The following is a 72,089-nucleotide window of genomic DNA, read 5'->3' as shown; positions in this document are numbered from 1 at the left end:
AAGACAAGTGTCTTATACAGTTTCACTGCCACCTTAAAAATACTGATTTCCCTCTCAATGAGAATGATGACTCTTTCCCCCCCTTTTAGTACATTATCCACCTTAATAGCATTACTAAACATATCTACCAATCCCAGTCCTGCAATAAACCTTATAAAAAGTTAATGCCGTCAGCAGAGTTGGTAGAAAGAGTGAAACATTTTCATGACTATACACTGGGATTTTGCTCCACTGTTACTCATGGAGTCAAATTACTTATAATTTGAATGTCCCACTCATTTATTTGTGAAAATGTTTAGAATTCCCTCAAGTTTCATGAATATTAGCATGAATGTTTTAACTAAAAATTAAAATCAGAAATTCTTTATTGTTATTCAGTAGCCCTTTACTTAAAACATATTAGCCAATCAAGAAGCAGAAACAATACAATATGTGATGGAGATGCACACCATAAAATGAAGATGAAGCACTGAAGAGAAACATTCACAAACTATTTGTTATGCTAAAATTCATTTCCATAAACTATTCTGCAAATATTAAAGAATAACTTAATATATGTAGAAATCATGATTGATTTATGAATATCAGAAAGGATGCAGAGCCCCATTGACTCAAATGGGTTTCTATGTAGGTTCAGGTGTTCATCCTTTTGGAGCAGCTTGCAAGATTAGGATGTAAATGTACTGTTGATCAAAATTCTCTAAACTTTCTATTAATTTGTGCATTTCTCCTCGTTTCTTTTGCTAAAAAACCCTATGGGTGATGGGAGAACTTCCAAGCTTAAATGTCCAATTTTTGCTCCCATTTACACCAAAATAAATCCAGAGGCACTCCAGTGAAGTCCATCGGACAGATTGTCATTTGGTATCATTCAGCGTAGCTCCATTGAAAACAGCGGAGTAATGCCAATTTATGCCAGCTGAAGATCTGACAAAAATGGTTGTAAGAGAAGAACTTGGCCCAAAGTCACCTGGACTTCAAAACATATGAAAAATTATTTAATAACATAGTGTGAGTTTATTACAGCATAAACTGGAACCTAATGGGTTTCCACACAGCAACACATTGGTGTCATTCAGGCTGCTCACACAGTGATATAAGGCCTGTTTCACTCTGTGGCTTTGCATTCATATGAGGTGGACATAGAATCATAGAATCATAGAACTGGAAGGGATATCAAGAGATCCAGTCTAGTCCCCTGGACCCATGGCAGGACTAAATATTATCTAGACCGTTCCTGAGAGAACATGTCCACTAAGGTGACTCTGTGGGTACATCATGACATGGGGAGGCCTTCTCTAGCCAGTAAATTTAGTAGATGTCATTGATGGTACAAGATTATCTCCCGTTCCCACTGCTGGTGCAATATGCAATTCTGCTCTTATAAATAAGCTATGGCTAAGTCAGTGGATCAGGGCATAGTGACATGGGTTATAAGGGTGTTGCAGTGATTCTGATTAGTGTTAATTACTTTGCCAATGTCAGAACCCAGGGATGCTAGTGTCCCATGCAGAGGGGAGGTTACAGCAGTGTCATTGGCTGGGATGGGCACAATTTGCCTGATATGGAGTCATTCTCAAGAATTATCTAGGACAGGATGCATAGAAATGAGGTACTCAGCAATCACAGAAACCTCACAGATAAAGGAGCACAAGAGTGACAGGAAAAGATTGCAAGCTTGTTAGCTGGGAATAGAATACATACGTACCCAGTGCAATGAAACCCCACTCCCCATTAACTTCCATTGGTGTTTGCCTGTGAATTGCAGCCCAGAGTGAGTGGTGAGCGAGTCTAGCTGGGGACAGGATGCTACTTTACATCAGCTGATCATAGTGTCCTGCATTTCCTATGGCATTCCTCCTGGAATGCAGCAGGGGTAGTAAACTGCCTTGAGGGCATAGCCAGGTGGGTCTCAAATAATGCATAGGTCTTCTGCTGGCCCTCTGTACAGAATTTCACCCAGAGTGAAGGGCACATATTTCTCTCGTCATTCTGTTCTGATAACTTTCCAAAATATATTTCTAAGAATAGCTTACCTGGTTCTCTTCCCCCCCGCAATATAAAATAGCCATTAACTCTCCAGGCAACATTTTGGGATTTGCTAAATAGGAAGTGGAAATGTCAATAACTATAGAATATTGGGCTTCCTTTCTTTATTCTTCTTCAAGAAGATGATATTGCTGTTTCTAGCCTTTTCCTTCTACTTAATGAACTTATGATGATGGAAAGGTGTGTGTAATTAGAGCTGTCAATATTGAATTCTACATGTGCACTGCACTATGAATTTAATTTAAGTTTCTCTACCCCCATTCCTCTCCCCACATTGCCACTGGGAAAGACTGAAGCACTTGACTACCGCTGTGGCAAATTGGGTCCTAATAAGTGTGATGCTTTACTGCTTCTTGTTTTTTGCTAAGATACAACTGCAGTATTTCAGAAGAACTCACCTGGGCATTAATTCAACAAGAAATGGTGGTAGGAGTATTATATTTTCCACGTTTTGATATCTCTCTGAATAACTTGCATATAAAGAGGCCTGGCAGCTGCTTTGTGTCAGTGACTGCTGTGCTTGTCATTTCAGCCTCAGATTTGGCTGATTCACCTCTGCCAAGCTTAAGAATAATATTCTTCTTGCTGTTTCCTATTATTCTGAAAGTTTAACAACCATGAAAGGAAAATAGAATCAGACGGTGAAATATACATTTAAATGTTATAGGGCTTTAGTTTATCATAGAGTAAGAGTAAGGTTACCACCACCACTAATAACAGGTTTATTTAGAGACAGGAAGGGAGTGCAAGGAAGGAATATTCATTTTCAGCATGGAGAATTAGCGTAAGTTTTATGTTTACAACCTTAGGGATCTCAGTCAAAACTAATAAAACCTAACAACAGCTAGAAAGGTGGTAGGAGGCGTGTCTATAAAAATCCTGTTTAAGATGGCGGTTTCTATGCTATATAGAATCTCTTCAGGGATCAGTATGAATTTCCACATTAAATTCAAATAAGAAATGTCACAAATGGTTCAACAGGAACCACAAACTCACAGTGCTGCTCTCCAATCCACTGCATTAGTTGCTGGAATGCACCATACGAGTTTGGTAATTTAAAAGAAAGGGGGAAAAAAACATGTTTGAAAATAATTTGATTTCTTAGACTTAGTTTTAGAAAACCGTGCTCTCTAACAGCTGAAAACACCACCATATGGCCTCTATTGTGCTGCATTAATGGAGCCATTCTATGATATGAAATGGCACGACCAGGGCTGGGGCTTCTCCTGTTAGATTGTACCTCAGTACAGATTTTGTAACAACAATGTTCCTTCAGAAACAAGAAGAATATGTGTAGCACCACAAATAATTCCTTGTTTCACTTAGAAAGGGGCCCAAGTTAAAAAAACATCAGATCAGGATCCACATTTAGAGCACACCAAAGCTGGCGGGTGCTTGGGTTTGAGGTTTTGAGTCAGCCTGTTATATTAAGAGGGGTCAGCTGCAAAATTCAGATCTTCCTTTTGTATTGATTTTGAACCTCCCCTCTAACTTTACATTGATAACCTTTCGCAAGGTGGGGTGTTGAATCAAACCTATCTCTAATTTATGAATCCACAGGTCAAGTTCCCTATCCACCTAAAACTATGTCCATTGTTCCCACCACCCTTTGGCATGGGATTAATAGTGGATATGATTAATCGGGAGAATGTAATATCCAAGATATAGTAGAAAGCTAAGCTGATAGCTTTACTAAAGCCAGGTAAAGGGCACTCTTTAGCAGCCAGTATCACTCCTGAGTTGTAGCTACAAAGTTCTGGAGCAGATGATCCTACAGAGAATTATGCCCATGACAGAACACATTTTGGGTGATGATCGGTCAGGTTCCTGACCAAATCAAAGCTCTTTGACCAAACGTTAGCACTTACTACATACCTTGAGAATAAATTTCAAGAGAAGAAAACCAGAGCTGTCTTTTTTGACCTTACAGCAAACTATGACAACCTCTGGCATACTGATCTGCTGTACAAGATGTCAAGAATTCTTACTAGGTGGGTTGTCATGACAACTGATGCCCCAAAGTAGATGTTGTAGGTGTCTCTGGGCCACAAAACTAGCACCTGGATTCTAAAAGAATGGATTCCTGCAGGACTTGATGCTGGCACCAACTTTATTTAATGTACTCAGCAATGACCTACTGAACACGACTTCCAGATGGTTTATGTATGCTGACAATATCTGCCTGGCCTCAAAATATCGTGACTTCCAAAAGATTGAAAAGAATCTGTTTAGTGATATGGCTACCTTAGGTGACTATTATATGTCGTGTTGTTGTCGCCATGTTGGTCCCAGGATATTAGAGAGACTGGGGAGAGGGATAGCTCAGTGGTTTGAGCATTAGCCTGCTAAACCCAGGGTTGTGAGTTCAATCTTTGAGGGGGCCATTTAGGGATCTGGGGCAAAAATTGGGGATTGGTCCTGCTTTGAGTAGGGATTTAGACTAGATGACCTCCTGAGGTCCCTTCCAACCCTGATCTTCTATGATTCTAAGGTGGGTGAGGTAGTATATTTTATTGGACCAACTTGAGTCAAACTTTTGAATTTGGACAGAGTTCTTCAGGTTTGGGAAACTTACTCAGAGTGTCACAGCTGAATACAAGGTGGAACAGATTATTTAGCCTAATTAGTTAACACGTATTTCAAGGGACCATTTGAGGTAAAGTGGCCTATTAACACCCCTCCATTCAAAAGGAGGAAAGGAAGGGAGGGGAGAAAAAGAAGCTAGGAGTGGGGATGGTTAGGGTGTTATAGATTGTTGTAATAAGCAATAAATCCAGTGTCTCTATTCAGTCCATGATTTTTAGTGTCTAGCAAAGTAATGAATTTAAGCTATTGCAAGAACTGGAGACTGAAACCAAGTACATCAAAGACCATGTCCACTTTCACCATGCTCAGAGCCAACTGGAGCTTCCCATCTTTTGAATGGTCAGTGGCTGGCACACACCCCAATGCCATTGTATCTAGGGGTTACTCTACATCACACACACACATAAACACACCATCTCACAAAAGTAGCTCATACGATCACGAGCAGAAAATGCCTCCTGAACAATCTAGTAACATCCATCTGGGGAGCCAACACACAAATACTGCAGAGTTTGGGGCTGGCTCTGTTCTGCTCATCTGACAAATACACTGTCCCAGTTTGGTTAAATTCTGCCCACACACAAACACAGTCTGATCAAATAATGAGAATTATCACAGGCACACTGAAGCCAGCAAGTCTTGTACGGTTATTGGTCCTAGACAATACTTTTCCACGTAACATCCAGCAGAATGCTGCCAACAACTGATCATCTCAGTACAGCAAATGTCTTGCTTGAAACTGTTCAGAGATATGTGGGATGCACATGGATACCAAATGCACAGCAGAAATCCTATCTGCACTGTGCTGTACACTGTCTATCCAGCTGATAACTTCACTCTGGTAGACAGAATAGGAGAGAGCCTCTGCCACTACCTACATCAGCATCAACAACGGATGAAGTTACTTGGATTTGGGATCCAATACTGCCGGTGGAGCCAACTTAACAGGTTTAGGTGTGGTGTGGTTCACCGAGACCAGCCAGGCCTGGGGCACCCAGGATAGCCAACTGTGCATAAATAGTGCTGTGGAGGATGCTGTCTGTACACATGCAGGATGGTTGCTCTTTTTTGAGATGGGTTCCTCAAAGATCTTCTCAAGTTGAACACTGCCAATTGGCCAGACAATTGAGCTGTGATTTTTATTTATTTGTTCATTCTTGGTTTTTAACCTTGCATCCTCCACACTCAATCCACTCAATCTCTCTCTCTCTTTCTCTCTCTCGCGTGCACACACACACACACACACACACGCATCTTGAAATCATTTTCCTTTTCAGTTATGGTATTTTTAGCAAAAGTGCCCCAATGCTAAAATAGTTACCATACAATAATGGGAAAATGTCTGCTAGTAAAGACTTTCTCCCAAAATGGATTCATAGTGCATTTAGATTTTTGAATGAGTTTAGTTCATGGATTTATATTTTAGGAGAGGAGAAGTTGCCATACAGTAAACATAGTTTGAAATAGACAAATCTTCTCCTGATTTGACCATGAGCAATTACTCTATACCCACGCTTTTTAGAAACACAATTTTATGACGTTCTCATATAGCCATTCTCTAAATCCTCAGTCGACAGGTGCATTCTGACTGGTGACAGACTTGGAGCTGCAGGAATCCTGAAAACATCTCTGTTTAATCTGGCTCAAACAATGACATGGCCTTTATAACATTTTGACATCCATCACTGGCTGTCACACTGCTTAAAAAAAAACCCTGATGACTGCAGTATCTGACACATGAACTATGAGTCATGGGCATCAAATCATCATCACATGATCCAACAAATGCCTTAGTGCATTGAGGTAGACATTATGCAGCTGAATGTCACCACAGTGGAGCTCTGCAATAATATAATGTGTGATGCTTTGAACTGGAGCTTGAAAATGTATAGATTTTATTTATTTTAAAAAGTCATTATTAACTTTAAGATTTAAATCTTTGGTCTACTTCAATCATGAACAGACTACAACTGATCGATTGTAGTCTGTGATTGAGAAAGATAGATCGATAGATAGATAGAAAGGAAGGAAGGAATCTGGTTTGTCAGATATTCCAGGAGGGTCATTTAGAAGGTGTTCAATGTCCAGTACTTGATAAATTTCTCAGGTATTGTTTCTGGGGGAAATAAATCTCCTGTCCCTTTGGGGAAATTACAATAGCTGGATAGAAAGGGAGAATTTCTTTCTGTGCTACAAATGGATTCACAGACGCTGGTGATGATCAAGTAGCAACTGCTGAATTGTAATCAAGTACCCACTTAAGGTGACCACAGCACTGCAGCATACCTAGGTTGTGGTTCTGACATTAGGTCATTTTTTTGGCAGCGAAAGTGCTGCTGTTAGCCACATCTGTGCCCACAGAGATAACTGAGGGGCAGACATGACAAACCTGCAGGAAAAACATGCAGAAATTGGTCTTGTTTTTGGCTTAATTCACTTGTGAGTTACTTGATGGCTATTTTTTGGCTTGTAGCTTGTTGCTTCTTCTTTTTTGATCGGCTCCCAGCAAGCAGGGGCAAGCGGGGAGAGTCAGGGGTGCACAATGGGCCCACCACAGTCCCAGACTGCATGCCAGGGAGATCTAATCACATAGAGTGTTGGGGTTCTTAGGGACTGGCTTGTTTTGGCCTTGTTTTGAAATGGGATTAGCTTGATTTTTCGCTTATTGTGAAAGTCAGGGTGCTTATTTACTGTGTAAAAGTTGGCAACTGTGGTGAGGGGGACAGGATTTGCCTATTTTCTGTTTGATTTATCTTTGACATAGCAGCAATCATTTTAGATTGGTTCTGACCAATTAACAGGTGATATTGCGTACAGATATGAGACTCTAGTTGGCGGGGGTGAGGGTCCACTAACCAATGCTCTATCCCCTGACTTCACAGCATTATTCCATCTACTTAACAGAGTTGAAGTGAGCAGCTTGTAGGGCCGGAGAAGGGTAGCTCTTTGGAATGGAAGAGATTGGCAGAAAGATCTAAGTGGAAAGGACACTGGGGTCAACACTGGGGTTGCAATGAACACATAAGAGCAAAAGGAGGTAGCTGACACATAAACAAAATGGCCACTTGTAGATTTCAACTACTATGGCATACAGATATTTTAAGCAGCCTAGAACTTGCATAAAACTGAGAATAGGAAATATAGCGTCTATTCCTCACTTTGCTACATACTTTATGCATGATCTTATGGTAGTCACTGAGGCCCAAATCCTCAAAGGTTGTTTCGGTGCCTACATAGCTTTTGATGATCTGGGCCTAAATATCTCTGTGCTCAATGTGGCCATCTGTAAAAATTAGGATAATTACACTTATTTTACACCTCCTACAGATGTTGAAAGGCTCAATTACTTATTCTTTACAGAGACCTCTGAGATCTTTAGTTGGAATGCAACACCAAAGTTCAAAGTATTTATTATGAATCTGACTACAAAAATATTTATATGAAACTGTGCCTGGAAAATATGATGGATTTGTCTAAAAATTAATTTCAGTTGAGGGATTTGTCATAGTCAAAGTGTTATATCTTTTGGCACTGAGTGAAAACTATTATCTAAAAATGATTCTTAAAGTATATTTAAATAAAATATTTTGAAAAGTGTTTTTTTTAAATGTTGATATTCTAACATCACTCACTAGCAACACAGGTAAGAGCCTATAAGGCTTTCTGTTATAAAGCAGGATTTTTAGGGATTAATATATCAGCTTTTTAAAATCCCATTGGGTTAACTTGTCATACAAACTGTCAACCCAGATCTCTTTTTTCCCCTAAAAAATTGTTTAAATACTTCAGAACAATTTTAGATGTAAACCAGTCCCCAGAAATAGATGTTTTCTGTTGGCTTATGTGCTTTTTGATCAGATGCGGCTAGAAACGTCACTTGGCAGAAACATTTGCAACCACTTCAACTCTAGGTTCTACAAATTTGAGACATAAGGTTGGCATAGAATAAGCACCATAAATACCCAGTACTCTATTTTTGTGATTGGTTAATGAAAAGATTAATGAATTAAGTTTGCAGCCTCTTAATGTGGATTTTACAGGATATTCGTTAAAAGGATTGTGTTTAGTTACTGGAAAGTCTGATTGCCACCTAGAGTACTGAAACCACATGAATCTCTCTATTAGCATATAGGATCAAGACAACATAAGCAATTTTAAGGCTATTTAAAATAATTTCTTGATTGATTAAGTTCTTCTGCTGAGCAGGAACATTTTGGCTAATGTCAGTGAATATGCAAAGCATGCTATCATTCGTCACTTAGCCAATTACTTCACTCCCCATCCCATTGGATGCACATTCTTTTTGTGTTTTCTTTGTTAAGATATCAAGTTCCCAAGTTCAGCCAGCTTCTGTGGTGGAATCCCAGTGGCAGAAGGTCAGCAGGAGTGGATCACTGTGATATAAAACACATGAAACCCCTTGCTCCATCAAGGGGCTGGAGCTACCTAGCACAACCCAGAAAGTGGCTGTGGCTGTCTGGAGGGATCCAGTTTACACCATGGCCATCCGTCTCCAGTGGATCACGCAAGGAGCCCAATCTACACTGAAAATTGTCTTCCTGTAAGTGAATCTAAGGTAGGGTGACAGTGAAACCATCATCTGCCCATCATCTGCCATGCCCCCCTGATTCTAGAACATTATAATTAACTACACCAGGGAGATTTTGTGCTTATTCTAGGCTAGCTTGTGTTTGAAACTGTCATAAGTGTTCAGAAAACAGAGAGTCTAACCTCCCACAACTTGCATGCTCAAGCAAGGGCCACATACAATGACAGTCTTCTGATGCACCTACGGAAAGGGTAGGAAGGAGAAGCAGGAGGTAGGATCATGGCCACACTCCCACCATGCTGCAAGGTGGAGCCAGCACAGCAGCTGGAGCAGGCTGCAGCGTTCTTATGTATTGGCCCACTGGAGGTATGAGCTGCATGTATGCACACAGTTTTGGGACCCGCAGGATTTTGTTCAAACATTTTAGAGTCTAAAAACCTTTTAAGGATATTGAACATGTAGATTAATATATATTTGTCCAATTTCAAACAATAGTTATGTGAAACAGCCTCCCTTTAGGCAGAAAATTGTTGAGCCACCAAATTTTCTCTCTCTTGTGGGAATTTTTGTTTTGTTTTCTCTCTCCTTCTCTCTTTTTAATTCATGCAAAAAAGTTCCTTTGGGAAGGCGGCCGGGGGAGGGGAGCCCAAGCAGACAGGAACAGTGCACAAATGTTTATTTCACAAGGGTAGTTGGGTATTCATTAGAAACATATTTATAGCCACTCCCAATGCACACGCTTATTAAATTGGTCACACATTTTTGTTGCTGTTTGCTAAACATGCTGTGGAGTTTTACTGAATACCTATCAGTTAAATCCCAAATGATGTTCTGCTTGAACTGAACCTGAGTTCTTAGCCATATGCTTCTTGCTAAAATGTTAATTGGAAATATTTATGGTGCTGAATTGAAAATAAGAATCTGTTTTCTGTACATGCAAATTATTTATCAATTTTTGTGTAGGTTTTTATGTTTTGTAACGTTGTAAAAATGTATGTGTGTGTTTAAGTCCTTCTTTTTATTTAGTTTTCAGACTCCAACCACTTTATCATGCATTTCCCCCCAAATTTCCAGAACCCAGATTAATCTGTGGTTTCATAAAACCTTTAGAACCCTTGAAAAGACTCGGAAGAAAAAATTATTTCAGAACTTCATTGAAATTGGGATGTCAGTTACATGGTAAATAGCTGGATATGGGCAGCTTGGTGTTGAAATGGCGATATCAAATTCATTCAGATACTTTACTCAAAAGCAGAAGTGGTGCTTTGGAAGCCCTAAGTGGGAATATTCCGCCCTCCCCAAAAATCTTACACACTAAAAAAGAGAATGGGGGACCCCCTGAGCTGCTCAGGGCCCTAAGAAATTGTTTAGTCTGCTTATGCCTGGGGCCAGCTCTACTTAAAAGAAAAAGATGTTTTTTACGAGCAGAGCTATCTAATGTCATGCCACTGTTTAAAGATTTTTTCTGTAACCTAGCGTGGCAGGATTGTTAAAGTTTAAACTACTTATAACAGTCCTGCCACCGTTATAGTTTAATCTATACATCAAAAACCTGCCACCAATCCAGTCACAGAAGTTTTTTTCTATGCAGACAACATCTGCTGCGGGCTACAGGCTCCAACTTTCTATGATCTGGAGAAGACCATGAGTGACGTTGCTGCAAAGCTGGCTGGTTACTGCAAGACATGGCACCTTCAGCCTATCACCAGTAAGACAGTTCCTAGCACATTCCACCTCTACCATGCCCCTATTAAAAGGAAACTAAACATTGTAATGAATGGCCGGAGGCTGAAGCATATTGCTTGCATATAAATCCATGGTACATCCACATCTTGAATACTGCATACAGATGTGGTTGCCCCATCGCAAAAAAGATACATTGGAATTGGAAAAGGTTCAGCTAAGGGCAACAAAAATGATTTGGGGTACGAAATGGCTTCTATATGAGGAGAGATTAATAAGATTGGGACTTTTCAGCTTGATATGCATGAGGGGAGATATGATTGAGGTCTATAAAATCATGACTGGTGTAGAGAAAGCAAATAAGGAAGTGTTACTTACTCCTTCTCATAACACAGGAACTAGGGGTCACCAAATGAAATTAATAGGCAGCAGGTTAAAAACAAAACAAAAGGAAGTATTTCTTTACACAACGCACAGTCAACCTGTGGAACTCTTTGCCAGAGGATGTTGTGAAGGCCAAGGCTATAACAGGGTTCACAAAAGAACTAGATAAGTTCATAGAGGATAGGTCCATCAATTGCTTAGCCAGGATGGGCAGGGATGGTGTCCCTAGCCTGTTTGCCAGAAGCTGGGAATAGGCGACAGGGGATGGATCACTTGATGATTACCTGTTCTGTTCATTCCCTCTGGGGCACCCGGCATTGACCACTGTTGGAAGAAAGGATACTGGGATAGATGGACCTTTGGTCTGACCCAGTATGGATGCTCTTATTTTCTTATATCCAGTTTACCTAGGTATGACCCTCGATCGAACACTGACATGCAAAAGCCAAGCAAGATACTTGAGCAAGACAGCAGCACAGGTCAAGGCACTCAATAACCTTCTCAGCAAACCAGCAGGTTCTTTATGGTGAGAGGCTGCTCCAACCTTAAAGACCTCAGTCCTTGTCATCTTGTACTCAATAGCAGAGTACTGTGTGCCAGCATGGAGTTGGCTGGCACACACCAAAATTGTCGACGTGCAACTAAACTCAACAATGTGCATCATCACAGGAATTCTCAGACCGACTCATCTTCCATTGCTTCCAGTTCTGAGCCACATTGCTCCCCCTTAAGTCAATAGGGAGATTGCAGCTTGCAATTTTCTTAAAGCTGCAGCTCCTGGAGTCATGTGATCACATAAGAATCTTAACTTCCCTTCTCAAATAAGAGTAAGTTTCTACCTCTATGCTTGCAGAGAAAAACATGAAAACATGAACCTAAAGGCTCAAAAAGGCTCAGAAGGCAAAGTTAAAGAACTCCAAATGTATTTATTTCTTAAAATCACATGATTTTTAAACCAATATCACGATCTTTTCCACTCAACCAGGGTTTTTTACTGTTGTGCAAGCAATTCTGCTACTAGGACAAGCAGCTTTCTAAGCCTGTTCAAATTTTTGGAAATATCCAGGCCATTCTGCATATGCTTTGAGTCTCAACACAGACAGCAGCATAGCTGCTTACCTTATGTGCATATTCACTCCAATACAATGCCTCCTAGAGCTCCTGAAGAGCCCCACTCCAAGGCCCCACATCCACCCCACGGCTTTTGGAAAAGCTAGCACCTATGAGGATGCTGGGCATGAGCAGCTCATGAGAATGCAGTGCTTCAATTGTTGTTAATGCCTGCATTGGGATATAAGAAGAGGTTTCCTGCATTCTCCCTACCTTGCTCACCAGTATACACATTGGTCATAATGTTACCCTAAAGGTGAAGCAAATACCACAGAACAGATTTTATTAGCATCTGCAAACACTACTGTTCTCTTTCCAACTTTATTTCCCTTTAGCCTTTTATTTTATTATTCCAAACTTTGTATCACTTTTTCTTTTTCCTCTGAAACAACAACAGCGTTTATTTTTGAATTCAGAAGCTCTGCCATTCTGTTTCTTCTGGGAGGAAAAGTGCTGGATCCCAGCTTCTGTAATTCCCTTTGAGCACTGCCAAAAGACCTAGGATTAATTTCCTGGAAAACTTCCTTTAAAAATGTAAAGGAGATTGGTTGCAAGCAAGATAAATATAAAAAGAAGCCCTCAGTTTAACAAATATGCTATTTTTTTGTTCATTCGTTACTAAAACAATGTGATTTTTAAATTCAAGATTTTGATCATTTTAACCTGCTCCCTCCCCATCCCCCAAATCAGTGTTTTTGAATAGTTTTGGCTCACTGAAATATGGTTGAAAAAGTTCAGTTCTATACAATGGAAATCTGCTCAGATTGCAGAGGGGCAAGAAAAAGTTGTTAAGGGATGGACTGTAGGATATGGTAAGGTTGTGAGATGATTTTTTAGGCATTTTTGTGGGTCAAAGACTAAAAGAGGTTGAGAATCACTGTACTAGAGAACAATCAAAAGCATCTTAAAAAAACAATTCTCATCTTACAGTCCCAAAAGAATAAAAGCCTATTTTATGCTTTAAATCAGTAGCCTTATTGCAGACAAATTGCTTTTTAAGTGCTAGGATTTTCAGCATGATTTCTAGCAGTGGTAATCCCAATGTTATTAAGGGCCAAATCTTGATGTCCTTACTCATGACAGACACAGGCAAATAGCCTTCCTTATCCTCAGCTTTGACTCAGGACTCAGATAGCTACATTATCTCCTGTTTCTGCCTCCCATGAGAAAAGAAAATAGATTTCTGTCAATCAAGGTTACCCAGCAATGATTAACTTCAACTGTGGCCATCAGAATTCCATTCAAACTGATTCAACAAAAAATGGTTTATTTGAGAAAAAAATACAGAGAATATAATCAAATAAAAGGAAAAGCAATACACCTAATGCTAATATTGATCATTATGGACCTTATCCAAAGCCCACTGAAATTAGTGCAAGTCTTTTGAAAAAAATTCAACCAGCTTTAGTCCAGATCTAGCTGTTTGTCCCAGTTTCTCAAGGAAAATTGGAGGAGTGACATGGGGGAGATGATGCAGGAGATGGAGCTGGTGGGGATTTTTGTTCATCAGACTTTGTTTACCCTGGAACTTGTGGGTTATTTTTCTAAGTCAGAGAGCTATCCTAAACCCTTGCCACTGAAAAGGGAGATTACTGACCAGCAAGGAAAGTGAGGTGTAGCCAGACCTTGAAAGAAAAAAGTAAGGGCCAATGCTACTGGGACCAGTAACAACTGGTAAAGGTTAAAACTGCCCCCAGTCTCACACGAAGGTAAGGCTATACAGGTATGATTACAGCTTGAGCTAACATACCCGAGGTAGCTTTAGTCTAGCTGTCTTGGGTACTGGGGCAGTGAATGCTTCAGCATGGGCTAGCTCCATGAGTAATTACCCAGGGTTTCAGGTGGTCTTGTACAGCCCATACCGAAACATGTACTGCTGAAGATTCACTGCTCTGGGAACTGAGCTAGCTACATTAAAGTTAGCTCAGGTATGTCTACTTGAGTTGTAATCACAGGGTGTGATTGCAATATAGACATACCCTGAGTTAGTCCCCATCAGTTACAATAAGGCTGCTCAAGTAGTAAGGTACTATTCAGGGTGAGAAAGGGTATTACAATCTTCCCCTTTGTTTTTTATAAATCAACATTTGTGAGCTCCTTATTGGTTGGCCACTGCAAAAAATATATAGAATGAACATATTGGAGCAGATGTGTTTGTTTCATCTTTGCTGTCTGGTCTTCTTGCCATATTTCATCATGTCCTTTTACGTACATGAAGAAAGCAAAAGAAAAAAAAACATTTTAAAACATTTGTAAACTAAGTAACTTCTTTTCCATTCATACTTTTAGTCCTCTGCCTTCACGACAATGATTCTAGCTAGCACTAGGTTCATAGAATATCAGGGTTGGAAGGGACCTCAGGAGGTCATCTAGTCCAGCCCCCTGCTCAAAGCAGGACCAATCCCCAGTTTTCAGCCCAGATCCCTAAATGGCCCCCTCAAAGATTGAACTTACAACCCTGGGTTTAGCAAGCCAATGCTCAAACCACTGAGCTATCCCTCCTTCCCTGAAAGCAAGCATTTTAAAAAAATTCAGAACCTCAGAAATGAGGGAAAATATTGTTGAAAGCCAGGTGAAAGACAGCTCACTAGGTATTACGCATTTGGCTTCAGGCAACTCAAGAAATCTGAAACAAAACTCCCCCACCCCCAAAGCACCATATTGATACTGTTTGAATCAATTAAACATGGCTGACCACCGTCCTTTGCATGCGCTGTTCATCAATACAATCCCTTTTGTCCTATTCTGCTGTAACGATAACATCAGAAGCAAATGCATGCATGCATCACTTTTCATTTTCAAAAGTATGATCCTGCTTGAAGGCAACAGAATAGAAATAAATAAATAAACAAACACATCTATTTTAAAAAAATGTGGTAAAATATGCTTTTGAAGTGAAAATTTGGTAGACATTATGAAGAACCAAATGGTAACTTGGAAAATTTGCGGAACTAAAATTCATTTGCAAATTTAACACCATTAATTTGGGCTTGAATAGGGACTGGGAGTGGTTGGCTCACTACAACAGCAGCTTTGCCTCTCCTGGAATAGACACCTCCTCATCAATTATTGGGAGTGGACTACATCCACCCTGATCGAATTGGCCCTGTCAGCACTGGTTCTCCACTTGTGAGGTAACTCCCGTCTCTTCACGTGTCAGTATATAATGTGTGCATCTGTAGTTTTCATTCCACACATCTGAAGAAGTGGGGTTTTTACCCACAAAAGCTTATGGCCAAATAAATCTGTTAGTCTTTAAGGTGCCACCGGACTCCTTGTCGTTTTTGTGGATACAGACTAACAGGACTACCCCCCTGATATTTGAAAATCCAGCATTACGAGTATAGAATCAGTAGATAAATATATAAATGGAAAACTCAAATGTAGCACCCTTTTTTTTTTAAACTACAGCTACAGTTATATCAGGCCAGCTAGATCCTACACTGGTGGAACAATGCTGATTTACACCAGCTGAGTATCTCAGCCAATACAGTTGTTTTTCTCGTCGGCCCTCTGAATTTATTGCAATAGAGTCATAAAAAAAAAAAAAGAAACTTTACAAAAATCAGAAATATATTACACTTTAAGACAGATACTTGATAAGAAAAGCTTTTAAAATGATTGAAAATCTTCTTAATATTGTTAGGAGTGACATCACTATCAATGATATTGTGCTAGCCTCATGATCTTTTGAAAGTGGAACAATACCCAAAGCCTTAGGCAAAGTAGTTTAATTTTGTTTGAAAGTAGGAGTTCCTCTATTGCATATAGTTCTATCTTTCCAAGGTAAATGAACTGATACTAGTGGTGGGTGAATCACAAAAGACTTGGCTACTTATCCAAACTTTACCTCTTGAGTCTGCAACACTGGGGTGGAAATCTTATGAGAAATCATAAAATTAATTAAAATTGCCTGGGATAGCAGCACTGCCACATGGATTGTAAATTGCCGGAAGGGCCACAAACAAAGATTGAAAATCAGCCAAGTATCAAGTGGAAAGAAGTGTGTATAGTAAATTGCCACTATTTGTTGATTTCTCTCTTACAGGTGGGTTTGAGATAGAATATTTTGTGGGTATTCAGATCTGTCAGGTTGGTTTGGGCCTCACCCGAGTTTTATTTATTTATTTTATTAACTGAGAATCTGGAAGAGAGAATAAAGAATGTGGAGAGGACTGAACCAAACTGTGGATAAATCTCTTAACCTAGAACCCATGCATAGAGCACCAGCACGTCCTAATGTCGCTACCTTCAATAATAGCTGCAAGCCACTAGACTCCCTGTCAAGGTTCCTCCCCCACTCTGAACTCTAGGGTACAGATGTGGGGACCTGCATGAAAAACCTCCTAAGCTTATCTTTACCAGCTTAGGTCAAAACTTCCCCAAGGTACAAAATATTACCCCCGTTATCCTTGGAATGGCCGCTACCACCACCAAACTAATACTGGTTACTGGGGAAGAGCTGTTTGGACGCGTCCTTCCCCCCAAAATACTTCCCAAAACCTTGCACCCTACTTCCTGGACAAGGTTTGGTAAAAAGCCTCACCAATTCGCCTAGGTGACTACAGACCCAGACCCTTGGATCTTAAGAACAATGAACAATCCTCCCAACACTTGCACTCCCCCTTTCCTGGGAAATGTTGGATAAAAAGCCTCACCAATTTGCATAGGTGACCACAGACCCAAACCCTTGGATCTGAGAACAATGAAAAAGCATTCAGTGTTTTACAAGAAGACTTTTAATAAAAAATAGAAGTAAATAGAAATAAAGAAATCCCCCCTGTAAAATCAGGATGGTAGATATCTTACAGGGTAATTAGATTCAAAAACATAGAGAACCCCTCTAGGCAAAACCTTAAGTTACAAAGAAGATACACAGACAGAAATAGTTATTCTATTCAGCACAATTCTTTTCTCAGCCATTTAAAGAAATCATAATCTAACACATACCTAGCTAGATTACTTACTAAAAGTTCTAAGACTCCATTCCTGTTCTGTCCCTGGCCAAGACGACTACAGACAGACACAGACCCTTTGTTTCTCTCCCTCCTCCCAGCTTTTGAAAGTATCTTGTCTCCTCATTGGTCATTTTGGTCAGGTGCCAGAGAGGTTACCTTTAGCTTCTTAACCCTTTACAGGTGAGAGGAGCTTTCCCCTGGCCAGGAGGGACTTCAAAGGGGTTTACCCTTCCCTTTATATTTATGACACGCCCCCCAAATCTCAGCTAGGGTGAAACACTGGCTGGGATTTCTTCCTGGAGCTCTAGGAAAACAGAGTTAATAAGACACATGCATCTCTAAATATACTACCAAGTACATAAAGACTAACAATATTTTCCACATCTCAAGGACGATTTTAACCAGTTGATTCTGGGAAACTTTCACGGGAGAGTGCATCAGCCACTTTGTTAGAAGCTCCTGAGATGTGTTGGATGTCGAAATCAAAATCTTGGAGAGCTAAACTCCACCGAAGAAGTTTTTTGTTAGTTTCTTTGACGGTGTGAAGCCACTTTAGTGCAGCATGGTCGGTTTGCAGGTGGAAACGCCGTCCCCAAACATATGGGCGTAGCTTTTCCAGAGTGTAGACAATGGCATAACATTCTTTTTCAGTGACTGACCAGTTGCTTTCCCTCTCAGACAGTTTTTTGCTGAGAAACACTACAGGGTGGAATTCTTGATCAGGTCCTTTCTGCATTAAAACTGCTCCCACACCACGCTCGGATGCATCTGTGGTTACTAGGAACGGTTTGTCAAAGTCTGGGGCCCTTAGTACAGGGTCAGACATGAGTGTCGCTTTAAGCTTGTTAAAGGCCTTCTGACACTTTCCGGTCCACTGAACAGCATTTGGCTGTTTCTTTTTGGTTAGGTCTGTCAGTGGGGCAGCGATTTGGCTGTAGTGCGGTACAAATAGTCTGTAATAACCGGCCAAGCCTAAGAAGGATTGAACCTGTTTCTTTGACTTTGGGACAGGCCACTTTTGGATAACATCCACTTTGGCCTGTAGGGGGCTGATAGTTCCTTGACCCACCTGGTGTCCAAGGTAAGTCACTCTGTTTAGGCCTATTTGACACTTCTTAGCCTTAACAGTTAGTCCTGCCTCCCTTATGCGCTCAAGGACTTTTTGTAGATGTTCCAGGTGGTCTGCCCAGGAATCCGAAAATATGGCCACATCGTCAAGGTAGGCGACTGCATATTCTCCTAATCCCGCTAGGAGACCATCTACAAGTCTTTGGAAAGTGGCGGGTGCATTTCGCAGCCCGAAAGGGAGTACATTAAATTCATACAGCCCGAGATGTGTGATGAAGGCTGACCTTTCCTTGGCAGATTCATCTAGCGGTACCTGCCAGTACCCCTTGGTTAAGTCCAAGGTAGAGATGAACTGGGCCCGTCCCAGTTTCTCTAATAGTTCATCTGTGCGTGGCATTGATAGTTGTCTGGGCGAGTTACAGCATTTAGCTTACGGTAGTCCACGCAAAAACGTATTTCCCCATCTGGTTTGGGAACTAGAACCACTGAAGATGCCCATGCACTTTCAGAGGGGCGGATTACACCCATCTGTAACATATCCTGGATCTCCCGTTCTATAGCAGTTTTAGCTTGAGGAGACACCCGGTAAGGGTGGACCCTAATTGGGTGAGCATTACCTGTGTCAATGGAGTGGTAGGCCCGTTCAGTCAGTCCTGGGGTGGCTGAGAACGTTGGCGCGTAGCTAGTGCACAGCTCCTGGATCTGCTGTCGCTGCATACGCCCAAGGGTCATGGAGAGGTTCACCTCTTCCACACCACCAGCACATTTCCCTTCGTAATAGACACCTTCAGGCCACTCAGCGTCATCTCCTCCCTGGGCTGTAAACTGACAAACCTTTAATTCTCTGGAATAAAAGGGCTTTAGAGAATTAATATGATACACCTTAGGCTTTCGGTTGGAGGTGGGGAATGCTATGAGATAATTAACAGCTCCCAGGCGCTCCTGGACCACGAATGGCCCTTCCCACGATGCTTCCATTTTATGGGCCTGGAGCGCCTTTAAGACCATGACCTGGTCTCCTACTTTGAAGGAACGCTCTCTGGCATGTTTATCATACCAGGCTTTTTGCTCTTTTTGAGCATCCTGTAAGTTTTCTCTAGCAAGGGCTAAAGAGGTTCGGAGGGTGTTTTGTAGGTTGGTTACAAAGTCCAGAATGTTAGTTCCTGGAGAAGGTGTAAATCCCTCCCATTGCTGCTTCACCAACTGCAATGGCCCCTTAACCTCACGGCCATATACAAGTTCAAATGGGGAAAACCCTAAACTGGGATGTGGTACAGCTCTGTAGGCAAAGAGCAACTGCTGCAATACTAGGTCCCAATCATTGGAGTGCTCATTTACGAATTTACGTATCATGGTCCCCAAAGTTCCATTAAACTTCTCCACCATGCCATTTGTTTGATGATGGTAAGGAGTGGCAACCAAGTGATTTACCCCATGAGCTTCCCAAAGGTTTTTCATAGTTCCTGCCAGGAAATTAGTCCCTGCATCTGTGAGGATGTCGGAGGGCCAACCTACCCTGGCAAAAATGTCTGCTAGGGCCTGGCACACACTTTTAGCCCTGGTGTTGCTTAGAGCTACTGCTTCCGGCCATCGGGTGGCAAAATCCATGAAAGTCAGTATGTACTGCTTTCCTCTGGGTGTCTTTTTTGGAAAAGGACCCAGAATATCCACAGCTACTCGCTGAAATGGAACTTCAATGATGGGGAGTGGCTGGAGAGGAGCTTTGACCTGGTCTTGGGGTTTTCCCACTCTTTGGCACACCTCACAAGACTGGACATAGGTAGAAACATCCTTGCCCATTCCCTCCCAGTGGAATGACCCCCCCAAACGGTCTTTGGTCCTGTTCACCCCAGCATGGCCACTAGGGTGATCATGGGCTAAGCTCAAGAGCTTGGCCCGGTATTTAGTTGGAACTACCAACTGTCTCTGAGGATGCCAGTCTTCCTGGTGTCCCCCAGAAAGAGTTTCCTTGTATAAAAGTCCTCCTTCTACAACAAACCTGGATCGATTAGAAGAGCTGAGAGGCGGTGGGTTGCTCCGTGCCGCCGTCCACGCTCTCTGGAGGCTTTCATCTGCTTCCTGTTCGGTCTGGAACTGTTCCCTTGATGCTGGAGACATCAGTTCCTCATTGGATTGGGGACATAGGCTTGGTCCCTCTGGAAGCGATATAGGGGATGGAGCTGTTTCTGTTGACTGTGAACCGCTCTCCGCTGGTGCACTATGTTGGGATTCAGGCTCCGGCTGAGCCTCTTGTGTAGGGTTATCGGCTGCTGCCAGTTCAGGTTCGGTGGGGCCCTCTGGTGTTGAGGTTGCAAGTACTGGATTCAGTGCTGGCACGGGGTCTGGTGTTGGTTGTTTGGCTGGTTCCGGTTCTGGGACTGGTTCCGTCTGGGTCTCTGGGACTGGATCCACTACTGCTGTTGCAGACATTGGCCTGGGGTCCGGGTCCATCACCTCTGACTGGGTCCTGATAGAAGTTTCCGGAACAGAGCTAGGCCTCACGGCTTGTTTAGCCTGGCTGCGGGTGACCATTCCCACCCTCTTGGCCTGCTTCACATGATTGGCCAAGTCTTCCCCCAACAGCATGGGGATGGGATAATCATCATAGACTGCAAAAGTCCACATTCCTGACCAGCCCTTGTACTGGACAGGCAACTTGGCTGTAGGCAAATTGAAAGAGTTGGACTTGAAGGGTTGAATCGTCACTTGGATCTCTGGGTTGATTAAATTGGGGTCCACTAAGGAAGCATGGATAGCTGACACTTGTGCTCCGGTGTCCCTCCACGCGGTGACCTTCTTCCCGCCCACACTCACAGTTTCCCTCCGCTCCAAGGGTATCTGGGAGGTATCTGGGCCTGTGGACCTTTGGTGTGATTCTGGTGCAATGAACTGTAATCTGTTGGGGTTCTTGGGGCAGTTGGCCTTTACATGCCCCAGCTCGTTACATTTAAAACATCGTCCAGCTGACGGGTCACCGGGGCGAGGTGGGTTGCTGGAGAACGGGGTGGTGGGACGATAAGGGGTCTGGAGGGTTCTTTGGGAGGTAGGTGGGGCTTTGGGCGGCCCCCGGTAATAGGGTGTGGTCTGGGGTGGTCCCTTCTGGTCTCCGCTCCAACTGCGACCAGTTTTCTTCTTCTCTGCCACCTCCACCCATCTGGCTCCAATCTCTCCTGCCTCGATTACAGTTTTGGGCTTCCCATCTAGGATGTATCTTTCTATTTCCTCAGGAACACCCTCTAAGAATTGTTCCATTTGCATTAGGAAGGGCAAATTTACTGGAGATTCAACACTTGCTCCTGATATCCAGGCATCCCAATGTTTCACAATGTGGTAGGCATGTCGGGTAAATGACATGTCTGGTTTCCACCTTAGGGCTCGGAACCTCCGACGAGACTGCTCGGGTGTTATCCCCATTCTGACTCTCGCCTTGGATTTAAACAGTTCATACTTGTTCATATGTTCTTTAGGCATTTCAGCTGCCACCTCAGCTAAGGGTCCACTGAGCTGCGGCCTCAGCTCTACCATGTATTGGTCAGTAGAGATGTTGTACCCAAGGCAGGCCCTTTCGAAGTTTTCTAAGAAGGCCTCAGTATCATCACCTGCCTTGTAGGTGGGGAACTTTCTGGGATGGGAAGTGGTACCTGGAGAAGGATTGCTAGGGTTTGTTGGTATATTCTGCTGGGCCTTTATCCTCTCCATCTCCTCCACATGTTTCCTTGCCTCCATTTCCCTCTTGTGGGCAGCCTCCTGTACCTCGTTCTCCAGCCGCATGAGTTCTATCTGTCTTTCATGTTCCCTTTGTTTTTCCTCAGCCTGAAATTTGGCTAATTCCAGCTGTAGTCGAGCCGAGGATTTGGCCATTCTAACCTCTCTGTTTTTAACTAACTTTACACCCGAGGTTGAGAAATAAACAAACAAAACTTGGCTGTAAAATTTTGCTGTGCTGGAATAGAATACCTATTCTCTGATAGTGATTGTCAGCCTACAGAAAAAGACAATTCCCTTGTCTCTGCTCTGGGCCCAAATTAAAGCAAAAAACCTCCAACTACTTGGAAACCTGCTTACCCAGCCCAAAGAAAAAAAAATTTTCTTTTCAAACCTGTGCTCCTTGTAAAACAAAAAAAAATCAAAATCCTAAAAAAAAAACCCTGCCACTTTTGTCTCCAGGCAAATGGGTAGAGCACACACCCCCTATTTACTTTTAGGAAGAAAAGAAAAAAAAACCAAACCTCTGGGTTGGAAGACTGTGAATTTCCCTGCAGGAGTTAAGTACCCTGCCTCCAGGCAAAGAAAACCTGCAATTCACAAGATAATCCCCTTTTGTCTCTGCTTGGCCACAAAGCAGAGAGAAACCAAGCTGCTTTCAGTTTCAAAGCTGCCTTCTGGACTTCCTAAAAATTCCTTTTTAAAATCTGTATTTCTAGTTCAAAAAATCTCAACTGGATCTCAAAATGATTTCAGGTTAATCCCACCACTGTGCCACCATGTCACGGTTCCTCCCCCACTCTGAACTCTAGGGTACAGATGTGGGGACCTGCATGAAAAACCTCCTAAGCTTATCTTTACCAGCTTAGGTCAAAACTTCCCCAAGGTACAAAATATTACCCCCGTTATCCTTGGAATGGCCGCTACCACCACCAAACTAATACTGGTTACTGGGGAAGAGCTGTTTGGACGCGTCCTTCCCCCCAAAATACTTCCCAAAACCTTGCACCCTACTTCCTGGACAAGGTTTGGTAAAAAGCCTCACCAATTCGCCTAGGTGACTACAGACCCAGACCCTTGGATCTTAAGAACAATGAACAATCCTCCCAACACTTGCACTCCCCCTTTCCTGGGAAATGTTGGATAAAAAGCCTCACCAATTTGCATAGGTGACCACAGACCCAAACCCTTGGATCTGAGAACAATGAAAAAGCATTCAGTGTTTTACAAGAAGACTTTTAATAAAAAATAGAAGTAAATAGAAATAAAGAAATCCCCCCTGTAAAATCAGGATGGTAGATATCTTACAGGGTAATTAGATTCAAAAACATAGAGAACCCCTCTAGGCAAAACCTTAAGTTACAAAGAAGATACACAGACAGAAATAGTTATTCTATTCAGCACAATTCTTTTCTCAGCCATTTAAAGAAATCATAATCTAACACATACCTAGCTAGATTACTTACTAAAAGTTCTAAGACTCCATTCCTGTTCTGTCCCTGGCCAAGACGACTACAGACAGACACAGACCCTTTGTTTCTCTCCCTCCTCCCAGCTTTTGAAAGTATCTTGTCTCCTCATTGGTCATTTTGGTCAGGTGCCAGCGAGGTTACCTTTAGCTTCTTAACCCTTTACAGGTGAGAGGAGCTTTCCCCTGGCCAGGAGGGACTTCAAAGGGGTTTACCCTTCCCTTTATATTTATGACACTCCCCAAGAAGAATTTATAGCCTTTGGGTTTATGAAGTTCATGCAGTCACCAGGTATCCTTCCCTATTCCCATGATCCACCCATGAACCCCACCCTGTTTCATTCCTCAATGGAGAACTGCTCCATGACACTTCTTTGCAACCTGTCACCCCATGCAACAGAACCATTGTGCTGCCACTGCGGTTTGGGTTTTGGGTACGAGCAGATGGGATGGTTAGATTTCACCCCTGTTTGTGCTAACCTCAAAAGATCCAGGTCATTCTAAGATAAAATTGTACCTTGTAAAATCCACCAATTCACACCATTTGTTTGTTTTTGTTTCCAAACAAACAAACAAACAAACCAACACCCTAAAAAGAGAGATATCAAGTGAGAGATCAGGGTTCATATTTTCTTCCTTCATTTGGATTTAACTCTTTCCAACAAAGGGTGAATGATGTCTAAGACCTGTGGAACAGAGCTGCTACTGAAAGAGATTAAATGTTAAATAGTGTGATGTACATGTAACTGTCACTGCAAGAAATTAAAAAAGAACAACAGACAGGGTGACTTTACTATGGTTATGCAAGCATTGGTGGATCACCAGGGATGCTTCAATGACATCAGTGTTGGTTGGTCAGGAAAGGCATATGGTGCTCACATCTTTAAGAACACAGGACTGGTCAGAAAGTAGGGATTTTCTTTCCCAACTGGCAAATTTCCATCAGCGATGTTGAAATGCTAATAGTGATCCTGAGGGACCCAGCCTACCCCTGGTTCCCCTGGCTCATGCAACCATACAATTGGCCACCCTGACAGCACAAAGGCAAGATTCAACTACTGGCTTAGAAGGTGAAGAATGACAGTTGAATGTGCTTTTGGTAGATTGAAGGGACGCTGATGCTGTTTATTCACAAAATTGGATCTCATTGAAAAAAAAATCCCAATGATTATAGCTGCCTGCTGTGTCCTGCATCCTGAAATCACCAAGGCCCATGTGCCATTAGCCTATTTACTACAATGGTGCATGCCCAAGTTATTGTTGAATGGCCTGGGAAAGTGTCCTACCACAGAGGAAGAAATAAGGCTACCATCCCTAGAAACTTTTAGAAGAGGATTGACAGCACAGCACTGGATTGACGGTTGTCCTTCCTGGCCTTCTGCTATGTCTACCGCACTTCATTTACCGCATTTCATTTCATGTGGCACTACTGCTGGTCCTGTCATACCCCTTTTCCTGCATCTCCCTTGCAATCTGTTCATATATGTCCATATTTCTTTGGCTGGTCCATAGCTGTGTCTGTACAACCTCTTCTCTCACAGGCTCATGACAGCCAATACCACCTGTCTACTCCAAGCCAGAGCACATCTGGAATGTGGAGCCAGCGTGGTCAGTTGGGCAGTTCCACACAACAATAGAGAGCTGCTAGGTGTGCTCGCCCTGATGGACAATCAGGAAAAGGGATATCAAAAATGTCTAGGGCTTTAAGGGGGGCAGGGAGGGTTTGCAGTTTTGGTCTTTGTGACCCCTGGGTATTGAAGTTCAGAACTGTGAACAGACCAGTCAGTGTTGGGCATTTTGGGACAGCATCTGAAGGACTGTTAAGGTCAACATAGGTAATGCAGTGTATACACTCATGCTGTGTCCATCTCAGTATGTCATCCCACATTGGTGGGAGACAAATTTAAGTGTAGACACATGCACAACTAGATCTACACAAGGTGGTTTACATTGACCTAACTTTGTAGTACAGATCAGTACTTAGCGTGGTTGAAAGACAACTGAGTAAAGGCCAAGCAAGAACCAACCCTATTGGATGGAATAATGGAGATTGTCTTGAATTGTCAAAAGGCTCATGACTCTAGAGTCAGGAGAGATATCAAAAAGCATCTAACCACAGCTAATGGAAGAGGAGGGGGCTTTGAATAAACTGGTGGACTGAAAAACTGCTAAACAGATTAACTACTTTCATGAAAATTACATTATTTCCCCCAAAAATATTCTTCATCTGATATTCTTTTAAATGTGCTTTCTTGTATTTCTGTATCCAGTCCAGGTGATTTAAAATGTATCCTATCCTGCAGGGAAAACTCCACTGAATGCTGAGCTCCTATATAAAGACTCTCACTTCCTGTCAATCCAGGGATACTATAAGGTTCCCTATGAGCCAATTCCCTACCTGGAAAACGGGTTCTGCTAGTGCATCATCATATTAGTTTTAGTTAACTTCACTTCACAGCTTTATGAACAACTGGGTTCCATTAATAGCTCAAAATATTTGTATTCGCCTTAGATCCTTCCTCTTTCCTTTTTTCCTCCAGCACAATACCGAAGCTTGCAAAGCACTCCAGGCTCAATCCTCAACTAAACAGGGTTTAGCGTTCATTACAACTGGTGAGGAAAAATGGCTTTATGCTATGTTTCTTGCTTCTACAATTGCTTGGGAGGGTTGAAATGTTCCCTGGAGTAATTTAGAGAAGCTATGGACTGTTCTAAATTATGCTGCCTGGAGCCAGAGAAGGAGTACCATGTGCGCGCCTGGCACACCTGCACTCTACTGTACATACTCCTTATGCTGAGGATGAGGAGGGGAATAAGCACAAAGCCAGCAATGCCAGCTTTGCCCCTCTGTGAAATCAATGGAACTGCTCCCTGAATGAGGTATTACTCAGGGCATTGGAATCTGGCCCTAATTAATTACACTTCTATGAGGTACTTCAATAAGCACCAGAGACTAGACCAGCTGTTTCCAAACTTTTTCTGTCGCACTGCCCCCACTTACCAGTAATGGTATCTGTCCGCATCCCCCCTGCATTACTGCACAGTTGCCTCAGCAGAGGAGCTTGGGCAGAAGGCAGAACTGGGGGCAGAACTGAGGATGGGGGAGGCGCCTGGGGCTAGTGGCGGAGTTGGCCTGGGGGCGGAGAGGAAATGAGGGCAGAGCTGGGCCGAAGCTGGCCTGGGGGCAGAGTAGGGGGTGTAGTGGAGCTGCAGCCAGGGCTGGAGCTGGTCTGGGGTTGCAGCAGGACTGGGTGGCGTTCCCTCCCTGTCACCCATGAGAGCTGGCCAGGACCCCACCATGCACTCACCTGAATATTCCTCCTTGCCCCCCTAGAGGGGCGTGCCTCACAGTCTGGGGACCACTGGGCTAGACTCATTAATGAGTTAATCAGTTGTGTGCAGGTGTAACTCCACTGGTTTCAATTAAATTATGCTAATGTACAAATGGAATAATGCAGTGGCAAAGCAGATGCTGACTGTTTATGTGAACCAAATCTTTTAAACCAAAATTTTAAAAACCAGATGCCAAACATGCAACAAAATCCCTATTTCAGCTGCTAAATAACTTACCTGTTTTATTAATCAAGTCAATGGGATATGCATTCTACAACTCAAATTCTTATTTGAATACTGAAATATGGATTTAGATGCCTAGCTTTAGGCCCCCAGGTTTTAAAATTTTAGCTTGAACCTCTGGAGATTCACCATCACTGATGTTAATATTCAGAACCCTCTGAGAATGTTAGAGAAGTATCACTTGTTGAGAATCTCCCACCTCAAATAATGCAACCCATTGGCCTAAATAATTACTATTTTCACCAAATGGTTTGGTTCTAAGCTTTTACAGAGCTGCAACAAAAGGTCCCTTCCTCATCTTTAGGAAGGCTTTACAGGATAAGGGTTCAACAAAGTTCCTAGCTTTCTGGGTTCTATTTCATCTTAGGCAGATGAAATTACATACAGGCTCACCTAGTTTTACTGACATTTCCTTTCAAATCCCAATTCTGAAATTTCTTTTTTGTATTCTGTGATTTTTGCAAAAATATCAAATAGTACTTTGAAGGTTTAGCAAAGCAAAAAAAAAAAAAAAAAAGTCAACATTTGTGCACAACATGAAAACTGAGCCAGTTAATAATGACAAAATCTGTAGATTAAAGAGTGTTGTCTATTTTAAGTATTACCTGCATATTTTAACTTTTAAGTAAAGTTGAAGATATTTCTCAGTGATCACAGGTACTATATCTCTTGAATTACAATGAAGAGAGTCAGAAAGGATGACAGGCTGGTTTAATGCAGAGAGAAGTCTGCGAAGGTATCAATGTACTTTCTGAGGTCATGCTGAATTAACTAATAACTCTGGTTTCTTTGCAAATTTTTATATGTGCATAGCCAGTGACAATCAGCCATATAAGGGAAGAAGATGTTGCTTATTAAAGCTGTTGTATGCATTGAACCATATTTCCTCAACTTGTATACAAATTGCCTGTTGACATCAGTGGGAGCTCACTGGATGGAACAAGGATAGAACATAGCCAGACATTACAAAAAGAAAAGGAGTATTTGTGGCACCCTAGAGACTAAATTTATTTGAGCATAAGCTCTCGTGAGCTATAGCTCACTTCATCGGATGCATCCAATGAAGTGAGCTGTAGCTGTAGCTCACGAAAGCTTACGCTCAAATAAATGTGTTAATCTCTAAGGTGCCACAAGTACTCCTTTTCTTTTTGTGGATACAGACTAACACGGCTGCTACTCTGAAACCAGATATTACAGAACACCAGAAGCCTTCAGAATTTACTCCTGAATGTTACAATGAATAGTCTTCATCAGAAAAAGAGACACTCCATTCAGCAGCAATGGTATTGCTATAGGGTGATCCTGAATTGAGCACCACCCTTCCACACCAGGCCACGGCCTAATAGCCACATCTGCCTCAGACAGTTTTCTTCCTTCAGAGTTGCCAGACATAGTCGACAGAGTCTTCGCAAGTATAAATATAGCCCTTGTGGGGATCATTTATTACCAAAGTCCTATGCACACAAACCTTAACAAATAAGCCCCAGCACCATAGTCCATAATACCCCCAGCATAATCTTTACAGTACATGCAATATACAGCCCTGGCAGCCCTCACCAGGCTCTGGATCTCCAGCACAGCCCTCTCTGGTCCTTGTACCATGTCAGCCATCCCAACCCTTCCCATTGGAGAGCACCTCCACTCTTCCCAAGGTGGAACCCCATAGTCTCTCTGCTGGGAGCATCCCTCACTCCCTGTGGCCCTCTCATAGTCTCTCTGCATCCAGCTCTCCAGCCCTGCAGATGATAGCAGATAAGCTCCTCCGCTGTTCCCCTACCCTCAGCCCTCTAAAGCCCTTAGTTTCAGATCAGATCCAGCAGGCAACTCCCTCTGATGCTCCTTCTGCCTTCAGTCCTCTCCAGATCTCCAGACCTGGCTCTCTGGCTTGGCGACACCAGCCAGTAAACCCCCTCATGCTGCTTTCGTGCTTTCAACCTTCTTCCAAGTCTCAAGCATACAGTCTCCTAGCCAATTCCTCCCCTCTTCCCAGGAAGGGCTTTGGAAGATCCATCTGCTCTCTGCATCTTCCCCCAGACACCTCCTGCAGTCTTCTGACTTTTCCTGACTAACTCTCGCCATGACTCTCACTCACGTGATTGCTCCCTGATTATTTATAACCCCAGGTGCTGCCCCTCTTAATTGACCACATGGGAGCACCTACTCTGGCACATTTACAAGGGCCAGCCACCCTATGACAAGTATGTATTATATATGTAATACAAGAATGGCCATGCTGGGTCAGACCATTGGTCTTCTGACAGTGGCCAGTGTCACATGCTTCAGAGGGAATGAACAGAACAGGGGCATCCATCCCCTGTTGTCCAGTCCCATCATCTGTCAGTCAGAGACTCATGGACACCCAGAGAATGGGATAGCATCTCTGACCATCTTGGCTAATAGCCATTGATGAACCTACCCTCTAATTCTTTTTTTTAATCCAGTTATAGTTTTAGCCTTCACGACATCCCCTGGCAACACGTTCCACAGGTTGACTGTGCATTGTATGAAGAAGTACTGTATGTGAACAAAGAGATGAAAAGCCAGATTCTCAGATAGCATATCGTTCATGGGGCTACTCTGCCTTAATTCAGCTGAGATTCTAGCCCAAAGACTGTTCTCTTTCCACCCTCGGTGCATTAGTCTATGACAGAAGTGTAGGTGGGGGGAACGCCGTTCCATTTTGTCCTATCTGCTTACCTGCAGAACTGTGCTAAGCAAGAGCTTCACAGCAAATAGTTATTTGCTTTTTTTCTACTCTGGTTCATTGTGCCCGAGTGTTGATTTAAGTTTCACTCACATCACAAAAAGCTACAGCAAAAATCACTTTGGGAGACTCCTCAGCTGCCCAATTTGGACTGCGTTCTGGCCCTTGTGCACAACCACAGCAGCACAAGGGAAATCAGAGTATTGGTCCAAAGTCTGGCTCAAGACCTCTGTTTGCACCGGAGAGCACATGTTAGCTGGCACCACTGGTATATGTACGGTTCCATGGGGGGCTGTGAGTTCTCACCCTCGCAGGTTTAGCTGCATGGGCTGGAAAAAAGAAGGGGCCATCACTCTTCCCTGTCCTCACTCTCTGTTGAGCACCAGTGTAGGGCTACCACCATGGCTGTTTTTTCTACCCAGTACCAGTTCATTGTGAAAGCAGAATTACATTTTTTAATTCAAATGTGCATCCTGTTCTCTTTTATAAAACCAACTCTCTGTGTCTCCTGTTTGCCATGCAGTGCAGACTTTGCACCCCTCCATGAGTACTGACCCCCCCATGTATGGTATCCTTTCCACTGCTCTCTCTTTCGCTTACTTTCCATCCACTCTGTCCACTCTGCCATCTCCACACACTCAGTACTGGGCCCTCATAACATTATCCACATCCTGACTTCCCCCAGGGCAACCACCAGGTCCCACCACTCTGGTCTCTTTTGCCCCTTTTCTCTCCTTTCCCTGTATTTGCTTTCTTTCTTTCTTTCTTTCTTTCTTTCTTTCTTTCTTTCTTTCTTTCTTTCTTTCTTTCTTTCTTTCTCCATTCACTGTTCTTCTTTTCTTGCTTCATGTTTTCTTCATTCTATTTTTTTTCTGACTTGTTCACATTATATATTTATTCTTGTTTCTCCCTTCCCTCTCCAAGCCCCTGGTTACTTCCACTCCCCCATCGTGTTGAGAGGGAGCATTCCCCTCCCCTACTCTCCTCGGTGATTTGCTGCACCTCCTCCTACTCCTTCCCCTTCCCCATTTGCTCTGTTCCATGTGCTAATGACCAGGAAGTGAAACTAACAAGATTGACAGTCTCTGAAGCATGGAGGGTGCCATCTGCGCTTTAGAGACTGAAAATCTTATTAGTGTCACTGCCAGCCAAGTTGTGCACATGGAGCAGAGCAGCCTGGATGGGGAATGAGCAGCAGGGGGGAAAGCAACAGCACCCAGCCAGACAAATAAATAAATAAATAAATAAATAAAGTGTTAGTACAAACGATAGACTTGTTACAACCTGAGGCTTTCCTGGTGGTCTTTAACAGGCTCACGTCAATCACTGTAACTCCATTGACTTTCATTTTGGCTTATTTTTTAAGCTAATGAAGCAGATTCCCTACCCACAGATCCTCCTTTTAATGTAGGTATGGAGCAAGTTAGGCCAGCTCCTACATCACCCTCCCAGCAACACCCAGTTTAGAGGGTGCTTCAGAATCATGTCAGGGACATGGAGGGCATGGGAGGAGGTGGCTGAAACAATGCACTCTGACTATGCTTACCTGAAATAGGTTCTTTTGGGGCCCATACCAGCTGGTGCAAGTTAAATCAGCTCCAGGACTTCCTGAACCTTCATGGCGGGTGAAAGCAGAGTGCAGAATAAAACTACTCCACGTTAGAAAGAGATCTGGGCTGTTTGAATGTAGATCTGAACTTACCCATCTTTCTTCATGTAAAGGTGTACATTGGCATAAATCCACTCTGGGTACATGACTGTCATCACAACGACATTTTCACTTATACATGGAGCATATGCTAATATTCCTTTTGCAAGTACACTGCTGGAGAACTCTAGCTTCAAAGTTAGCCTTGTACTTTCATTCTTTTTTATGTCTTTTTGCCCCCCGGTCCTTATGTGTCTTGTCTGTATTTTATGTCAACAAACATTTTAAAGCCTATATCCTTTCTTCCCCTTCCCTGTGTTATAGACGTAATGGCTGAAACAAAGATAACATGCACTCACAAATAAAGAAATACATGCCTGCCTTGTAGAAAGCATCAGCTACAATTTAGGAGCTCTTTAACCTGTATTTATACAGGCTTTCTTCCCCCTGCAGCTTAATGTGCAACCGCCGCACAACAACACCACAGATGAGAAATGAAAAATGGCAAGGCTACTGAATGCTGTGAACTTGCACAGTGGACTGGCACAATGTTCCTTACTACAGGTGCCTCTACAGTTTTGTTGCATTCAGAAAATATACAGGGTTTAGGGGCCCCACAAACATGCCTTTGCTTCCTATGTCATGCAATGAGAGCAGGTTCTGCCCCACTCCAGTGAAGGTTTCCAAACCAAACTGGTTCCTGTAAAAGTTCACACAGTGGTTGCAGAACTGCACGCATGTGCACGGACGCACGCACGCACACACACAACCACCACCACCCCAGAACAGAAGAACACCTAAGGCAGGGAAAGGAATATTTTAAATGCATATCCCACACCTTGCTTCTTGGCATACCTAGTACCTTAAAAATGGCTCTAGTGAGGCCATGTGCTACACCCTCCCAGACATACCAAACCCATTAAAAAATGTAGAATTTGGGCTTGTTTTTGGCTTAATTGGCTTGTGGGTTGTTTATTGGCTAGTTTTTGGCTTGTTGCTTGTTTGGCTTGTAGCTTGTTGCTTGTTGTAGTTTCTTGCTTCTTCTTTTTGATTGTCTCCTGGCAAGCAGGGGCAAGGGGGAACAACCAGGGGCAAGGAAGGGACAGCTCAGTGGTTTGAGCATTGGCCTGCTAAACCCAGGGTTGTGAGTTCAGTCCTTGAGGGAGCCATTTAGGGATCTGGGGCAAAAATTGGAGATTAGTCCTCCTTTGAGCAGGGGTTGGACTAGATGACTTCCTGAGGTCTCTTCCAACCCTGATATTCTATGAAGGGAGGGAGAGAGTCAGGGGCACGCAGCAGGCCCACCACAGTCCCAGACTACATTCTGGGGGGATCTAGTCGCATAGAGTGTTGGGGTTCTTAGGGATTGGTTTGTTTTGAAATGGGATTACCTTGATTTTTTGCTTATTGTGAAAGTCGGGGTGCTTATTTACCATGTGAAAGGTGGCAACTGTGAACCCTCCCCCTTGAGAGGAATTTCAACATATTTTCTTCAGGAACACTACAGGCTAATTGGTATATTGTGGACACAGAGATGCCTCAAGATCTTCAGACATTTCCCACTATAGCCTTGTCTCCACTAAAAAAAATAGCCATGTTGTAGCTAACACATGGTAACTAGCTCGTGGCAAAACCCTAGTGTGGACAAGGCTCTGAACTAATGTTTACCTTGACCTGCTAATGTTTGAAAACTACAAACTGCCTTGTCCACATTAGAACTTCATCATGTATTAATTAAAGGTATTGTGGCATCTTACTCCCAACAGGATTAGGAGGAATTGGGGATCTGGGCCCACCCATTAGCTAACATATGATAAAGAACCAAATAAACTAATTTTCCTAATACGGCTGCATGCTTTAGGACCTAATCTTGTGAGGTGATGATATGTCCATAATCTCTACTAAAGTTAATGGTAGTTGATAGTGCCTAGTGCCTCACAATATCCAGCTAACAAATATTTGCTCCTAGAAATACAAATACATTGAGGCCCGGATCCACAGCCAATGTAAATTGATTTAGAACCGTTTGGCAAAATTTTCGAAAGTTCCTTGGTGATTTATGCACCTATGTCCCATTTAAATCCAATGAAGCATAGGCACCTAAGTCACTTAGGCCAAGATCCTGAAAGATATTTAGGTACGTAATGGCCATTGAAATGAATGAATGAATGAATGAATGAATGAATGAATGAATAATTTCCATGGGAGTTAGGTGACTAAATACCTTTCAGAATCTGGGCCTTAGGCACTTTTGAAAATTGTTTCCACTGATTTCAGTGTAAATGGGTTTTAACTGTAGAACATGAGAATCTGGCTCAGAATTCCTAGATCCAGCCCAAACACAGGTCCAGTTTCTCCAGAAGTAGAAGGGTCAGAATTTTAGCTGACAGAGGTACAAAGAATGAGGTTGCTGCAGTGTTTGTATCCCACGGAGCATGGGAAATGTTCCAAAGACACGTTATTAACTGTACACGCCCCTATATACAAATTCCCAGAAGGGTTTTTTAACACTCTTTGTTTAACTATCTGTTGAAAATGCACTATAAAACATGGCTTTGAGCACTGATTGTTCAAAAGCTGTGTTCGTAGTCAATGGTTGGGGATTTTTTTCAGTGATATATCTTCACTGAAACAAAAGTATGAAACAACCAGCCTCATCATCCCCTCATTTCATTTACAAAGGGCAACATTGTGCCTTTAAGGCACAGGCTCATGTTGGGTACAGTGCAGAGCTGCTCTGCCCCAGGGGATGTCTGAAAGATACCACACTTTATAAAAGGCCAATGCCTGCCTAAGCGACCTAAAGTGCAGTGGGAGTGGATGTATCACACCAAAGTGTACCATGCTATATGCAGAAGGGAGGTGGTGCCACTCCCCTGCTTCTTTGGAGATGTCTAGCACCTTCGGGAGTGCCAGCAGGGAAAAGCCCTGCCTCTCTGGAAAGCACAGGGGCTGCAGTTGTTTCTGGGCACCCAAACTGAGTACAGGATGTAAGGAATTATCTCCTTCCATGCAAGATCCACGCATACCTTGGAATAACATTTGGATCAATGACCCTATATTATAAATATGATCAGTGTCCAAAAATAACAACAAAAAAGTAGTGAAAATGTAGTCCTTTAAAAAAAAACAATTGAAATAGTAACTTATATAAGTTTTAGCAATAAGGCAACTAAAACGTGTATTCCACTCCCCACCTACCATCTCTTCTTCCTGCTGTCAATCCTCCCCCCTTCTAACCCTGCCGCTCCATGTGGCAGCACTTTGCAGGTAGCTGACTTGCTTTGAAGTTTCCCCATAAGAAAGCTGATTATTTAAAGGTTAGTATATCTGCAATTTTAAAGCAGGTGGATCATCTTAGAGCATTTTACTAATTTTTCAGAAGGCTTTAGAACTTTCTTTTTCACTGGGGATTTTTCAAGATTATAAGGCAAAAGATGAATCCGGAAAGCAAGCAAAGCTGTCAATAAGAGGGGTTTTTGATGCAAGTGGTATACCGTGACAAGATGTCAGATTCAGATCTAGATTGCGCCCATGCATTTGCTATAAATATCAGTTTTGCTAATGTTGTGAATAGTGAGTAATTAAGGTGTTTTTCCCCTATTGTGCTCAAAAGAATAGCAACATGAAGTGAATTCTTGAAGAAACTTTATCCATCTGTCCATATAATGATGATAATAACCATGTTCATATTATCTTCCCTTGATAAAGGGTATTTTTGGTGATTTTTTTATGCTTCTTTTTTTTTTTTTTTTTTTTTTTTACTATTCATAGTGCCCTTTTTGTTTTACTCCCTCCCATAAAAGGATTTTTGTTTGATGGTGCCACACATACCAGTTTTGGGGCTTGGGGGTGAGTTTGAAAGTAAGAATCTCCACAAAATATACAGAGGGTTTTTATGAGAACATGAAAAGCATGTTTTGAAAGGACTGTCATTACCTGACTCTTTTATAGTGATTCTGAAAGCTTCTAGGAACGCTTACACTTACTATCTCCAGGAAGGATTCTAATGTACTGGGAAGATACTGTCGATCACAGGAGGCAATTCAAATTGTTCTATCAAATGCATTCTGGATTATTAAAATATTCTATTTATGTAGGAAATGTGACATGTTGTAAAGAGAATCAGCTCATCAAAACAACAAACAAATATCAATATGCTTTTTATTTCAATGTATTATTGCTTCTTGAAACATAATGGCATTGGGAATTATTTACCTAGGCAAGAGCCTGGCCCTGCAAGGTACTGACAGCCTACTGTTCTTTTTGGAGTCAATGCGAGTGGAGTACATTCCGCATGGCCCCAGATCAGTCCCCATGTTTGTGCAGCAGAACTGACAATGCAACGTGCTGCCATGAGGGGGATAGGAATTTGACCCTGTCTGGTCCTTATTATTTTCAGTAATGATTGCTTATATTACAGTAGTGCCTAGATGCCCCAACTGAGATGAGGTGTCATTGTGCTAGGTGCCATAGAAACACACACAGTAAGAGACAATCCTTGTTCTGAAAATCTTACAGTCTAAACTGATAAAATAGAGAAGGGGTGGGAGGGGAAAGAGAGACAATGCTACTCAATATCACACAGCAGGTCAACAACAGAAATAGAACCAAGGTCAGCAGACTTATAGTTTGACAGCCTATCCCCTAGACGAGCAGTCTCAGCCTGTGGCGTGTGATTCTCTGGGGGCTCACAAAAAGGTTAGGTGGAGGCTGCCATCACCCCATCCTTTCCTCCCTTTTTTTCATCCTTTTGTTAAAACAAAAAAAATATGTTTCTATCCTTATAATTGTTGAGCTAATCTCTGAAACATAAACATAAGAATGGCCATACTGGGTCAGATCAATGGTCCATCTGGCCCAGTTTCCTGTCTTCCGACAGTGGACAATGCCAGGCCCTCCAGAGGAAATGAACAGAACAGGTAATCATCAAGTGATCCATCCCCTGTCGCCCATTCCCAGCTTCTGGCAAACAGAAGCTAGGGACACCATCCCTGCCCATCCTGGCTAATATACGTTGATGGACCTATCCTCAAAGAATTTATCTAGTTCTTCTTTGAACCCTATTACAGTCTTGGCCTTCACAACGTCCTCTGGCAAAGAATTCTACAGGTTGACTGTGTGTTGTGTGAAGAAATACTTCCTTTTGTTTGTTTTTAACCTGCTGCCTATTAATTTCATTTGGTGACCCATAATTCTTGTGTTGAGAAAAAGTAAGTAACACTTCCTTATTTACTTTCTCCACACCAGTCATGATTTTATAGACCTCTGTTATATCCCCCCTTAGTCATCTCTTTTCCAAGTTGAAAAGTTCCAGGCTTATTAATCTCTCCTCATCTGGAAACCAACCACAAATTGATGCAGTGATCCTTACCTGAATCTGCAGACAGCTTGAAACAATAGCTCTAATAGGTGTGAACTGCCTCATTCATCTCAAGGTCAAGGTCCTGTAGACTATGTAATTCTGTGGTTGTGGAATCTGACAGTTTTTTGCAATGTACCAAGGAATTCAGCATTTTTGCCAAGGAATTTTCCATTTTGCTTCAGCAAGTTGTCTAATATTTTGTTAGTCTCCCTGTCCTGCTGGGATCTGTCTGCAGCTACTTCTTGTTATCCAGTTTTCCCTTCAAAGGGAATTTAATTATATTACAGTGCATGCTCCCTGTTCTGTTCAATGCAGCGAGATGGCAGGGTGGTCATGAACCACCCTCTTGGATGTGATCCCAAGAGTGCAACCTGAACTGTAGGACTGCTGAGTCCTTTGTCCCACCAAGCAGGGCTGGCCCTCACAGTGTGATTCTAATGTCAAGTTGCAAACTTCTGACAGGCACTACACTTACACAGACATCGCCCAACTGTGTTACATAAATGATCTCCCAGCCACTCATGAACCATCAATAGGGAGGCTTCAGCCAATTTCCCGCCCACACGCCCCCGGTCTCCAGACTTGCACCCCAGAGCTGTACTGTCTTGCACTGGTCAGAAGCCTGTACATTTATTACTTAGATTGCCACCTCTTCATAAGAAAGCAGACAAGCACCAGCCTTTGTAACCTGAGCAGATTTCCCAAGCACTTTAAACAAACATGCTGGTAAGGATAAAACATTAAAATAAGTTTATTAACTACAGAAAGATAGATTTGAAGTGATTCTAAGTGGTAGGCATAAAGGTCAGAGATAGTTACCTTAAGAAATTAAAAATAGAAACAGACTTTCTAAATCCTAAACTTAGTCTAAGCAAGAGTTCAATTGAACAGCTTTTCTTACCCTGATAGATAGTACAATAGATGGGGTCGGTCCTGGGGCCGGTTTTGTTCAATATCTTCATAAATGATCTCGAGGATGGTGTGGATTGCACTCTCAGCAAATTTGCGGATGATACTAAATTAGGAGGAGTGGTAGATACGCTAGAGGGCAGGGATAGGATACAGAGGGACCTAGACAAATTGGAGGATTGGGCCAAAAGAAATCTGATGAGGTTCAATAAGGATAAGTGCAGGGTCCTGCACTTAGGATGGAAGAACCCAATGCACTGCTACAGACTAGGGACCGAATGGCTAAGCAGCAGTTCTGCAGAAAAGGACCTAGGGGTGACAGTGGAGGAGAAGCTGGATATGAGTCAGCAGTGTGCCCTTGTTGCCAAGAAGGCCAATGGCATTTTGGGATGTATAAGTAGGGGCATAGCGAGCAGATCAAGGGACGTGATCGTCTCCCTCTATTTGACATTGGTGAGGCCTCATCTGGAGTACTGTGTCCAGTTTTGGGCCCCACACTACAAGAAGGATGTGGATAAATTGGAGAGAGTCCAGCGAAGGGCAACAAAAATGATTAGGTGTCTGGAACACATGAGTTATGAGGAGAGGCTGAGGGAACTGGGATTGTTTAGTCTGCAGAAGAGAAGAACGAGGGAGGATTTGATAGCTGCTTTCAACTACCTGAGAGGTGGTTCCAGAGAGGATGTTTCTAGACTATTCTCAGTGGTGGAAGAGGACAGGACAAGGAGTAATGGTCTCAAGTTGCAGTGGGGGAGGTTTAGGTTGGATATTAGGAAAAACTTTTTCACTAGGAGGGTGGTGAAACACTGGAATGCGTTGCCTCCTTCCTTAGAGGTTTTTAAGGTCAGGCTTCACGAGGCCCTGGCTGGGATGATTTAATTGGGGACTGGTCCTGCTTTGAGCAGGGGGTTGGACTAGATGACTTCCTGAGGTCCCTTCCAACCCTGATATTCTATGATTTTATGGTTCTATGATTCTACAAGAAGGATACAGTTCCCCAGTACACCGACTGGACTCCATTTCCAGCCTGGAAGAACTCTTCCCCAGTTTGTCTTCCAGATGTGCTTCCAGGTGTTGAGCTGCAGGGAGGGGGAAGAGAGGCCAAGTAATGATATCACTTCCCCTCTTTTATACTTTCTTCCAGCTTGCTGAAAAGATATTTGCTGAGACATAGGGATCAGACAGTCCCCATTGTTCAAGCAGTCTCCACTGCGTAGGTGCCTTCTCTAAGGAGTCTCTGAGATAATGGATTCTTTTCTTGATGGGTGTTGATGAGCCATTAACACCCATCTGTCTGGCTATTGATGGCTACTCCTGTGTTGTAACTGAAAGGCTGGTTGTGGGTGTTTCCAACCTCACAACCTATTTCAGTAACACACGTATCAATACTTCATAACTTCAAATACCATGATAGTTCATACAATCCAAGAGGATATTAATGTCCAACAAATCAAGACTTAAAATGATACCTCACAAGGTATACTTTGTACAAAACATATAATCATATCACCATGGTGAATATCAGGATTCCAGGGTGCTACTTTGAGGTACAGAGTGGCACAAACTCCCTTTCTTACCATTTTCCCCTCTTCTCTGGATCTGGTGTTTGCATCCTGATTTTCCTCTTTAGTGGACTCAGACCACCGCATGCAGCAGAAGGCTTGTCAGTTACTGCATTACTTCAAAGAAGTTGTCATGGTAGCTGGAATAGGAGTGAGGGTTTGCATGAAACCATTTAAATGATGGGGCACTGAGCAATTCAAGCAAGCATCTATCTTTTAAAAAAAAAATAAAAAAATGACTTCCTCAGAGAAAAGCTCATGAATTCACCAAACTAATAAACTCTTTTATTAAATGGCTGTTCTGTAAAAATGAAAGTTTTCTGAGCATCGACCTTTGTTTCACTATGAATAGTGAAACAAGCTTCATATAATTGGGGGAAATTTTAGCTGCGCCCTGTGTTCCAGGTATTTCTAGTGTTATGTTAGGCTCTTCAGCTGCCGATCAAGTCAAATCTGTTCCCCTCTCCAATGACACAAAGAGATTATGAATTCCTAACATGGCTGCAAATATTCAAGAACAGCTTTTTAGAAGACTTCAGAAGAGCCAGTATTTCTCAATACAACTGGATGAAATTACAGATAAATATTCTGCCCAACATTTAACATTTATCCAGTGTGGGTGGGAATGATCAATACAGAAGGACCTCCTGTTTTGGTATCCACTAATAGGACATATTACAGGGGACAAAATCTCTGAAGCTTTCCAAAAGTCATTTCTTGTAGCTGAGTTGATCTGCCATTGCTGTGCTGGTATTTGTAATGATAATGCCCCAAAACAGAAAAAAGCCACAGCAACCTTGTCACTAGAATTCAGTCCATTGCATCCTGAGCTCTTAGGAGACATTGTCCAGTTCATCTGGAAGTTCTGGTGGCAAAGAGGATGCCAGTGGAAATAGAGAAGCTCCTTGAGCAGGCTATAAAATTTGTGACTTTATTAAAGGTAAGCCAAAGCCTGCCTCTTTGCTATTTCATGTGAAGAAACATATGAGTAGTCAGCATCTGCAGCTCCCCTTCCACCCTGAAGTTCATTGGCTTTCACATGGCAAAGTTTTGAATAGCTTGTTTGAGCTCACAGAATATGCAACGATTCTCCTGGCTGAATGAGGCTTTGCCTTGCTGAATGTATCATTGACCAACATTGGCTTCCTCAGAATGCTTCTCTCTAGGGGCCGGATACGACATGGGTCCTCAACCTAAGAGTGCTGGTCAGAAAGTATTTTTTGTTCCTGAAGAAAAAATTGAGGAAAACAAACTTTTCATTGTCATTCAATATTTTCTTCAAACATTTTAGATTTTCTTGAAGACACAAACAAACAATTTGGTTTTTCCATGAAAACCTGAAAATGGGCTTCGGTCACTGAAATTTCTGTTTTGAGAAAAGCCATTTTTCATTAAAAAAATATTGACAAATTTTGACCGGCTCTAATTGTGACTCCCAGAAGGGAAGGAGGGACACAAGCGTGTGTGTCAGGGGGTTGTCAACACACTGACATTGTCATATTGCTAAATGTCAGGAATCACCAGCTAAAGGAAAAAGGGATCTCAGGTCAGTGCTGGTGTGGAAGAAAGAGGGTCCCGGAATGGAAGCGATTGAGAACCACTGCACTAGATCACAGTAAATTCCAAGCTGGAAGTGCTATGGCTGGAACACCTTCTGCAGCTCTAGTCTCTAATGAACAGCCAACTAAAGGCTGGGTCACATGATGTGCTAAGTGCCACGTGCCAGGTGCTGAGTATCGTGAACTCCAGCAACTGGCAGCACTTAGAAGCTTGCAGAAAGCAGTTGTCACTTTCCAGATTTGTGCCTTGATTAAGTAGTATTCACAAGCTCCAAAAGAAGCTGGTTTTCACTTCCTCAGCTGGAGAGAGGGTGGTCCCGACTCAAGCCATTTGAGGATTGAGCCTAGAGTAAAAGAGGGGTAGTTGCTAGATGATCCCCACAAATAAAGTTGGTAGCACCTAGAATCTATAGATATACCACAAAATGAAAGCCAACTAACAAAGTTTGGAACTTCTAACTTTACTCCAGGATTGTAAGAAATATTTTCTCTTTAATTCTGTTGCTTTTTGTCTTTTCAAATAGGTATAAAGCATTGTAGTGACTATCATCAGTCTTTTATACATCATAGTAATCATACTTTTCTACATTTGTTGAGTGGTCTAGTGATGACATCAAACAATGTACTGTAGGTGATTATGAAGTGTTTTTTTTTCTTCTCCGTCTTTGGGAAGATAAAATAATGCAGATAAAAGGAACATCTCTTTTATAAGACAGAACTCAAGTAATTTGAGGTGGGAGTCCATAAAAATATCACAAGTATTGTTGAAATGATGAGTCACCCTGGCAGTGTAAAAATAATCTATTTATCTACATTTTTCCAAAAGCTTTGAAGTCCTGTATCTTGGAAAATAATATATATTAAAGTCCTTTGAAAGAAAGATCATTTTTTTGCTTTGAGATATGAGCATTCTCTCTCCCTCTTTCTGTCTCATTCTCTCCTTTACAACTCTTTTCCCTAGGTACATCTTTTTTGTAGATTCTCTTCTACAATAATCAGCAGTTTATGTTGGGTAGCTTCCAGTTAGGACTCTAAAATATATGTTGGCCAGTAAAAGCTTTACCAATATCAATCAGGAGGCCCTGCGATTAACCAGAAATTAACATAAATTAAATTGTGAATTCTCTGAGTAATATGAGTACAAGGTAGTCGTGTGTGTGTGTGTAAAAAGCTCGCAGTCTTAAGGGGGTCTCAGAAAGGAGTGTGTGTTTGTGTGTGTGTGCATGTGTGTGTACATAATGGGTCAGATCCTGACCTGATGGAAATCAGTGTAGCTGCACAGGAGTTAATGAAGCTTAAGATCCAGCCCCGTGATATTGTTAACATTTGTACTGTTGATTGGTTGGCTGAGGTTGATGGAATAAAAAGGCAGGGAGAAATGAGAGGCAGCACATGCCAGGGAAATGACAAAATAATTTTCCTTGGCTAGAAAGATGTACACTTGAAGCTCTGGCTACCTGTTTTAGCTAGGGAGGGCCAGGAAAAAAAATCCATTTCATAGAAAATTTAGAGCTTTCAAAATTTATTTTTGTTCCACATCAGGCATCAGAATGAAAATGAGACAGATTCCCCCCTGCCCACACACACACATGCACACAAAGGAGAGGACCAAAATAGTTCCACATGAGCTATTGGCTATTCTGCAGTGGGTCTTTCTCTGTGACCAGAAATTCCATCATGAACCTAGAAATGTTCCTGATAAAATTGACATAAAAATTTCACACTTTTCTGCAAAACATTTTGGTTTTAATGAAATGACATTATTGACAAAAAATGTTTTGTGACAACATTTTCAACCAGTTCTAATCTCATCAAGTAGAGAGTCTGCTAGGAGAAAGCCTCACTACTATCTTGTTCCTTTGAGGGACTCATACTAACGTTGAGGGTAGAAACAAGTACCTGGACCCTTAAAGGTGAACAGCTGAGTGACACTAGGTCCATGTTACCACCAAAAGAGACCAATGGCACTTCTACAAAGAGAGGACCAGAGAAGCCTTTGTTCTTTCAAAGACAAAAATCTCTTACCTTCCACACAGTTCTGAAATATAAGGAATAGAGGAATCCACTCCCACTGGGGAGATGTTAAAAAAGCTATGGAGAATCCGGAGAAGAAGGAATTGATTGTCTTCATAACAAAGGAAGGAGCTGCAGAAATCAAGCCAGGCTCACTCAGAACTTTTACTTGTGCATGATTCTTCTCAATCCCTAATATTTTGTAAATATATGCATGAAAACACTAACATAATCTTATCTTAATATTTGCTGTACCATCAACCAACATTAATTGCTCGTGGGTCAAATATCCTAATCCCTTTTTTGTACAATAATAATACCTAGCTCTTATACAGCGCCTTTCATCTACGTATTTCAAAGTGCATTACAAAGGAGGTTGGTATCATTACCCCATTGGAGATTATGCGGCACAGAGAGGTGATGCGGCTAACCCACAGTAAACTGACAGATCAGTAGCAAAGCTGGGACAAGAATGTGAGTTTCCTGAGTCCCAGTCAAGTGCTCTGTCCACCAGACCACACTGCATCCAATACTAAACTATATTAGGGCTTGTTTACATTGGAGCTGTTGGGAATGCTGAAGTTAGCTTTATATCCCTGTCTGGACACACAGTCAACTAATAAGTTCAAGTCCATTAAAAATCATGATTTAAGAAATCTAAAGGTATGTCTACACTATGAAATTAGGTCGAATTTATAGAAGTTGGTTTTGTAGAAAGCGTTTTTATACAGTCAATTGTGTGTGTCCCCACACAAATGCTCTAAGTGCATGTAGTCGGCGGAGTGCGTCCACAGTACCGAGGTAACCGTCGACTTCCGGAGCGTTGCACTGTGGGTGGCTATCCCACAGTTCCCGCAGTCTCCGCTGCCCATTTGAATTCTGGGTAGAAATCCCAATCCCCGATGGGGCTAAAACATTGCCGGGGGTGGTTCTGGGTCCATATCGTCAGGCCCCTGTTCCCTCCCTCCCTCTGTGAAAGCAAGGGCAGACAATCGTTTTGCACCTTTTTTCTTGAGTTACCTGTGCAGACGCCATACTACGGCAAGCATGGAGCCCGCTCAGCAAACCGTCATTGTATGTCTCCTGGGTGCTGGCAGACGTGGCACTGCATTGCTGCACAGCAGCAGTTAATTGCCTTTTGGCAGCAGACAGTGCAGTATGACTGGTAGCCGTCGTCAACATAGTCCTGGGTGCTCTTTTAACCAGCCACCTGGGCAAACATGGGAGTGACTCAGCCAGGTCATTTCCCTTGTTTCGTCTCATGGCAATTGAGTCCTACCCCCAGTGCACTGTCTTTTAATCTGCAGCTAGCAGAAAACAATGGTCAGCAGTCATACTGCACCATCTTCTGCCGAGCACCCAGGAAGATGACAATGGCTAGCGGTCATACTGCACAGTCTGCTACCAGCAAGATGTATAAAGACAGATGAAGTGGCTCAAAACAAGAAATAGACCAGATTTGTTTTGTATTCATTTTCTCCTCCCTCCCTCTGTGAAATCAATGGCCTGCTAAACCCAGTTTTTAGTTCTATCCATGAGGTTTTGAGTTCTATCCTTGAGGAGGCCATTCAGTTTTTCGCAAAGCCACCCCCTTTGTTGATTTTAATTCCCTGTAAGCCAACCCTGTAAGCCATGTCATCAGTTGCCCCTCCCTCCGTCAGGGCAAAGGCAGACAATCATTCCTCACCTTTTTTCTGTGCAGACGCCATACCACGGCAAGCATGGAGCCCGCTCAGATCACTTTGGCAATTAGGAGCACATTAAACACCACACATATTATCCAGCAGTATATGCAGCACCGGAACCTGGCAAAGTGATAGCGGGCGAGTAGGCGACATCAGTGCAGTGACGAGAGTGATGAGGACATGGACACAGACTTCTCTCAAAGCACGGGCCCTGGCAATGTGGTCATCATGGTGCTAATGGGGCAGGCTCATGCGATGGAACACCAATTCTGGTCCCAGGAAACAAGCACAGACTGGTGAGACCGCATAGTGTTGCTGGTCTGGGACGATTCCCAGTGGCTGCAAAACTTTTGCATGCGTAAGGGCACTTTCATGGAACTTTGTGACTTGCTTTCCCCTGCCCTGTGGCGCAAGAATACCAAGATGAGAGCAGCCCTCACAGTTGAGAAGCGAGTGGCAATAGCCCTGTGGAAGCTTGCAACGCCAGACAGCTACCAGTCAGTCAGGAATCAATTTGGAATGGGCAAATCTACTGTGGGGGCTGCTGTGATGCAAGTAGCCCACGCAATCAAAGATCTACTGATATCAAGGGTAGTGACCCTGGGAAATATGCAGGTCATAGTGGATGGCTTTGCTGTAATGGGATTCCCTAACTGTGGTGGGGCCATAGACGGAACCCATATCCCTATCTTGGCACCAGAGCACCAAGCCGGCGAGTGTATAAACCACAAGGGGTACTTTTCAATAGTGCTGCAAGCACTGGTGGATCATAAGGGACGTTTCACCAACATCAACGTGGGATGGCCGGGAAAGGTACATGATGCTTGCATCTTCAGGAACTCTGGTCTGTTTCAAAAGCTGCAGGAAGGGACTTTATTCCCAGACCAGAAAATAACCGTCGGGGATGTTGAAATGCCTATAATTATCCTTGGGGATCCAGCCTACCCCTTAATGCCCTGGCTCATGAAGCCATACACAGGCAGCCTGGACAGTAGTCAGGAGCTGTTCAACAACAGGCTGAGCAAGTGCAGAATGGTGGTAGAATGTGCATTTGGATGTTTAAAAGCACGCTGGCGCAGTTTACTGAGTCGGTTAGACTTCAGCAAAACCAATATTCCCACTGTTATTACCGCTTGCTGTGCGCTCCACAATATCTGTGAGAGTAAGGGGGAGATGTTTATAGCAGGCTGGGAGGTTGAGGCAAATCGCCTGGCTGCTGGTTACGCACTAGCCAGACACCAGGGCAGTCAGAAGAGCACAGGAGGGCACGGTGCACATCAGAGAAGCTTTGAAAACCAGTTTCATGACTGGCCAGGCTACAGCGTGAAAGTTCTGTTTGTTTCTCCTTGATGAAACCCCCCGCCCCTTGGTTCACTCTACTTCCCTGTAAGCTAACCACCCTCCCGTCCTCCCTTTGATCACCGCTTGCAGAGGCAATAAAGTCATTGTTGCTTCGCATTCATGCAATCTTTATTAATTCATCACACAAATAGGGGGTTAACTGCCAAGGTAGCCCAGGAGGGATGGTGGAGGACAGAAGGACAAGGCCACACAGAACTTTAAAAGTTTAAAATTTATTGAATGCCAGCCTTCTGTTGCTTGGGCAATCCTCTGGGGTGGAGTGGCTAGGTGGCCTGAGGCCCCCCCACTGCGTTCTTGGGAGTCTGGGTGAAGAGGCTATGGAACTTGGGGAGGAGGGCGGTTGGTTACACAGGGGTTGTAGCAGCAGTCTGTGCTCTTGCTGCCTTTCCTGCAGCTCAACCATATGCTCGAGCATATTAGTTTGATCCTCCAGCAACCTCAGCATTGAATCCTGCCTCCTCTCATCACGCTGCCACCACCTTTCAGCTTCAGCCCTCTCTTCAGCCTGCCACTTACTCTCTTCAGCCCGCCACCTCTCTTTGTGTTCATTTTGTGCTTTCCTGTACTCTGACATTGTCTGCCTCCACGCATTCGTCTGTGCTCTGTCAGTGTGGGAGGACAGCATGAGCTCAGAGAATATTTCATCACAAGGGCGTTTTTTTTGCCTTCTAATCTTTGCTAGCCTCTGGGAAGGAGAAGATCCTGTGATCCTTGAAACACATGCAGCTGGTGGAGAAAAAAAAAGGGACAGTGGTATTTAAAAAGACACATTTTATAGAACAATGGGTACACTCTTTCACGGTAAACCTTGCTGTTAACATTACATACATAGCACATGTGCTTTCGTTCCAAGGTCACATTTTGCCTCCCCACAGTGCGTGGCTAGCCCCTCCCCCCTCCCCTTGGCTAACAGTGGGGAACATTTCTGTTCAGCCACAGGCAAACAGCTCAGCAGGAACGGGCACCTCTGAATGTCTCCTTAAGAAAAGCCACCCTATTTCAACCAGGTGACCATGAATGATATCACTCTCCTGAGGATAACACAGAGAGATAAAGAATGGATGTTGTTTGATGCCAGCAAACATACACTGCAATGCTTTGTTCTACAATGATTCCCGAGTACATGCTACTGGCCTGGAGTGGTAAAGTGTCCTACCATGGTGGACGGAATAAGGCTGCCCTCCCCAGAAACCTTTTGCAAAGGCTTTGGGAGTATATCCAGGAGAACCACGAATGCCAGGGCAAATTAATCATTAAACATGCTTGCTTTTAAACCATGTATAGTATTTCAAAAGGTACGCTCACCAGAGGTCCCTTTTCCACCTGGCGGGTCCGCGAGGCAGCCTTGGGTGGGTTCGGGGGTACTGGCTCCAGGTCCAGGGTGAGAAGCAGTTCCTGGCTGTTGGGAAAACTGGTTTATCCGCTTGCTTGCTGTGAGCTATCTACAACCTCATCATCGTCATCTTCCTCATCCACCTGCTTCCGTGTTGCCTCCATCTCCATTGAAGGAGTCAAACAACATGGCTGGGGTAGTGGTGGCTGAACCCCCTAAAATGGCATGCAGCTCATCATAGAAGCGGCATGTTTTGGGCCCTAACCGGAGCGGCCGTTCGCCTCTCTGGTTTTCTGGTAGGCTTGCCTCAGCTCCTTAAGTTTCACACGGCATTGCTTTGGGTCCCTGTTATGGCCTCTGTCCTTCATGCCCTGGGAGATTTTGACAAATGTTTTGGCATTTTGAAAACTGGAACGGAGTTCTGATAGCATGGATTCCTCTCTCCGTACAGCGATCAGATCCCGTACCTCCCGTTTGGTCCATGTTGGAGCTCTTTTGCGATCCTGGGACTCCATCATGGTCACCTCTGCTGATGAGCTCTGCATGGTCACCTGCAGCTTGCCACGCTGGCCAAACAGGAAATTGAAATTCAAAAGTTCACGGGCCTTTTCCTGTCTACCTGGCCAGTGCATCTGAGTTGAGAGTGCTGTCCAGAGCAGTCACAATGGAGCACTCTGGGATAGCTCCCGGAGGCCAATACCATCTAATTGCGTACATAGTACCCCAAATTCGACCCAGCAAGGCCGATTTCAGCGCTAATCCCCTTGTCGGGGGTGGAGTAAGGAAATCGATTTTAAGAGCCCTTTAAGTCGAAAAAAAGGTCTTTGTCGTGTGGACGGGTGCAGGGTTAAATCGATTTAACGCTGCTAAATTCGACCTCAACTCCTAGTATAGACCAGGGCTAATTCCACGTACTTATTTTTGTTTTCACACTATATGACACATAGTTTTAAATGTAGTACTTCTTTTGAAAGCACATAGGCAAGAGGAAATTGTCTTGCAATACTTGGTGTATATCATCCATTCAGAGCGCTATCAGTGCAGTACCTTGATTACTGGATGAATATTGGTTGTGGTCTTCTCTAAGCACTTTTCACATCCAGCAGTATAATTTTATGTAAAGGTTTACTGACACCACAATTCAATTGCATAAATCTGCTCATTATGTCATTTAAACTTTGAATTTCCTCTGTAGGCTTGAGGGGACAAAGCCTTTGGGACAGTGCAGGCTACATGAAAAAAATAACCAGAAACCATGACCAGTTGATCTCATTAAGCATTAAATAAACAAACATACACATTTATCATTTCTTTTTATCAAATACTATTCCCTGCAATTTTAGCTTTAATTAAATATGGATTATCTTTTCTAGTTAGTAAATCTACCGAGAGAGTGAACTACCTAGAATAATAATCGTTGCTTTCTCTCATTCGACTTATTTTTTAAGGGGGCAATGCCTCATTTTGAAGACACATTTCGACAGTACACCTACTTTATACCCTTTTCACAAAAAGCGATGGCTATCATTCTCGTAAATATTAAAAAAAAACACAGAATCATTATACAGCAACCCTTGTGAAGCAAATTACAAGATGAAGGCAAAATAATGCCCCCTTGCTTTGAATGATGTACAAAAAGAGGAGTTCCTGCAAGAGTATTCACCGATACGGTCTGCGGTCTCTTGAAGTTGTCCATTTGCTGTAAAAGAGGCATTTGTTACGGTGCATAAGAGATTGCATGATAGTAAACAGCTCCAGGCTCATGCTCAGCTGCCTACATTTTGAACTGTGTTGTAATGGTAGAAATCTGAGGTTACTGTTGTGCTTTCATAACCGCCTGTCTTTGCCGTGGCTGCTCATTTGAGTTCCCAACTCATTTGCATGCCTCTGCCATTCATCCTAGAATTTCATTGTGGTAGCCCTGCAGCTCAGACTTGGCTAGCAGCCAGAGCCTACTTCCTCATTCCTCCTTTATAGCTAATACAATATGAAAGTCACTAACAAAAAGACTTTCGTGTCAAATTACAGAAAAAAAAATCTGAATTGCCTAATAGGATTTTAAATTCTTATCATGCTGGTGGCTTTCTGTAAGTAGTAACATTTGAAAAGAAAGACTTAGCTGATGTTTTCTTCAAATACTCTCCACACATTGTAAGTTTCCTTACAAACTCTGATACACGGCTTCTCTGTCAGTATAGAGATGATACAGGGCTACTGAATCAGAGCTATATAGTCCTCCTCTACCGATCTGACCTTGTTGGACTTACAGTCTCATCAAACATACCAGGTAAGGTGATGCAGATCAACAAATATTCCTATTTGCTTCTGATTTGGACCCTATTTTTATATCTAAATGAATGCACATACTGTGTCTAACAGTTATAAAGAACAGGGTTTGAAAAGACTCAGCTTTGTAATGTTTCTTTTATACGTTAGTTACATGGATTGAATAACAGTTAAAAATATTGCATATGGTTGCCACATTTCAGAAGAGTTGGATGAAAAACTAGATTAATCCCTGCACTTATCCCTCTCATCTCACCCATATTGCCTATAAAAAGTTACCACTCTTCCCTCTTGCAGTAAGACACAGTATGGTACTCCCAGAATAGCACAATATAGTATAGTCCTGCAGAATAGCACAATATTCTGTAGTTTCAGCTGCAATTATTAGCTGAGAAGAAATATAAACAACCTACAAGATTCATGGGAAGACTGTAAAGTTTGGGGGAGGGGATTAAGTGAAATTAAAAGTGATTGTAAAACAGTAGCTTTCTTCAAGAGAATACGTCTCCACCAATGGCTGGGAGGACACTACCTTGCTACTTACCTGTAACTGAAAGTATTTTCCTTTAGTGCAAGTGGCAAAGGTCTGTGATTGTGATGCTGAAGTCTCTGGGTTACTGTAGCAGGGGTACCATCACCTTCCAAGCCTTCCATTGTGGCTGCATGTGTCTCTGCGATGGCCTGCCTCAGTTTCCCCTCAGTGAGGTTACTTAAACAGCCAGTCAAGGAGAAGCCAAACATTCTACTCTGCAACAGTATATCTTCCTTTAATTAGGCCTTCTGAAAGGAACACTTCTACAAGGGTTTAAAGTTCTTACTGCAGAGCCTAGATAAAACTTAAAAGTCCCAAAACAAGTCTTTAGGTCCAGCAGTGGCTCTTTCTCCTATAAGGCCTCAGACTTCTCTGCGGTCTGGAGAGCTCTACAGTCTTTCCCCCATTTGCTAAGGGTCTCTCCAAGACCCCCATACCTGAAAAGCTTTTACACAGTTCAGGCTCACTAGGAGCTCCTTTCCTCTGGAGCAGTGTTTCCCAAACTTGGGACACCGCTTGTTCAGGGAAAGCCCCTGGCGGTCCCAGCCGGTTTGTTTACCTGCTGCATCCGCAGGTTCGGCCAATCGCGGCTCCCACTGGCCGCGGTTCGTTGTGCCCGGCCAATGGGGCCAGCCAGTACGTCCCTCGGCCTGCGCCACTTCCTGCAGCGCCCATTGGCCGGGCACAGCGAACCACGGCCAATGGGAACCGTGATCGGCTGAACCTACGACGTGGCAGGTAAACAAACTGGCCGGGCCCGCCAGAGGCTTTCCCTGAACAAGCAGCATCCCAAGTTTGGGAAACATTGCTCTGGAGCATCCTTCCTTCTTTGGTTTTTTTTTGTTTTGTTTTGTTTTGTTTTCTAATTGAGCTCTCCTATGGCTATTAGGCCCAGATGCTCTTTTTTAATTAACTGCCTTCCAGCTACTTAGGCAGTTAACTATCCCCAAGTGGATCTGGAACTCATTTCTTTCAGTGGAGCCTGTCAAAGGTAGGCGAGGCATCTGATTCCTTTAAAGACCAGACCTGTGATAGTTACATCCCTAGTGATCACTATTTATGCAAGCTATAGCTTGTTTTCACTGGGCCAAAGTTTGGTCCAACTTCCCTCCAATCACCTGCAGAGCATCCACAGATTTTCCCTGAAGGGATGAGATGGGCAGGGAGTGGGAAGTGAACACACCTTCAACAGATCATCTACTCCAGTTTCTATAAAACAGACGTCAAATCCAGTGGTAGCATGTCATGAGGGAGATCTGAGTTTGGTGTTCAAAATTAGTCCCTTGGTTCTAGATTGGCAAGGTCCTGCATTTCCCGGACTTTCATCCCCTGGAGAAAAAATGCCTTATGTTTCTCTGAAGGGATCCTTCTAACCAAGAAGAGAGTCACGCTGATTTGTGGTAGGTCAGAGACACATTTAGCCTTCTTCAGCTGGAAATGTGATTGCTAGTGCTGATCTTGTACACAGGGCTTCTTTGGACACTGAGAAACTCATGGGCTTTCCCTTGGCAATGTCCTGGCTCTGCTGTATAGTTGACAAATTTCAAATAAGAGGATATTTGGGTAGGTCTGGAAGGAGATTTGCAACTACAGTTTTGAGCAGAGATTTTTCAACATCTCAGATCAATGCTCTGCACCTCAATCTGACAAATGTACTTCTTAGCAAACTATTTATAAGCACGAGAAAACTCATATTTATATTCTTAAGATGATCTGACTTGTTGTTGTAAAGGGTTTAAACTGCATGTGTAGACGGTGGTTGGAGCTTTATTCATTGTGGCCAATGAATTTCCACAAAATAGCCAATCTGCAGTACGGCATTCCCAGTAGATCAGAGTACTATAGTACGACAGAGAAGAACATGTTTGTCCTTCAGCGAGACACCTGATAGCCAAAAGTTCACCTTCACCACCACAAACGAGGATAGGAAGTTGACAGGGATGAAGGAGAATCTGACCCACTGGTAGAGGAGATGGAGAGCCCAGGTATGGCACCTCACTGCAGAGCTACCATTCTGATCTGTGGCTAGCCCTAACCCTCACCTGTGTCACTTTCTCTCCAGCCATCGCGCAGAGAATACATCCGCACTGTAATGAGAGCTGTGACTGAAGCACGATTAGAATACCTGAGGTAGCTTTGCTCCAGCCAGCTAGCTCAGGTCACTAGGGCAGTGAACTTATGTTATGCAGGGCAGCGGCATGGGGTAGCTTCTCAAGTACATGCCTGGGGCCCAGGGCAGGATTGTGCAGCCTGTACTGCCGTGGCTACACTGCTAAGGTTAATTGAACTAGCTGGCTCAAAGCTAGCTCAGGTGTGTGCTGCACTCACACCTCAGACTGCAGTGTAGACGTCCCCAGAGAGAAGGATTTGACACTGCCCAGGACTTCAGAGGAAATTCTCCTCTTTACGGGAGGGAGAGGCACATCTGAGGCCTTTAGATCAAAGGGCTGCCTGAAAGGAGCTACTTGATGGGCAGGCTAGCAACTCTGCAGGGGGGGTGAAAGTGAACTCAGTGTGCAGGGAAGATTTCAATGAAATGAGATATGAGCTTGGGTATTGAGTAAATTACTGAAATAAGTGCAATATGTTGTTATTAATCCAGAGAGTCGTTGCAATGAAAGCCTTTACTGTTTGCATTTTGTGACTTCCCTCCGCCCATCAGTCCAACCCTGTCTTCCCTGACCAAAGAAACAGGGATCGGTTCCCATATCTGTATATTCATCAGAAGCGGAAGCAAAAAACAGAAGCCGCTAACATGAGAGTTTTGTAGGGCTTAGCTGTGGACTCTGTGCTTGGAGGTAGCAGGACTTGATGAGTGGTATGTTTGTCTGTAGGTTGTTTGTTTGAATGTTTATTTGTTTGTGCTTTTTATACAGGCTGAGAATACAGTGGGCCATGGGCCCTTGAGTAAGGAGGTAAGATAGGTCTGTTTGTTGGTGCCTTAGTGTAAGGGGACTGTTGCCCCCTTACTAACATTCAGTGGGGGTGATTTGATTGGCTAGCTCCCAGTACTAAAAAGGGAGAAGGGTCGATGGGGAATCAGGACCCTGAGACTGACAGCCCCCAGGAACAATGGGGAGAGCCCAATGCTCCAGGTCAGTCTGAACGACAGGGCGAGCAGGCTAATTAGGGAGTCAGGAGGCCGGGAGGTCCCGTCCTCCGTGTGAGCTGGAATTGCCTGGGTCAGACAGAGTGGGGCCAAGCTAAGGAGAAAGCAAGGGCCCAAGCTGAGCTGGGGGGCAGAGCTGGGCCAGATCCAGAGGGACCAGAAAAGCAGCCCAGAGAGAGCAGACTTGTCCTGGGAGCAGAGCTGCAGCAACCAGAGCCAGAGGGGCCAGAAAAGCAGCCCAGAAAGCAGGTCAGTGCTGGGAGCAGTCACAGAAGCAGCCTGCAGAACAGACCTGTCCTGGGAGCAGAGCTGTAGCAACCAGAGGCAGAGGGGCCAGAGGAGCAGCCCAGGGAGCTGGAAGCAGAGCAGCAGCAGTGTTGAGACAGAGTGGTGGAGCTGGGGCTGGAGCAGTCCAGAGCTGGGTGCTGTGAGCAGCTGGGAAAACCGAGGGGGACCCTGGGCAGCGGGCTCAGCACAGGGAGACGCCTCAGCCAAGAGGCTCTGCAGGCCAGGCTTGGATTGTAACCCCGTCAGGGCAGGGGTGACACTGGGAAGAAGGGTCCTACCACTTAGAGCCTGAGAGTGGGAGGCCACCACCAGAGCAAGTGTCCAACCCCCAGCATCCCTGCAGCACAGCCAGGGCCTGAGAAGAAGGCCTGGGACTTACAAGGAACAGACTGTGAACTGCCCTGACATTCCAGAGACACTGTTTGTGATGTTCCCTGCCACAGAGCGGGTTGCTGTGTTTCCTTTAACCTTTCCCATTTTTCCTTATTCTTTTTAAAATTAATTGTTGATTAAATAACTTGCATTTGCTTTAACTTGTTTGTAATGGTCAATGGGTCAGAGAAATGTCCAGTGCAGAGAGAGTACCCCAGAGTGGGGACACCCTAGCCCCTGTCCTACCCAGGGTTGGGGGTTGAGCCCCCCAGGAATCCTGGGCCCAGTCTTGTTGGGGTTACGAGAATCCTGCCAGACAGAAGCGTGGAAGGGGAGTCCTCAAGGGCAGGAAGGCCACTGGGTAAAGGAAGTGGGAGCGAGGACTCGGATCCTTTTGCTAGTCCACTTCACCGGGGTAGTGCAAAAGCCAGGAAAGTTCCCCACAAGAGCAGGACTATTCCCCCGCTTACATAATTAAAGGCCCCAAGTTTCTAACCTTTGGAGCTTTGACCAGTTCCACTGTTTGATGTCTCTGAGTGGCTAATCACTACCTGGTGCTGAAGGACAGAGCTTAGCTGAGCAGGAAAACTTGATATAAAAAGTCAGTTGCTAGACAAACTTGAGAGCCGCAAACATAGGCAGCTAACAGGAGAGTTTTGGAGGGAATTTAAAGAGGCTTTCCATCCATATTCAGTTCTATATTTGATTTTGAGATGAGCACTGATGGAACATTGGTGGTTACCTGCAACATATGTGCCATGTTTTCTTTACCACATGAAGCCAGAAGGGATTTCCTGTACATGAAGTGCAAGCTAGTGGTTGTGCTGGAGGAGAAGATTCTTGAATTGGAGAGGCAAGCAGAGATGCTACTGAGAATCAGAGATGCTGAGGAGTTCCTAGACACCGGGTTCAGGGACACCAGTACCCCAGGTTCAAAGCAGAAAGAAGCTGGGTGTTAAGGAATTGGGGAGAGAGAGGAAGTCAGAGAGGAGGTCTACCAGTTTGTAACCACCAGAGTCAAGAGTTCATGGTGGCATTCTGGAGGGGCAGGCTGATGCTACCAGAGAGAAGATAATTGGGAAGAATTTCATGATCAATACCAGGCCTTCAGCTTGGAAACTGTGGGAGATACCATTCAAGATCCAATTGGTTCAAGGGAATGGAGAAATTACAGGACAAATATATAGATGGCAGCTTGACAAAATCTGTAAGAAAATCAAGATTGTCCTCAAAGACAATCTCCAACCATCCAAGGAAGATAAATGCAATACTAGAAAGAAAGGGAAGACCATTCTGCAAGGGGCAGGAGTACAACAGGATGTTGGGAATGCAGTACTAGAAAGAAATGAAAGACCATTCTGCAAGGGGCAGGAGTACAACAGGATGTTGTGCTGACTTCCTAGAGCCAAGACTCAAGACAGCACTCTAAGATTAGATAGGCTTTTGAAATGCATGGGAAAGGATCCATTTGTGATGTTCATATCAGCACTAATGACACTGCATTGCAGGATATCTTGAACATAGTACATGCCATCAGGTAACTCATAAGCATGGTGAAAAAAATATCCAAGCAATCTTCTCTGAGATCCTTCCTATCTAAAAGAAAGACAGAAGGCAGAAGACTTCGGAAGTGAACCGCTGGCTAGGTAAGTGGAAAAGAGTAGAGCATTTTGGTTTTGTGGAACATTGGTCCATCTTCTATTGGGAGAGAAGGCTGTATAGGATGAACGGGCTCCACCAATTGGGGATAGGTTGGCTAGAGTAGTCATCAGGGCGTTAAACTAATAACAAAAGGGAAGAGTAAAAAGAGGGAAGATATGAACACTCAGCACAAAATTGAGATGTTGAGAACAAAATTAATCAAGGAACCATAGGGCAGAAGAGAAGAAATTATTTAATTTCTATATACCAGGATAACAAACAAGAGGAATTGGAATTGGTCATTTATGAGCATAAATTTGATCTAGTTGACATTACAGAAAACTGGTGGAATGATTCCCATGACTGGAATATTAAAAGCAATAATTATAGCCTATTTAGGAAGTATCAAGTGGTCAGAAGGGGAGGGAAGTGGCACTCTTTGTCAAAAATGGCAGTACCTATTTCCAAGTCACTGATGACTCCAAAAAAAAAATATCTTGAATACATATGGATCAATGCCCTAACAGCTAAAGCACAAGATGAAGTATTAGTTGGTGTCTGTTACAGACCACTAAATTACACTACAGAGCTGGATGACTGTCTCAATATGCAATATAATGCCAGATTGGCGGGGGAGGTGGGACTCTCTGATCATTCGGGATTTCAATCTGAGTGACATATGCTAGAGATCTCATGCTGCTAGTACTAAAAAATGTGTGGAATTTCTAAATATTGTAGATGTCAATTTCCAAACCTGTAAAGTGTTGCATCTAACTTGGGAAAATTATATTAGTCTATATTAGACTTCATCCAGAACTAAAAATTAATGTGTCATGATCACATTTATAATGTGCAAAGAGAATAAAGTCTATACCAGTGATATATATGTACTTGGGTTTTAAAAGAGCCAATTTCACAAAGCTGAAACAATTATGAGTCAAATCAGCTGGGAAGGAGAATTTAATCAGAAAATATGAATGATAATTAGAAATTGTTTCAGAATACTTTACTAAATGTCCCAATAGGCATACTCCCACAACTGAGGGAGAAGGCTGTATTCGTTAACAAATGGACCTGGTTTAGGGGGTAAGTTTGTTATATATAAAAGTAATATATAACAAATGAAAGACAGGGGAAGTTGATAGTAATTCATATAAACAAAGAGCTAGGATTTGTAGAAAAATGATAAGGGAAGCAAAGGGACACAAGGAGAAATGTATGGCCAGCAGAGTCCAGGGCAATAAGAAAGATTTTTTAAAATAGATTAGGAACAAAAAGAATCCAAACAATATTATTGGTCCATTATTGGATGGACATAGAAGACTTATCAATAATACAGAAAAAAAACAGAAATGTTCACTAAATGTTTGTGTTCTGTATTTGGGGGAAAAAATCCAGATGATATAGTCATTTCATATGATAACATGCTTTTCATTCCACTAGTATCTCAGGAGGATGTTAAACAGTTAGACATTTTTAAAACAGCTGGTCCAGATAACTTGCTTCTAAGAGTTTTAAAAGCCCTGTCTGGGGAGCTCACTGGACTGTTAATATTGATTTTCAATAAGTCCTGGAACACCAGGGTAGTTTCAGAAGACTGGAAGAATGCTAATATTGTGCCAACATTTAAAAAGTGTAAATGGGAGGACCCGGGTAATTATAATCTTGTTAATCTGAAATCAATCCAGGGCTGATATTAAAGGAGGGTAATATAATTAATGGCCATAAACATGAGTTGATGGAAAACAGATCTGTGAAACTAGCCTGTTAGTTTCCTTATTTATTTCTTTTTGATCAGTTTCCAAGTTTGGTTGATAAAGGTAATAGTGTTGATGTAATATATTTAGACTTCTGTAAAGCACTTGAATTGGTACTGCATTACATTTTGAATAAGAACAATATTAAATTAACATGACACACATAAAATAGATTAAAAGGTCTCAAAATGTAATTGTAAATGGGGAATCATCAAATAGATAATTTGATTACAGTCTGTAAGTCCCTACGTGGGGAACAAATATTTTAATAATGGGCTCTTCAATCTAGCGGCGAAAGGTATAACATGATCTAGTGGCTGGAAGTTGAAACTAGACAAATTCAGACTGGAAATGAGGCATAATTTTTTTAACACTGGGAGTGATAAACCATTAGAACAATGTACCAAGGATCGTAGTGGATTCTCTATCACTGGTAATGTTGTTTGCATGTTTTTCTAAAAGATATACTCTAGAAATTAAATTGAGGAAGTTCTCTGGCCTGTGTTATACGAAGATCAAATTATATGATCACAATATTCCCTTCTGCCCTTGGAATCTATGAACTATAACCTCTCTTTTCAAGCTAAACTAGTTGAACATACACTGTAATTTGTAGTATGACCTCAACTTGACCTCAACTAATTACAAAGACTGGGTTCCTCTCTGCCCTTCAGATAATCATTTAGGGCTAGGTGGCAGATTTACACACAGCCCCAAATAAGGAGTGGTGTATAAATTGCACCACCCCAAGAGTAGCTACAGGGGGCGTTGTAGCTCAGAGGCTCTTTAACATCACAATTCCTTCCCTGTTCCCTCCTTGATCTTATGTGGTAGGAATTACTGCTGACCAGCAGCAAATTACTTTCTTTCCCATTGCACCATGCTGGCTCAACTCTTCCGGTCAACAAATGGGAGCGGAGAGTGTGGAGAGAAGATGCCATCCATTCCCCTCTCATTTCCCTCCTTACTAATTCTCTGTCTGCTCCAGGGAGGGAGTAAACAAGTGCCTAGCCTCTGGACCTCAGCTCTGCTTAGCCCACACAGGTACAACACGGAGGTTCTTGTTTCCTTTCGCAGGCTTGTAACCTGAATCTGAAACTAGCCTTTTATATGGTTAGTGCTATAATCCCTACAAGTTCTGCAAAGTTTTAGGAGTCCCTGCTTATGAAAACTCCACTGTCAATGAAACTATCTTTCTTTCCCTCACATCCCATCAGAATGCTGACATTCACTAATCACTGACCTAAAAAACAAATAATTTAAGTGGAATTAGAAACTGCTGAAGACATGAGAGCAAACTAAATGCCATGGTATATGAAAGGCTGAACATTTAAGAACTCAGGAGAGCCTCAAACTGCAAATGACACACAACAAAGCAAATCCCCTCTCCTATTGCAAAGTAGCAATGAAAATCAACTCTAACCATAAAGCCCCTAAAGCAGGAGCCACAGCAGATATAATTGAGTACCATACCTCCCACTCATTTCCCCCCCTTTAAATTTAAAATGTTTTGCTGGAAAACAGTAACAGCACCATGATGGGCTCAAAATGAAAGTACTATGTTTTAGTGATATGTACTTATAATAATATCCAGTATAAAATGCTGAAGTTATGTTGCACTGTGATTAGCTTGGTAATGGTAAGCGTTCTCCTACTAGAAATAAAAGTTGGGGGTGTAGTGAACAGTTGTTTATTTTGCCTTCTAAATTTACCGTAGAATCGTGGAAAACAGAGGTGGAAAAGCCTGATTAGGTTATTTAGTCCACTGCCAGTGAAGAACTGATCATTACAGTACAGTTTCTAGTGTTGATGGGTCTTTTACTTATTCCCATCAGAGACTTCTCTACTTTGTAAGAGACATCCATGTGAGAAGGGCTTTTTCTCTGATTTTCAACCGATATTTCTCCTTTCTTAATTCCATCCCTTTACTTCTAGGCATAACCCTTTATGCCGTCATACATAATAAATAATTCATCTTTTTTTAATGTTTACATCCAGGGGACATGCAGAGCCACGATATTGTGATAAGCAGCACCAACATTTATCGGGAAGTTCCTGCAGAATTTAAGCTTCCTTTTTTATTTTTTTTTTAATTAAAGTTTCTTGCCAGACAACTTTCCAAATGTGAACCAATGCAGTATTGTCTGGCTTAGTCAAAAAGGACAGAAAGAAACAAGAGCTCAGAGAGCTGTGAATTATCCCATTTGTCTTAACAGAGTATTATAGTCAGATTCTCTGCCAAGTAAGGGCTGTGTTTGGCTGCCTAGGGCCCAGAACTCAACCTTAAAGTGGGCTTAGCCTGCCACTAGAGGATTCACTCTATGTATGGGAATCCTTGGATGGCACAGAGCCACCAAAACAGCTCCTAAACCATCACTTCTCCTGGCTGCCAGTGCAGGGCAGAGCCAGAGAAAATGGGGCATGGCCCTGTATCTTTGAGTCCTGATGATCCTCAAATGCCAGAAAAACCCCTAAGGTCCATTGGTACCTGGGATAAATTAGATCAGCAATGCTGTTCTAATTTATCTTTATGCTGGAGTCAGGCCTGGCACTTTTCCGGCTTAGTTTTGGAAGCAGATACAAAGGGTATTCCCCAACTTGCAACTAGCACTTCTCAGTGGGACCCACAGATCAGCCTAACGAACATTTTAAACATCACCTTCAACTCTTTTCACCTCTGATTGTTTTAGAAAAAATCATCAGCTACTCTACAACAGTGAGCACAGTTTGGAATAGGTGGACTAGCTTATGTATTGTACCACCAGTTCTTCTATTCTGACCTTTAAGCTACACAGTTCAAATATTTGTGCATTTTTCCCATGTCCCTCACTTATTTGTCAGGCAAATTAGACTATAATCTTGTTTCATACTTCAGTTTCTCTTGTCTGCCCAATTCAGCAATATATTTCAGGCAACACGGTGCCCGAAGATGGACACAATATTCTAGGTGTGGGTGGAGCAAACGATAATGAGACAGAATCATACCTGGCCTTGTATCTCTGTGTGTGTTCATGCCTGGGGAGGTTGTAGGGAGCACCTTCAGTGTTTTAAACCCTTGCATTGGGTGCAAAGCAGCCCAAGAAGGAAAAGAAGGCATGAGAAAGAGAGCCTTGGCCCTTCTCTTCTGCACCCTGGCCAGAGGAGCTGTTCCCCTGTATGGAAAATACAAGCATATCCTTTAACAGAGTGGTGCTGTGGACTTACTCTCCTTGACCACCTTTGGTGCAATTGTAACACCGACAGACCTGGTTGTCAGCGGGCGGGATCGAACCTGGGACCTCTGCAGCTTAGTGCATGAGCCTCTTCCACATTAGCTAAAAGCTAACTGGCTATTAGTTAAGGCTGTAGAGCAGACTCATTTAACTCTCTCTCTCTCTCTCTAAGTGGTCTCAGTTCCACTAGATGGAATACAACACCACACCCAGAAGGTGTGTGGGTTACAAAATGACTCCAGGAGCTCCTCCTTGGGTAATGTACCTCTGCACTAGCCCAGTGTAACCTGTGCTTGTGCATTATCTCTTATATGACTGCAGAGTGACCTAATGGCTAGAGCACTGGACCCAATTTCTATTCCCAGGTCCGCCACAGACCTGCTGAGACCAGTCACTTAACTTATGTGCCTCAGTTTCCCCATCTGTAAAACGGGAATAATGGTACTGACCTCCTCTATAAGCGCTTTGAGATCTATAGAAGGAAAGTGCTATATAAAAGCGACATATTATTATTAACATCAGTTAATTTCACTATCTGGTTATCCATTCCTCCAGCTGAGTAAGATATATCTCACCAGCCACAAATAGGAAGCAATTGTCAGAGATGGAAATAGGCTCCCGGTTCCCTGATTTAAGCACATCTCCCCTCTCAAGCACATTAGGTAACTGTGAAATTTTTGCTTTATCTGCACTTTTCTGTGATTTTTTTTAAATAAAAATGGTTACGGTTTTTAAAAAAGAAGCATAAGTAAGAGGGCACTGTCTAGTTTTGCTTTACATGAGAGATTTCAAGGCTACATTTCTGAAAAAAGTGCCATTTCTCAAATAAGACTCTGCTTACGGAGGGAAAATACAGCTTTTTTAGGCACTTTTATATGTTTCATACCTGAGACAGTACCAGATGGTGCCATGTAGTCTCAGGTTAATCATTGTGTGAGAGACCTGGGCTGGGAGCCAGACCCACTTCCCCATCGACTGTGAGAACAGGCAATGCTAAACCTTACATAAGATTCACAAGCAGAGCCCTTGCATTTTAAGCAGACATCTGTTATGACATTTCCTATGTATCTGTTATCAGGGTTCGGACTGATCCAGTACATGGCAATATGCCATGTCAGTCTTCTCTGGTGGACCTATCAATGTCTGCAGAATTTAAACTTTCATGAAAAAGAAGTTTCTAGCCCCTTCTGGCTGTGATGTGAGTGCTCTGTCTGAACATGTACTGACGCAGGGCTGAGTGCAAAAAGATTTTAAAAATATCTCTGAGAGCCAACCTTCCCTTTCCCACTCCATAGGAATGCGGAGGCCTTAAAACACACTACTGTGGTTCCGTTGTGCAAGTGGCACATTACATAGAGGGACTTTACGCAGAATAGTTTAGTGGTGTGTCAGGAACAGTGCAAAGGGGTGTTGTCACAGGGTGGCTAACCCCTGAGGGTGAGATTACACAGCAGCTGAGAGTGAGCATCCCAGGCCGGGTAGGCAGACTCATGTTAGCAGGGTTCAAGCTAGCGTGCTAAAAATAGCAGTGTGGATATTGAGGCGTGGGCTGCAGCTCAGACTCTCACACCCACCCAAACCGCTAGACTTGAAAGCCCAAACTGCAACCAGTGGGGTAAGGAGCCTACAGAGAAGGCCAGACCCCAGGAAATAAATGCTGGGAGAACAGGAAGACAAATGTTCAAGGAAGAGTGTTAGAATTCATAAGGGAAGACAGACCCTCAGGGAGTAAGGATTGGGTCCAGCTCGAAACTGGGTTGAAGACTGTGGATTTGAGTTCTATTTTGAAAAGCTTTATGAAGGCTTAATGAATTAGACCCCAGAAGGGAAATGTTTTGAATATCTGGACTGTGTGGACTTCTTAAGGGGGCCCAAGCATAAGGGAAAACTGAGGCAGGATACTGCAGAGCCACCATTGGCGAGCAGGGGTCACTACCAGGCAGGCACACCCTTTCATAGAGCCATCACTCTAGGGATGCACAGCCCTAAATTACTCACGCATCAGGGGCTACAGGGGATACAAAGACAATGGGTAGTTCGGAGGCTACAGAGAAGCCTTTCACTAGCCCTCTGGGATATGTGTGGGAGGAATTATTTTTTTCCCCATCCCAGGACAGGATTCAGCATTTGATCCTAAGAAAAGCATGAATTTTCTGCATTTGTTTCAGCTGAATGTTTACTCTGAGGAATAACACTGGCAACAATTTAAAGTTAGCATTGTTAACTATTATCAGTGGTGACCAAAACCAGCCAGCTACTCTTGGATTGTGACTGGAGTTTGACGTTGTGGCAGAACCTGAGTAAAGTACCACCTCTTTTACCACTCTTATATGTAAACAAACAAATAAGTAGCCTGACTCCTGTCTGTTATGGGGAGTTGCCAGGGGGAGGGGAAGATGAACCTATGTAATTTAGGAACAGTGTCTTTTCCCAAGTAATCACAGTCAGTGAACACTGAGGCTACGTGGCTATTTAGTGAGAATCAGACAATTTACCTTTAGAACTCTAAAGCTGAATAAAGTCATCAAGCAGAATACAGAGCACAGGTGAAACACAATCACTGCTCTTAGGCTTGGAGCTCCTGGTTTTCCTGTGGTAACAGGTCTTCTGAGGACAATTTTATTTTTGAAAGGCACATCAACAATTGTTTTCTTTTCAATAGTCAGGAAGAGAGTCTTATTTTGCCTTGTGGCAAGAGTAGGTTAAAGATAATGAGTTTGTACCGAAGTTAATGGGACTACTCACTTGAGTATGGGTTGAAGGATCAGGCTCAACGTAGTAACGGCTCAGTGATAATGAGCTAGTTTGGGTTCTTCCATGTGTGTGTCATCTAATAAAATTGTCAAACACTTCCTAAAGCATTCAGCTGTGGCACAGCCCGACCATGGAGAGCATGGGACTGTACTGTCCCTAGGAAGAGCTGTGGGAGGAATTCTCCATGGAGAATGCGAGCAAGATGCTCATTCCAGCAGTGCAAGAAATTCCCCATTTTCTCCATGCTCCTTTTGGGATGCCTTGTGCTCTCAAATATATGCAGAAGGAACATGCTCTGTGCTCTCTGGAACATAGCGGCTGTTCTAACCAGCTGCTCCCCCACACCTTTGTACCCACAGTGTAGCAGGATACAGTCTGGCCCAATGCAGTTTAAGTAGTCATATTAAATTCACTAGAAGTCTTTTCTTATTTCCTCTCAGTTCTGAATATTTGACTGTTATGTAGCAATGCTGTGAAAGCATTACAGGTGTGCTGGATAACAACTGCTTGACAGATTTTATGGCAGGTTTTATTTATTCACTATTTTCCGCATTATAGAATCTTTAACAAAAGTACCTAGGTGCTGAACTGTAATTAATAAAAATATAATGAGCAAATGATAGAGATTTAAAAATACTGAGATTCACAAGACAACTTATATATTATGTTAATTATAATATATATTTTATATTAAAGGCCCCAATCAGAATTGAGACCCCCCCCCATTATGCTAACTAATAGACTCAAGGAGCTCACTCTATTTAGCTTAACAAGGAGAAAGTTAGGTGGTGACTTGATTACACTCTGTAAGTACTTACAGGGGTAACAAATCTTTGATACTTGGCTCTTCAATCTCGCAAAGACAGGAATAACATGATCCAATGGCTGGAAGTTGAAGCTAGACAAATTCAGAGAGGAAATAATGTGTACATTTTTAACAGTGAGGACAATTAACCACCGGAACCATTTATCAAGGGTCATGGTGGATTCTCCATCGCTGGCAATTTTAAAATCAGGATTCAATGTTTTTCCTAAAAAATATGCTTTAGGAATTATTTTAAGGAAGTTCTATGGCCTACACTGGAACGCTGCAGCAGGGTCTCCATTCAGATTCCAGCTTGACCCTGCCCCTCCTCCTGCAGGGACCCTAGGTCTCCTTTGGCTGGGGAATCTCCCCTCTCTCGCACTCACACAGTGAATGAGACACTGTTGCCTGGAGTCAAGTTCTCAGCAGACTCTTCTGTGCTCCACTGTAGAGGAACAAAACTTCCTGTGTGCCAAGTCACAACACGATTTGACTCAGCCATCCCTCCATCTGGATGGAAGGGCAGCCAGATGGTATTTGATTGGCACTTCATACCTGTGCACTGTGTTGCTATGCTACTCCCTGAAACTTGGCCCAACCACCCCTACATCTGTATGAATGGGTGAACGGGTCAAACATCAGTGGCACTGTAACCATGCAGCCAGAGCAATGCTCTGGACCACTCCAACAGCAGCCACATACTGATTTAGTATGGGACCTCTGCTTAGAAGTGGTTAGGCCATTTCCCCCTCTCCAACGCAACCAGCTCCATGGCCTATGGAACCTAGAGCAAGTGCAAAAACTGTGGGAGGAGAGATGGCATTTGCCCCTCCCCATTCCTCTCCCTCTAGCTACCTCTAATTGATACTTTGCTGTGTGATACATGAGGTCCAGATTAGATTATCACAAAGGTTCCTTCTGGGTTTGGACTCTATGAATCTAAAATGCTGTACAAACACAGAAGAAAGACAGCCCTTGCTCTGAAATGCTTATAATCTAATTAGTGATTACAAGAAACATGATTTATTTTCCTTCATACTGGGGCTCCTGGGGCCTGATCCAACTCCCTTCAAACTCAATGGGAAGACTCGCACTGATGTTAATGGAAGTTGAAACAGGCTTCCACAGTGGATCAATCAGTTTGTGAATTATCAGGCAAACAAATAAGCAAGGTGGGGAAAAGCAAAGAAACAAACAAGGCTCGTGCATCGCAAAGTGTACTTTGTTCGTTTATTTTGACATGGTTAGAAATAATTAATGAAACTTTATAGTTAACTCTAATGAATGTAGTGTTAAAGTAATGGTGTGGCTTGATAAGGTGGGTCCTCATTATAGTACTATGCAATAAATTAGTTGATTTGATCAGAGGAGGAGCTCTCCATTTCATTTCTTTCTTTATTTTTGTGAAATTTATGATGTTTGCAGATTAGCAAAGTGAGAATTTTCTATTATATTATATCTGATTTGTACAACATAAGATTTAAATTCTTTGGCTAACCATGTAGGGATTATTTGATTCTCATAGAAAACAATTTCTGTAATTATCTACTCTCACATCCAGTATCCACAAACAATTACTTAAAAATTCACTGATGTATCTTTACATAGCACAAGGGGCTGCTTCTAGGCTCATTGAAGTCAAAGGGAGTCTTCAAATTTGTTTCAGTGTCTTTGGATCAGGCTCCAAATGCATTTGTACTAAGCAGTCAGTACTCACATGGGAGATAATGTGTTAACAGGAAAGGCATCTGTTCAAAATCACATCTGTAATCTTGACTGTAAGATTCTAAGAAGTGGAAAAACTGTAAAAGCAAATGATCCAGACACGTTCTTGAAAGAATCCTGCTGTCATTAAGATTGGCTTCTGCATGGATACTTCAGTAGTACAGTCACAAATATCCTTGCAGATCACTTCATCTTCTAGGTTACATAGTAAAGGAAGACAGAATTTATACTGTGTCACCGGATACAAAGATTTCATACCTGAAGATAAAAAGATAACCGTCATCCATCTAGACTTCTGAGGGGATCTTAAAAAATCCCAAACCCTGCAGAATTGTAATCTGATGCAGTAGCAGCTCTTATTATGCACATCCAAATAGTACAATTATTAATCAGCTATATCTGCACATAATCTACGTCAGTATTACCCCCCAAGAGAGATCACTGATCTACATACTGTACATACAAATAAGTTAATTCAACATAGTTATACAGTCCATACATTACAAATCAGGGGCCTGTCAAGGTTCCTCCGCAACTCTGAACGCTAGGGTACAGATGTGGGGACCTGCATGAAAACCTCCTAAGCTTATCTTTGCCAGCTTAGGTCAAAAGTTCCCCAAAGTACAAAATATTCCACCCTTTGTCCTTGGATTGGCCGCTACCACCACCAAACTAATACTGGTTACTGGGGAAGAGCTGTTTGGAAACATCTTTCCCCCCAAATACTTCCCCAAACCTTGCACCCCACTTCCTGGACAAGGTTGGTAAAAAGCCTCACCAATTTGCCTAGGTGACTACAGACCCAGACCCTTGGATCTTAAGAACAATGAACAATCCTCCCAACACTTGTGCCCCCCCTTTCCTGGGAAATGTTGGATAAAATGCCTCACCAATTTGCATAGGTGACCACAGACCCAAACCCTTGGATCTGAGAACAATGAAAAAGCATTCAGTTTTCTTACAAGAAGACTTTTAATAGAAATAGGAGTAAATAGAAGTAAAGAAATCCCCCCTGTAAAATCAGGATGGTAGATACCTTACAGGGTAATTGGATTCAAAACATAGAGAATCCCTCTAGGCAAAACCTTAAGTTACAAAAAAGATACACAGACAGAAATAGTTATTCCATTCAGCACAATTCTTTTCTCAGCCATTTAAAGAAATCATAATCTAACACATACCTAGCTAGATTACTTACTAAAAGTTCTAAGACTCCATTCCTGGTCTGTCCCCCACAAAAGCAGCATATAGACAGACAGAGACCCTTTGTTTCGTTCCCTCCTCTCAGCTTTTGAAAGTATCTTGTCTCCTCATTGGTCATTTTGGTCAGGTGCCAGCGAGGTTACCTTTAGCTTCTTAACCCTTTACAGGTGAGAGGAATTTTCCTCTGGCCAGGAGGGATTGAAACACTACAGGGTGGAATTCTTGATCAGGTCCTTTCTGCATTAAAACTGCTCCCACACCACGCTCGGACGCATCTGTGGTTACTAGGAATGGTTTGTCAAAGTCTGGGGCCCTTAGTACAGGGTCAGACATGAGTGTCGCTTTAAGCTTGTTAAAGGCCTTCTGACACTTTTCGGTCCACTGAACAGCTTTTGGCTGTTTCTTTTTGGTTAGGTCTGTCAGTGTGGCGGCGATTTGGCTGTATTGCGGTACAAATCGTCTGTAATAACCGGCCAAGCCTAAGAAGGATTGAACCTGTTTCTTTGACTTTGGGACAGGCCACTTTTGGATAGCATCCACTTTGGCCTGTAGGGGGCTGATAGTTCCTTGACCCACCTGGTGTCCAAGGTAAGTCACTCTGTTTAGGCCTATTTGACACTTCTTAGCCTTAACAGTTAGTCCTGCCTCCCTTACACACTCAAGGACTTTTTGTAGATGTTCTAGGTGGTCTGCCCAGGAATCCGAAAATATGGCCACATCATCAAGGTAGGCGACTGCATATTCTCCTAATCCCACTAGGAGACCATCTACAAGTCTTTGGAAGGTGGCGAGTGCATTTCGCAGCCCGAAAGGGAGTACATTAAATTCATACAGCCCGAGATGTGTGGTGAAGGCTGACCTTTCCTTGGCAGATTCATCTAGTGGTACCTGCCAGTACCCCTTGGTTAAGTCCAAGGTAGAGATGAACTGGGCCCGTCCCAGTTTCTCTAATAGTTCATCTGTGCGTGGCATTGGATAGTTGTCTGGGCGAGTTACAGCATTTAGCTTACGGTAGTCCACGCAAAAACTTATTTCCCCATCTGGTTTGGGAACTAAAACCACTGGAGATGCCCATGCACTTCCAGAGGGGCGGATTACACCCATCTGTAACATATCCTGAATCTCCCGTTCTACAGCAGTTTTAGCTTGAGGAGACACCCGGTAAGGTTGAACTTTAATTGGGCGAGCATTACCTGTGTCAATGGAGTGGTATGCCCGTTCAGTCAGTCCTGGTGTGGCTGAGAACATCGGTGCATAGCTAGTGCACAGCTCCTGGATCTGCTGTCACTGCATACGCCCAAGGGTCATGGAGAGGTTCACCTCTTCCACACCACCACCACATTTCCCTTCGTAGTAAACACCTTCAGGCCACTCAGCATCGTCTCCTCCCTGGGCTGTAAACTGACAAACCTTTAATTCTCTGGAATAAAAGGGCTTTAGAGAATTAATATGGTACACCTTAGGCTTTCGGTTAGAGGTGGGGAATGCTATGAGATAATTAACAGCTCCCAGGCGCTCCTGGACCGTGAATGGCCCTTCCCAAGATGCTTCCATTTAATGGGCCTGGAGCGCCTTTAAGACCATGACCTGGTCCCCTACTTTGAAGGAACGCTCTCTGGCATGTTTATCATACCAGGCTTTTTGCTCTTTTTGAGCATCCTGTAAGTTTTCTTTAGCAAGGGCTAAAGGGGTTCGGAGGGTGTTCTGTAGGTTGGTTACAAAGTCCAGAATGTTAGTTCCTGGAGAAGGTGTAAATCACTCCCATTGCTGCTTCACCAAATGCAATGGCCCCTTAACCTCACGGCCATATACAAGTTCAAATGGGGAAAACCCTAACCTAGGGTGTGGTACAGCTCTGTAGGCAAAGAGCAACTGCTGCAACACTAGGTCCCAATCATTGGAGTGCTCATTTACAAATTTATGTATCATGGCCCCCAAAGTTCCATTAAACTTCGCCACCATGCCATTTGTTTGATGGTGGTAAGGAGTGGCAACCAAGTGATTTACCCCATAAGCTTCCCAAAGGTTTTCCATAGTTCCTGCCAGGAAATTAGTCCCTGCATCTGTGAGGATGTCGGAGGGCCAACCTACCCTGGCAAAAATGTCTGCTAGTGCCTGGAACACACTTTTAGCCCTGGTGTTGTTTAGAGCTACTGCTTCCGGCCATCGGGTGGCAAAATCCATGAAAGTCAGTATGTACTGTTTTCCTCTGGGTGTCTTTTTCGGAACAGGACCCAGAATATCCACAGCTACTTGCTGAAATGGAACCTCCATGATGGGGAGTGGCTGGAGAGGGGCTTTGACCTGGTCTTGGGGTTTCCCCACTCTTTGGCATACCTCACAAGACCGGACATAGGTAGAAACATCCTTGCCCATTCCCTCCCAGTGGAATGACCCCCCCAAATGGTCTTTGGTCCTGTTCACCCCAGCATGGCCACTAGGGTGATTGTGGGCTAAGCTCAAGAGTTTGGCCCGGTATTTAGTTGGAACTACCAACTGTCTCTGAGGATGCCAGTCTTCCTGGTGTCCACCAGAAAGAGTTTCCTTGTATAAAAGTCCTCTTTCTACAACAAACCTGGATCGATTAGAAGAGCTGAGAGGCAGTGGGTTGCTCCGTGCCGCTTTCTAAGCTCTCTGGAGGCTTTCATCTGCTTCCTGTTCGATCTGGAAATGTTCCCTTGCTGCTGGAGACATCAGTTCCTCATTGGATTGTGGACCTATGCTTGGTCCCTCTGGAAGCGATGTAGGGGATGGGGCTGTTTCCGTTGACTGTGAACCGCTTTCCACTGGTGCACTATGTTGGGATTCAGGCTCCAGCTGAGCCTCTTGTGTAGGGTTATCAGCTGCTGCCAGTTCAGGTTCGGTGGGGCCCTCTGGTGTTGAGGTTGCAAGTATTGGATTCGGTGCTGGCAATGGGTCTGGTGTTGGTTGTTCGGCTGGTTCCGGTTCTGAGATTGGTTCTGTCTGGGTCTCTGGGACTGGATCCACTACTGCTGTTGTAGACATTGGCCTGGGGTCCGGGTCCATCACCTCTGACTGGGTCCTGATAGAAGTTTCCAGAATAGAGCTAGGCCTCACGGCTTGTTTATCCTGGCTACAGGTGACCATTCCCTCCCTCTTGGCCCGCTTCACATGATTGGCCAAGTCTTCCCCTAACAGCATGGGGATGGGATAATCATCATAGACTGCAAAAGTCCACGTTCCTGACCAGCCCTGGTACTGGACAGGCAACTTGGCTGTAGGCAAATTGAATGAGTTGGACTTGAAGGGTTGAATCGTCACTTGGATCTCTGGGTTGATTAAATTGGGGTCCACTAAGGAAGCATGGATAGCTGACACTTGTGCTCCAGTGTCCTTCCATGCAGTAAACTTCTTCCCGCCCACACTCACAGTTTCCCTCCGCTCCAAGGGTATCTGGGAGGTATCTGGGCCTGCGGACCTCTGGTGTGATTCCAGTGCAATGAACTGTAATCTGTTGGGGTTCTTGGGGCAGTTGGCCTTTACATGCCCCAGCTCGTTACATTTAAAATATCGTCCAGCTGACGGGTCACTGGGGCAAGGTGAGTTGCTGGAGAACGGTGTGGTGGGACGATAAGGGGTCTGGAGGGTTCTTGTCTCCTCATTGGTTATTTTGGACAGGTGCCAGCGAGGTTACCTTTAGCTTCTTAACCCTTTACAGGTGAGAGGATTTTTCCTCTGGCCAGGAGGGATTTTAAAGGGTTTTACCTTTCCCTTTATATTTATGACAGGGCCCAATCCTGTAAACCCTAATAGCCTTATTCAAAGCCCAGTGAAGTCAAGACTATCATTGATTTAAATGAGTTTTGGATCAGGCCCTTTGTGCATACAATTTTCATTGACTTCACTAGGGTTTCTATGCTTAGAGGGCTTCTGGAATCAGCTCAGAAAATGAGAAAAATAAACATTTTCATCTGACCCCGACCAAGCTGACTGAGAGCAGAGTCACGTTTTGTGAAAGACCCCTTCACAACTCATCAGAAAAGTCAGCCAATGACACTTTATGAGCAGCTTCAAAAGATCCAATATTCAAGTATTTCAGCATTTCCGAGAGGGTGTGTGATCCTGAGCAAACATATGTCTGGGCCAGATTGGAAGCACCGCAGGGAAGGGAGGGACCTTGTTTTTTACAATCAAAACCTCATCTCTAAATATGCACACAATTTGGGAGGGCCATAGGATCAAAATGTGCATCTGGATCTTCTGGTTTAGGGTCCATCCCTCGTTTTTACCAGATCTGTGTACAAATCTGGCACGCTACTACTACTAATAAAGAAGATTTCCATAAAGTAAGACGCAAGTGGCTGCAACTATTTAAGGAACAGGATTTTTATTCATATATTGTGTTCTTTAGTAAGTTCTTCAGAATGGGACTCTTTTAATACATATATGTACAAAGTACAACACAAAGGAGCCCTGATCTTGACTAAGCTCTACTATAATACAGAGAAAAAAATAGTAGTACATCACTTTTCAGCGGAGCATCAATTGATACACTACCCCACTGTGGGGGCAGATGGGTGAAGTCATGGATCCAGTCCCTAAAACCCACTGCATGCTAAGGTGTGAGGAAGCTACACAGAACAGAACAAAGCAGCGTGAACAGAAAGCAAACAAACCACCCATGCGCCCACCTCCAACATAGTGTCCCCAGACATTTCCTTTTTAATGAGATGGAACTGCACTGGCTTTGCTTGAGCAAGACTTTCCCCTTATTGTGTAACTTCTGCTATTTATTATTTTTGGCATATTTTTTGGTGAACAGACTTAGAGATGTCCAGATATTTCTGGAATTTACTGACCAATGGTACTAGTGCAATGTTCATCACTAAAATTATCATTATCATTATGGACCGTGGTCTTTGAAGTTACAGCAATATTTGGTGTATTCTTAAACTTATGATGGAAAATGGCATTTCTTACTCTAAGTTTAGGAAATACCACACATAACCTAAACATTCATTTATCATTACATAATACATGCTGATTTTTTTAGTGACAACCACTTAAGGGTACACAAGGTCAAAATGCCAGATGTTCTAAGGCATTATTTAAGAAATAAAGAGCCTGATAAATATTGTATACAAATAATCTTTTCTCCAAGCCCTCAT

This window comes from Lepidochelys kempii, chromosome 1 (genome assembly GCF_965140285.1).
Source record: "Lepidochelys kempii isolate rLepKem1 chromosome 1, rLepKem1.hap1, whole genome shotgun sequence".
Lineage (NCBI taxonomy): Eukaryota > Metazoa > Chordata > Testudines > Cheloniidae > Lepidochelys > Lepidochelys kempii.
The sequence above is the reverse complement of the archived record's forward strand: the minus strand, read 5'-3'. Positions refer to the sequence as shown.